The sequence below is a fragment of the Chenopodium album genome, chromosome 4 (genome assembly GCF_948465745.1).
Source record: "Chenopodium album chromosome 4, dcCheAlbu1.1, whole genome shotgun sequence".
Classification (NCBI taxonomy): domain Eukaryota; kingdom Viridiplantae; phylum Streptophyta; class Magnoliopsida; order Caryophyllales; family Amaranthaceae; genus Chenopodium; species Chenopodium album.
The window spans coordinates 64,577,835-64,649,923 of record NC_137837.1 but is presented as its reverse complement, the minus strand read 5'-3'; the positions used below and the strand labels follow the sequence as shown (position 1 = coordinate 64,649,923).

Here is a 72,089-nt window from a genome sequence, read left to right as displayed (position 1 = left end):
CTCAGAAGTAGTACTTTTTCAAATTATCTACATTCCAAGTCCCAGGCAGGCGCCTGCCGTCTAGGGTTTCTAGGCGGTAGGTGTCGTCTCTAATTTCCTCATAGATCCGGTAGGGGCCTTCCTAATTTGGAGTCAACTTTCCAAGCTCATTGGCCCTACCGGTTGCCTCCATTTTTCGTAACACGAAGTTGCCAACTTTCAAAGGGCGCTTGTGCACTTTCTTGTTGTAGGCTCTTGTCATTCTCAGACGGTATATCTCATGACGCAAGGCGGCATTGCCCCTGCGTTTTGGGAGTGAGTCCAATGCCAGACGCATGATATGGCCTCCTAATTTGCCTCTTCATCATAAAGCATAACTCTGAGAGTCGGCTCGTATTGTTCAATGGGCAGGACGGCTTCAGCACCGTAAACCATGAGAAATAAGGTTTCACCGGTTGCCCCTTTAGCTGTTGTCCGGATGGCCCATAGGACATGAATAAACTCTTCTGCCCATAAGCCACCGGCTCTTTCAATTTTCTTTTTTATGCCGTGTGAGATGAGTTTGTTAAAGGCTTCAACCTGTCTGTTTGCTTGGGGTCAGCCGACTGATGCAAAACAATTTGAGATCCCTTGATCTCCCAACCAAGTCTTGAGATGAGGCGTCTCAAACTGAGGGCCATTATCAAACACCATAGACATAGGTACCCCAAACCGGGTGATGATGTTCTTCCAAATGAAAGAGATGACATCCTTTGTCTTGATGTTCCTGACTGCCTCCGCCTGCACCCATTTGGTGAAGTAATCTACAGCCACTAGAATGTAGCGTTTTCCGCCTGGAGCTGGCGTATAAAGACCTAAAATGTCCATGCCCCATTTTGCAAACGGGACTGGGCTGCGGATGGCCGTCAGATCAGTAGCCGGTCGGTGTATAAGTTTGCCAAATTTCTGACATTTGTCACCTTTCTTCACCAGCTCTTTGGCGTCTACCTCAAGGGTAGGCCAAAAGTAGTGCCGCCTGGCTCTGACGGCTAGGGATCTGCCGCCTATGTGTGAGGCGTAGTACCCCGCATGCAATTCTTCAAGAACTTCCTTCCCGTTTTCTAGGGTAACACACTTCAGAAGAGGCTTCAGAAACCCCGCCTTGAAGAGTTCTCCGTTTCTCATCTCAAAGTTTGCCGCTCTCTTTTTTATAACGGCTGCCTCCTATGGCAAATCAGGGAGCGTGCCGTCTGTTAAGTAAGCCCGGATGCCATCCATCCAGGTAGAGCGTCGATCAAGAATTCCAATAGGCTCTTCATATATGCTTCTTTTTTCCAGAACTTCCCAAAAGACTGACCGAGGCGTATCACAACAGGCGGAGGATGCTAATTTGGACAAGGCATCCGCCTGGTTGTTACTGGACTTGGGCACTTGGCTCAGAGTGAACCCTTCGAGTGTCCCAGCCTCTTCTTTGACTGCATGAAGATATTTGATCATTGCCGGATGAAGGAGTTATGTCTTCGATAAGTGCAATTACTAGATACATCAAGGATCACGGTTATGGAGATAATTAGTTCATTCTATAGGGCCGTCATTGTTTGGTGCTAGATATGACAATTGATCTTTGGGCTAGCTTAATGGCCCAAAGCCTTATAGAATGGATCCTACAAGGTCACACATAAGAGTATTGGGTTAAACAAGTTAGAGGCCCATTATTGGGCCTCATGAGTTCATGACATACTATATTGATAATTGGGCTTGGATAATTAGAAGAGTCTAATGGGTTTTGGACTTGACATGGTTTTATTTCTAGATATGATCTATAAATATAAACCATGCCTAGGGTTGCATGACACAACAGTTGACATACAGTAAATTGTTATACAAGCAACCAAGCATCCCAAAACCCTAACTCTCTCTCTCTCCTCCCTGTCCGTACGACCCTCCCTTGTGGGTGGCGCGTGGGTGGTGTTGTGGTGTGTTCGTGGCTCAAATCTTCGTTGAAGGTTGATTGAAGTGTTTTGTCACAACTAACTAGCATTAGTGGAGGTTTAATCCGTGCTCGTGGACTAAGTAGAAGAATCACACGTGGGGTTCTTGTTTACCTTATTGTTCTTGTTCGATCACTTGTGGAATCACGCTTCAAAGGTATAATTCTTACTTCTTTATGTGTTATGCATGAGATCCTTGGTTTAGGTGCTTTATGAATATGATTCATATATTTCCGCAATTTAGTACATATAATCTCCTTCAGTGGTATCAGTTAGCCTCTTGAAATTACATATATTGAGTATTAATTCTTTGATAATCCACAATTTTAATTCAAGTAGGAGGGAGAATAATTTAATTATGGGTCAATTATTATATTAAATTTGATTTAACATATAGAATCATTAAAAGTTGTTTAATTTGCTCCATATTAGCCCTAATTTGATCCGAATATTGCCCTATAAAGTTCAAAAATTTGAACCCCCCCACCCTAATTTTCGAAAATTTCGAAATCAAGAACCCTAATTTATGAAATTTAGTACCTATTTTGTGTTTAAAGAATTTAATCCTTTTGCTTTCATGTTAAATTGTGAATTTTTCATGATCAAATTATTTAATTTAAAAGTTAAATTGAATTGGGGATTAAATTCTAAAGAACCCTAATTTTGAAATTGAATATGATTTAATTTTAAAATTAGAAGGACCACATTAATTTACTTTTAATAAAATGTTTTGTTTTAAATTAAAAAAAGGGGATTTAGGTGTCGCGGGTTGGCTGCGGCTGGGTGGCGCAGCCGCGGTGACTGCCGCACCGGCGGTGGTCCAGGAGGGAGGGTGGGCTGGGCATGGGTCGGACAGGGGCAGCGCAGCAGTGCACCACCCTGTTGCGTGTGCTGCTGCTGCTGTCCTTGCGTCGCTACAGGGCAACGTACACCGCAAGGTGTACGGCCACCGAGGCCGGCTTCGGCTGGCCACACCACGGTGGCTGACGCGGTTTTTCCAAAAAAAAAAAAATTACTTATTTTGGATAAAATCAGTTTTCAAAATTAAAAATTAAAAGATAAGTTTTGATTTTGAAAAGATAATTGACAAAATGATTATCTTCCATAATTAAAATAAGATTTGATTCTATCTCATACCTAAATTAAAATATATGATATTTTATAATTGGTTATGAATAATATATGATATTATCTAATTACAGTTATTAATTAAAATATGAGATATTTAGGAGCCATGTTTCCTTAATTATGAACATTCGATGTTGTAGTTTAGGAAAGCATGACGAGTGATTTATTATATGGCATTTTATAATATATGATGTTATTTATTGCTATATAGACTAGTATGGCCCATAGATTCTAAATACAATCTGCGCATCGTTTCATATTTTTGTAATCTAAATACGGTCTGCGTACCGTTAAGTATTTTTGTAATTTATTTTATTTTATTTAAGTAGTAGATAGAATAGAATAGTATTACAGGTTGCAGTTAATCCAAGAATCCATGAAGTGGAGGCCCAAAGGAGCAAGATGGATGAGATCCATGAAGGTTCAAGTGGGAGCTTTTGCTTTATTAGTTTTCTTAGGATTAAGGGGCCATACTATGTCATGTTTTTTATTTATGCATTAGTAGATTATGCATGTTAGATTTTATATATGTTGTTTGATGATGCGCTAGAGTTCACTAAATAATCACAACATAATAAATATAGGTCCCAGTAATATTGAGGTTGCTTTTCCAATAAAAAAACCCGATGAAACCTTCGATATTTATGACAGGTCATGCCTTAGCTGGGTGTCATACTATATCTTAGGGGAGCGGGGGTAAATCACGTTTTACACTTTTAATTGGTTATACTCAACAAGGTTACCTAAAGCGTTTAGAACCTTGAAGCTAAGGGAAATAATTAAACATGTGCTGGATAATTATTCAACCAAGAATTACAAAGAGTTGTAATCAGTAAAGAGTTTACTCACCTTGAAAATGCAATACTTGATGGTAGGGCCTCAGTCCGGTCAATTATTGCACAAATAAAGGATCTTGGAATCATTCTATTCAATAGGGATCAATAAAATTGAATGAATGCTTTAAAGTTACCAATTTTATAATCGCTTATCGTACTTTAAATTTTTTAAACATAATTATTGAATTTTTCCTCGTTTTTTTTTGTAGATGAATAACTTATACGACAACACTGTTTTACCAATGAAACTTAACTTAAGGCTGAATCTCAGAAACTTCAGGGAATGGGAAAATGAGTTGAGAAAAGTTCTCACAAGCCATGGGCTTGAATCTCGTTAATATATTCCTGTTGAGAGCAAGTATACAGAAAAATATGAAGCTGAAAGGCATGCTGAAATTGTTTCAGATGCATAGAAAATCAGAGGGCTCATTTTAGAATCTATTTCAATTTGTTGGAAAAGAAGATTCAGGCACTATGAGCTAACCAACTTGTACAAATGTCTTCGTGCTATCTGTCGAGGTGGCATTGGGGCATTAGGAAGTGGAGGCTTCAAAGATCACAATGTAAGAGAGGTCGTTAACTCGATCCCTCAGATTTACTATTCCTGGACTGACAGCGTTAGGTATGAGGCTTACAATGTTAATTGTAAGATAATGGCTAAAAGACTCGTGCCTGGTCAGTCATTTAGGGCCCATGTCAGGGAACTGATTGAAATGTTCAATCAGATGGATGTCCTTGGGAAACCGATCGATGATGACTTTGCACATGATATTATCTTGTTCTCACTCCATGATGGTTCTGACATTGTCAAGCTCACTCATAATGATGAGGGATCGTCGGTGACATTGATCAATCTGTTGCTTAATTAACCATGCTGAGGAGTTCCTGAAAAGGAGAGGAAGCGAATGCTTCTTTTGCGGTAGTTGTCCATGTCATACACCAGGGTGTCCCCACTATGCACCAGTGAAAACAGAAGGTAAAGAGTTACTTGATTTTTTGTTGTAGAAATTAACCTTACTTCATATTCCACTTGGGTATTTGATACCGGTTGTGGTGCTCACATCGTTAATAACGTGCAGGGCTTGAGAAAAAGTAAGAAGTTAGCAAAAGGGGAAGTAACGCTTCGAGTAGGAAATAGAGCAAAACTTGCTGCACTTGCTATTAGAAGTTATCACTTAAAACTTCCTTCTGAACTTATTTTGGTGCGTAATAACTGTTATTATGTACCAACAATAACTAAAAACATTATTTCAGTTCCTGTTTTAGATTCTGAAGGATTTTCATTTGAAATAAGAGACAAATGTTATTTTATTTCGAAAGAAAATATGTTATATGCTAACGCAAAGTTTATTAATGGTTTGTATGTATTAGAATATACAACTCATATCTACAATATTGATCATAAAAAGCAGAAGACAGATGGTTCAAACCCAACTTACCTATGGCATTGTAGGCTTGGTCACATCAACCAAAAGCGCGTCCAGAAATAATTACATAAGGTTGGACTCCTTTCTTCTTTTGATTATGAATCATTTGAAAATTGTGAGTCATGCTTGCTTGGGAAAATGACTAAGTCACCCTTCACGGGTATAGGTGAAAGAGCTAGTGACCTTTTGGGACTCATACATACAGATGTGTGTGGAACAATGAGTTCTAAAGTAAGGGGTGGGTTTAATTACTTCATTACTTTTACTGATGATTTAAGTAGATATGGTTATGTTTAATTAATGAAGAACAAATCGGAATCATTTGAAAAGTTCAAAGAATTCCAGAATGAGGTACAAAACCAACTTGGGAAAACGATTAAAGAATTACGATCTGATCGTGGTGGTGAATATTTGACCTAAGAATTTGACGAACATCTGATTAATTGTGGAATACTTTCACAATTAAATCCTCCAGGAACGCCACAGTTGAATGGTGTGTCAGAAAGGAGGAATAGGACTTTACTAGACATGGTTCGGTCCATGATGAGCTTTACTGATCTTCACATATCATTCTGGGGATATGCATTAGAAGCAGCTGCGAGAATACTAAACAGAAGCCCGTCCAAAGCAGTTGAAAAGACTCCATATGAGATGTGGAATGGAAGAGCTCCAAAGTTGTCTTTTCTCAAGATTTGGGGATGTGAAGCCTATGTAAAACGTTTACAAGGTGATAAACTACACCCTAAATCAGACAAGTGTTTCTTTGTGGGCTATCCAAAAGAAACAAGAGGGTATTACTTCTACAGTCGCGAAGATAACAAAGTGTTTGTTGCTCGCGATGATGTCTTTCTAGAAAAGGAATTCCTGTCTAGAAAGCCAAAGGGGAGTAAAGTGGTTCTCGAAGAAATTCGAGACGAGCAACAAATGGATGTGGATAACACCACATCAGAGGCGAGGGCGCATGAGTCAATTAATCATGCGTCGGAGCAAGCTAATTTGACTAGCGAGACTCCTATCATCCCACTTGAATCTAGTTCATGCGAAAATCTTCAAGGAGTTTGAGAGAATAGTTCTATTGTTTCTCCTACCCCACGTAGGTCTGCCAGAATAAGAAACAAACAGTTTGTTGAGGTTTTGATAACTAAGGATTCTGAAATCTTCTTATTGGAGAATGAAGAGCCTACAACCTACAATCAAGCCTTGGCAAGCCCCAACTCAGATAAATGGAATCAATGTCTAAAAATGAAGTGTGGACCCTAGTTGACTTGCCTGATGGGGTAAAACCTATTGGTTGGGGTTTACAAGATTAAAACAGAAAAGGATGGAAATGCCTACATCTATAAAGCAAGACTGGTTGCAAAAGGATACAGACAAATTCATGGTATTGACTATGATGAAACCTTTTCCCCAGTAGCTATGCTTAAATCCATTCGGATTCTTCTAGCGATTGCTGCATTTTTCGATTACGAAATTTGGCAGATGAATGTCAAAACCGCCTTCTTGAATGGGTTCTTGACGGAGGAAGTGTATATGATACAACCTGAGGGTTTTAAAGATCCAGAAAATCCTAGAAAGGTATGCAAACTTCAGAAATCCATTTATAGATTGAAGCAAGCATCTAGGAATTGGAATCTTCGCTTTGATAAAGCAATCAAACAGTTTGATTTTGTCAAAAGTGAAGAGGAACCTTGTGTATACAAGAAGTCTAGTGGGAGCAGCATTGTTTTCTTAGTCTTGTATGTAGATGACATACTACTCATGGGAAATGACATACCAATGCTTGAGTCAGTCAAGGAATGGTTGAAGAGTTGTTTTTCCATGAAGGACTTAGGTGAGGCTGAATACATATTGGGGATCAAGATCCATCGAGACAGATCTCAAAGGATGATTGGATTAAGTCAAGAAACTTATATTGATAAGGTTCTTGATAGGTATTCCATGAAAGACTCTAAGAGAGGATTTCTCCCCATGTCTCATGGCATTATGCTCAGTAAATCTCAATGCCCTAGCACGCCAGAAGAGATGAGACGTATTGTTGATAAACCTTATGCTTCGGCAATATGGTCAATCATGTATGCCATGATATGTACAAGGCTGGATGTTGCATATGCTCTGAGTATGTGTAGCAGGTTTCAGGAAAATCCAGGAGAAGAACACTAGACAGCTGCCAAGAACATCCTTAAGTACTTGAGAAGGACTAAAGGAATGTTTCTAGTGTATGTTGGCGAAGATGAATTGGTTGTCAAAGGTTATACAGATGCGAGTTTCCAAACAGATAGAGATGATTTCAGATCACAATCTAGATACATTTTCTATCTGAATGGAGGAGCAGTGAGCTGGAAAAGTTCAAAGCAAAGCACTGTCGCGGACTCTACAACAGGATCAGAGTATTTAGCTGTTGTTGAAGCATCTAAGGAAGCAGTTTGGATTAAGAAGTTCCTAACTGAGCTGGAAGTCATACCAAGTGCTCAAAAGGGAATCGAGTTGTATTGTGATAATAATGGAACAATTGCTCAATCAAAGGAGCCTAGGTCACACTTCAAATCCAAATATGTAGAGAGGAAATATCACCTCATTCGAGAGATCGTTGATAGAGGAGATGTCAAGATGTGCAAAATTCATACGGACGAGAACATTGCTGATCCACTTACTAAACCCCTTCCACTTCCAAAGCATGAGAAACATGCTAGTGAATCTAGATTGAGGCAAATGATGTAATTAGAAGTTGTATTTATTTTTGGAGAAAAATAAGTTACATATGTAATACACTCATTTGCAGAATTATGTTTAATCAGAAATTTTATTATTTCTCTTATTTAATGATGGTTTTCGATATTAAATAAAATGTCCAAAATAATTATGGATTGATGGGCTCATCAGGTTGATGACCCGATGAATGAAACCCCACAGGTGAACAAAATCCATATATTATTTAAGTTCCTAGTTCAGAATCATTAAAATGGACATAAATGATTTCTTAAATTGGACTAGCATGTAAGATTGATTGGATAGTGCAGTTTCATGGGCTATAGGAGCATAGTGATGATGCTCGGTCAATCACATCGATATGCATGAATGATGCATGATCTAAATATAGACCTACTTTGAAGTTCAAGTGTAGAACTTCCGGATATATTAATGGATTCCTTTGACATGAGTGGAACACTGATTCCATTCAATGATTGATTTAACTGTGGTACACTCAAACGTCCAGGCGTAACTGGGGATTATAAAGGGTGTTTCTCGGTTGCTTCATGAGTTGAGTGGGAGCTTTGGTTGCACAAGAATGGATTGAGTCTACCTATTTAATTTGGAATGTGTCTTGGCCCCTTGAAGAGGGAGAATTCAGAAAATGCATGGCCGTGCTCAAATGCATTACATAGTAATCATTTGTTCTGTGAATCTCACTCAGTATTTCAAGAAAAGATTTGTAGACTAATATGATCACGACATGAGATGCAATCATATTATCAAATCGACACACATCGACTTAAGGAATTTGAATATTGCGCACTTGTCTCAGATAAGTGGGAAATTGAAGGAGTTATGTCTTCGATAAGTGCAATTACTAGATATATCAAGGATCATGATTATGGAGATAATTAGTTCATTCTATAGGGTCGTCAATGTTTGGTGCTAGATATGACAATTGATCTTTGGGCTAGCTTAATGGCCCAAAGCCTTATAGAATGGATCCTAAAAGGTCACACATAAGAGTATTGGGTTAAACAAGTTAGAGGCCCATTATTGGGCCTCATGAGTTTATGACATACCATATTGATAATTGGGCTTGGATAATTAGAAGAGTCCAATGGGTTTTGGACTTGACATGGTTTTATTTCTAGATATGATCTATAAATATAAACCATGCCTAGGGTTGCATGACACAACAGTTGACATACAGTAAATTGTTATACAAGCAACCAAGCATCCCAAAACCCTAACTCTCTCTCTCTCTACTCGGCCCTCTATCTCTCTCCTCCCTGTCCGTACGGCCCTCCCTTGTGGGTGGCGCGTATGGTGGCGCGTGGGTGGTGTTGTGGTGTGTTCATGGCTCAAATCTCCGTTGAAGATTGATTGAAGTGTTCAGTCACAAATAACTAGAATTAGTGGAGGTTTAATCCGTGCTCGTGGACTAAGTAGAGGAATCACACGTGGGGTTCTTGTTCTCCTTATTGTTCTTGTTCGATCACTTGTGGAATCACGCTTCAAAGGTATAATTCTTACTTCTTTATGTGTTATGCATGAGATCCTTGGTTTAGGTGCTTTATGAATATGATTCATATATTTCCGCAATTTAGTACCTATAATCTCTTTCACCGGATGGGTAGCCTCATATGTACCTTCGTACTGGCTAACGACCAATTGAGAATCAGAATAGGCGTAAACTTTGGTTGCCCCTGCTGCCTTACACGTGCGAATTCCGGCTAGCAGTGCTTCGTACTCCGCCTCATTGTTTGAGGCCTGAAATTTGAACCGTAGTGCATACTCATATTTGTCTCCTTCCGGAGACTCATAGATTACGCCTTTACCACAGCCGTTCTTTGTTGAGCTCCCGTATACATACACTTTCCAAACCTGATCAAGATTATCCGGAGCCACCGGACGGGTCATTTTAACAATGAAGTCGGCAAACGCCTGACCTTTCACTGCCTTTCTTTCTTTGAAAGTGATTTCAAGACTTTGCATTTCAATAGCCCATTTCAGCATTCTGCCGGATGACTCCAAGGTAGACATTGACCGCTTGAGGGGCTGATCGGTGTATATCACCACCGAATGTGCCAGAAAATAAGGCTTCAACTTCTTGAATGCCATATACAAAGCAAGGCCAAAATTTTCAACCATGGGTTACCGGAGTTCGGCATTTTTGAGGACATGGCTAATGAAATAGACCGGGAGCTGGATGCCGTCTCCTTCAGCAAGGAGAACGGCACTGAGGGCATGATCTGAGACGGATAAGTACATGTACATCGTGTCTCTGGGCAGAGGATTAACGAGCCTCGGCAAGAAGTGCAAGTGCTCTTTTAGTTTTTGAAAGGCCGCCTCAGCATCATCCCCCCATTTAAATCCGGTCTTCTTCCTGATTGCTTGGAAGAAGTAAAGGCATTTGTCGCCTGACCGGCTGAGGAATCTCTCCAATGCCGCCTGACAACCGGTTAATCTTTGAACTTCCTTGATAGTATAGGGTGACTTCATGTCAATTACCGCCTGTATATTTTTGGGTTAGCCTCTATCCCCCTTTGATCAATCAGGAATCTGAGAAACTTCCTAGACTCAACACCAAAGACGCATTTCTTAGGATTCAACATGTCCTTATGCCGCCTGAGGGTGGTGAATGTTTCTCGGAGATCAGTAAAATGATCCGTCTGTAGCTTGGATTTGACTATCATGTCATCAATGTATGCCTCCACATTCCTCCCGATTTGATTAATGAAGACCGTATAAATCATCCGTTAGAAAGTGGCAGGCGCATTTTTCAAGCCAAACGACATCACATTATAACAGAATAACCCCTGATCAGTGACGAAGGCCGTCTTCTCTTGATCTTTCTTCCACAGGGGAATCTGATGGAAGCCAGAATAAGCATCCATAAAGCTCATCAAGGTGTGGCCGGCTGTAGAGTCGACCAGACTGTCGATCTTTGGAAGCGGATAACTATCCTTGGGACACGCCTTGTTGAGATCTGTATAATCAACACACATACGCCAGGTACCATTCGTCTTTTTTTACAAGCACAACATTGGCCACCCAGTCGGGGAAATTACATGGCCGAATGAACCCAGCGTCCAACAACTTTTTTATTTCGTACGCTGCCGCCTGACTTCTTTCCTCGCCGTGATTTCTTTTCTTTTGCCGAATGGGCTTCTTTTTAGGATCCACGGCGAGTTTGTGGAAAACAAAATCCGGGTTGACGCCTGGCATCTTTTCCACTTCAAAGGCAAAAATGTCTTTGAATTCTTTTAGCAGAAGGTGCAAGTCTGCACTCATCTTAGCAAGATCAGCCGTCCCCACCTTAATAGTGCGCTCTGGACGGTTTTCATCCAAAGCGAGGTCCATGTGCTCTCCGGCTGGTTGGGGACGGAGCTCGTCTGACCGTTCACCGGTTAATGATTGCTATTTTTTCTCTTTCTTCACCTCCACCAGCTGAGCAGCTTTTATTTTATTTCCGGCTGCTTGTGGGGATGGGCTGGCATCCTTGACACTGTCAAGGTCAATTAGTTCCTGTGCTAGGCCGTCTAGGGCCACGGTGTTGCCCCAGACGGATGAGAGATAGCACTCCCGGGCCGTCTTTTGATCCCCGTTTAGGGAACCAACAGAGCCATCATCCTTCTCATACTTGATGAGCATGAGAGAAGGAATGATTACATCCTTAGCTTCGTTGAGGGTTGGACGGCCTAGAATGATGTTGTAGGCGGTTAGCTCCTCAACGACCAAGAATTTGACGACCAGGTGTCGTCCTTCTCCTTTTTCTCCCAGCCGAATAGGTAAGTCAATCCTACCAACTGGGTATACCATCCCACCCCCAAAACCAACAAAGGGGTGGGAAACAGGATGCATGCTGTTGGGCTTGTATTTCAGCTTTTGCAGGAATCGGTGGCTGATGATGTCCGACGAGCTGCCGGTGTCAATAAGGATTCGGCCAACCAGCTGGTTGGCGACCTTACATTCAATGACGACCGGGTCGTCATGCGGACGACGAACGCTTCCCCTGTCCTTCTCAGTGATTAAAAAGTCTGGGAAGGACAGGGGCAGCGTTCGCCGTCCGCATGACGACTCGGTTGTCATTGAATGTAAGGTTGCCAACTAGTTGGTTGGCCGAATCCTTATTGACACAGGCAGCTCGTCGGACATCATCAACCTCCGATGCTTGTAGAAGCTGAAATACAAGCCCAGCAGCATGCATCTGGGAGTTGGATGCCGTCTCTTTCAGCAAGGAGAACGACACTGAGGGCATGATCTCAGACGGCTAAGTACATGTACAGCGTCTCTCTAGGCAAAGGACTAACGAGCCTCGACAAGGAGTGCGAGTGCTCTTTAAGTTTTTGAAAGGCCACCTTTGCATCATCCCCCATTAAAATCTGGTCTTCTTCCTGATTGCTTGGAAGAAATAAAGGCATTTTTCACCTGACCGGCTTAGGAATCTCCCCAATGCCGCCTGACAACCGGTTAATCTTTGAACTTCCTTGACAGTACGAGGTAACTTCATGTCAATTACCTCCTGTATCTTCTTGGGGTTAGCCTCTATCCCCCTTTGATCAATCAGGAATCTGAGAAACTTCCCAGACTCAGCACCAAAGACGCATTTCTTAGGATTTAACATGACCTTATGCCGCCTGAGGGTGGTGAATGTTTCTCGAAGATTAGTAAGATGATCCGTATGTAGCTTAAATTTGACTATCATGTCATCAATGTATTCCTCCACATTCCTCCCGATTTGATTAATGAAGATCGTATTAATCATCCATTGGAAAGTGGCAGGCGCAATTTTTCAAGCCAAATGGCATCATAGTATAACTGAATAACCCCTGATCAGTGACAAAGGCCGTCTTCTCTTGATCTTTCTTCCATAGGGGAATCTGGTGGAAGCCGGAATAGGCATCCATAAAGCTCATCAAGGCGTGGCCGGCTATAGAGTCGAACAGACTGTCAATCTTTGGAAGATAACTGTCTTTGGGACATGCCTTGTTGAGGTCTGTGTAATCAACACACATACGCCAAGTACCATTCGGCTTTTTTACAAGCACAACATTGGCCATCCAGTCGGGAAAATTACATGGCCGAATGAACCCAGTGTCTAGCATCTTTTTTACTTCGGCAACTGCCGCTTGACTTCTTTCCTCGCCGTGATTTCTTTTCTTTTGACGAATGGGCTTATTTTTAGGATCCATGGCGAGTTTGTGGACAGCAAGATCCGGGCTGATGCCTGGCATCTCTTCCACTTCAAAGGCAAAAATGTCTTTGAATTCTTCCAGCAGAAGGTGCAAGTCTGCACCCATCTTAGCAAGAGCAGCCGTCCCCCCCTTAACAGTGCGCTCTGGACGATTTTCATCCAAAGTGAGGTCCATGTGCTCTCCGGCTTGTTGGGGACGGAGCTCGTCTGACCGTTCACCGGTCAGTGATTGCTATTTTTTCTCTTTCTTCACCTCCACCAGCTGAGCAGCTTTTCTTTTCTTTCCGGCTGCTGGTGGGGCTGGGCTGGCATCCTTAACACTGTCAAGGTCTATTGGTTCCTGTGCTTGGCTGTCTGGGGCCACGGTGTCCTTGACGATTGAGAGATAGCACTCTCGGGTCGTCTTTTGATCACCGTTCAGGGAACCAACAAAGCCATCATCCTTCTTTATGAGCATGAGAGAAGGAATGATTACAGCCTTGGCTTCGTTGAGGGTTGGACGGCCTAGATGATGTTGTAGGCGGTTAGCTCCTTAACGACCAAGAATTTGATGACCAGGTGTCGTCCTTCTCTTTTTTCTCCCAGCCGGATAGGTAAGTCAATCCTACTGACTGGGTATACCATCCCATCCCCAAAACCAACCAAGGGTGGGAAACCGGATGCATGCTGCTGGGATTGTATTTCACATTCTGAAGGCATCAGAGGCTGATGATGTCCGACGAGCTGCCGGTGTCAATAAGGATTCGTCCAACCAGCTGGTTGGTGACCTTACATTCAATGACGATCGGGTCGTCATGCGGACGACAAACGCTGCCCCTGTCCTTCTCACTGATCAGAACGTCTGGGAGGAGGTGCTAGCAGATGCCTAGGGCTGAGCAGAGTGCGGTCTAGACCGCACCAAACCGTAAACCAAACCGCAATATTGCGGTTTGGTGCGGTTTACGGTTTGGAAAGTACGGTGCGGTTTTTAAAATAGACCAAACCGCGGTTCTGCAGTTTGGTGCGGTTTCAAAAAGTTTTTAAACCAAACCGCACCGCAAACCGCAATTTAATACGGTTTGCGGTTTAGAGCGTAAACCGTAAAATCAATAAATATACTAAAATTTATAAATAAACTCAAAAAATAAAAAAATAAACAAATAAAAAAATAAAAGATCCAAAGATTTTTTAGGGTTACTGATTTTATTTTGCAATACCTAGTAGCCGACATATTCATCTCTTATCCTCATCTTAGTCATTTATCCCTCTTCTCCCTCATTTTTCTTCCTCTCTGACTCTTTATATCAATTTCATAATTTCTACATCTTTTTCTCCTTCAAATCTTAATTATTGTGAGATCAAGACCATTGATTTTCAAACAAATCGACCACCACATGCAATCATATTATTAATTGCTCGCCTCCAATACAATATTCACAAAGAAATCTGAAGTAAGTAGTACTTTTTTAAAAAAATAATTAAATCTTTGTTTAGAAATCTATAATATTCATGTGTAAATCTTGTGTTTTACATGATCAATTGGTTATAAGCATGCGTTTTATACATAGTATCAAATTTGATTTTTTTTTTTTCATTTTATTTTTTGTTTATAACCTCTCAAATTTACAAGTCACGATTTTATGCATGTAATTTGTGTATAGTCTGATAGTCTCTTTAATTTTAAAATTTGTGTAACTAATTTATTAAATTTTTTTGGTCTAGTTTGTTCGTCTCATACAACGGAGTCGAGTACTGGGTCTTGCAAAGTAAGTTATTACTTCCTCAATTTATTAGCATTTTTCTACAATTGTAAATCATGTTTATTGATTTTACTTCCAACTGATTTATTTTTGATATTTTGACGTGTAGATGTCAAGTGCAGAAGGTAGTCCAAGTTCTGTTGGGACTCCCCTTGCTGAAGATGATAATGAGGAAGGATTTCTTGACAAAGAGGATATGCCACAACTTAAACAAAAGAGAAAGGCTACTAAACAAAGGTCGGACATATGGGATCACTTCATCAAATACACTGAACACGGGCAAGGAATGTGTAAGTGCAAATATTGTGGTATGTCTTACAAATGTGTACCTAAAGTTAATGGCACAAGTACTTATAGATCACACTTAAAGAAATGTTCAAAAAATCCAAACAACAAATATACAGATCCAGGGCCTAAGCAAACTCAATTATCTTTCCAATCTTCTGTAAATGAAGATGGGGAGCTTGAGGAAAATGTGAAAAATTGGATTTTCAATTATGATAAGTGTAGAAAAGCACTAGCTTATATGCTAATTGTAGATGAGCTGCCATTTAGATTTGTTGAAGGGCAAGGATTTAAATACTTTTGCTCACAGTTGTCAAACAAATTTCATGTGCCTTCAAGATTTACTGTTGCTAGGGATTGCTATGAGTTGTTTATGGATGAAAGATTGAAATTGAAGACTTTTTTAAAGACTAATTGTAGAAGAGTATGTCTTACAACTGATACATAGACTTCCTTGCAAAAAGTCAATTATATGTGTCTAACTGCCCACTTTATTGATAATGACTGGAAACTAAACAAAAGAATATTGAATTTTTGTCAAATATCAAGTCATAAAGGGGAAGCAATTGGTAAGGCAATTGAGAAATGCTTGCTTGCCTGGGGTATTGAAAATGTCATGACAATTACTTTTGATAATGCAAGCTCTAACGATACAGCTATTCTTTATTTGAAAAAAAGAATAAACAATTGGGGGACAAGTGTTTTGAGAGGAGAATTTTTGCATGTATGATGTATTGCTCACATAATGAATTTGGTTGTGAATGATGGTTTAATAATGGTGAATGATTTTGTACATCGTGTTCGAAATGCAGTAAGATTTATTAGGTCATCTTGCAATAGAGTTGAAAGGTTTAAAAAATGTGCCGTGGAAGAGAAAATTTCAACACAAAGTATGTTGTGTCTTGATGTTCCAACTCGATGGAATTCGACTTATTTGATGTTAGACACTGCTGTAAAATATGTAAATGCTTTTGAGAGATATGATGATGAAGACCCACATTATAATGATGATTTATGGGATGTGGATGGTTATGGGAAGGGGTTAGGGAAACCTTTAGCTGATGATTGGGAGCATGTTCAGAACCTGATAAAATTGTTGAAAGTTTTTTATAATTTGACTGTTCGTGTTTCTGGCTCATTATATGTGACTTCCAATGCTTATTTTCATGAGGTGTCTGATGTGGATTGTCTTTTAAAGGAATGGTGTGCTAGTTCAGATGCTAATTTTAAGAATATGGCTATGAAAATGAAAGAAAAGTGTGAGAAATATTGGGGTGATCCTAAAAAGCCGAATGTAATGTTGTTTATCTCTGCTATACTTGATCCTCGTTACAAATGGGATTGTGTGGAGTATGGGATTTGTCAAATGTATGAGAGTGATGTAGCATTAAGTGTATGCGATAGAGTCAAGAAAGCCTTTAAGGATATGTATGATGAGTACAAGGGCTCACAAGTGACAACTAATTCAACTAGTACTCAGAGTGGGGGTTCAACTTCTAGTGGAGTAGATGGTGAGACTAGTATAGGAAATAAGGGAATAATAAGGGCTAGATACAAGAAACTTAAAGCTACAAAAGATGATGTGGATGCCAAATCAGAGCTAGATAAGTATTTAGATGATGATACGGAGGAGGATGTGGATGATTTTGATATTTTAAAGTGGTGGAAAACTCATGGTGCAAGATATCCTACTCTTTCTCTTATAGCTCGTGATATATTAGCTATACCTGTTTCTACAGTCGCATCTGAAAGTGCTTTTAGCACCGAAGGTCATTAACTCCTAAAATAGTAGAAGCTCTTGTTTGTGGTCAAGATTGGCTTCGTGCATCACCCCTTAATGTTGAAGAGCCACCGGAGGATATTGAAAAATTGGAAAGTGGTATGTAGTTATGTCCCTTTTATAGCTATGTAATTCAATTGTTTAAGCTTATCATTTATTTTTCTTATTAAATAACACATGAATTTGTTTTGTTGTAGATCTCTCCAAGATTAGTTTATCTCCACCCATCATTGATATAGCATGAGGTTTATTGACAAGAAATAGCACAACACACGTAGTCTCAATTCAGATTTTAAAACTTGGACAGAAACTTGTTTTATTTCATGTCTGACTTTTTTCTTGATTTTCTTGGATTATGCAGAAAAAGGGCTATGATGTGTACAAGCTCAAGATGTTCATTTTAAGTAGAGTCTCTTCTCGTTAAACTCATGATGCTGTTGGTATCAGTTGGTGTGGGAAGGAAACAGGGAAAGAAGACTCTTATGTTGTATTAATATAATTATATGTACTGACTTATGTGGGTCATTATCAAGAAAACCAAATGTTTTTCTTTCTTACTCTACGGTTCTTATTCTTTGGAGTTGTAAGGCTTTTCATTTGTGATTTAACTTTTGGTTTACTTAATGATTTTGCTTCATGTCTGCTTTGACATGTTACTTAGGTCACTATTAGCATTTGCATAGTTGTAAAGTTTTCAAGTAAAAATGTCATAAGAGAAGATTAGCAAATAATCATTATTTTTGAGGTAAAAAAAATTGTGGAAAAACCGCAAACCGCACCGCACCAAACCGTATATTGCGGTGCGGTTTGGTGCGGTTTGTATATAATTTCGGTTTGGTGCGGTTTGAAAAAATCACAAACCGCAATTTTGCGGTTTGGTGCGGTTTGAGATCCAAACCGCACCGTGCACAGCCCTACAGATGCCTGCTCATCATCATCCTTGTCCATCTTTCGATGATGGCTCTTGGTGCCTCGGATGGTAGGGCCACCACATGAGAAACCGCCTACTATGGTGTAGACCGACTCCTTATCGGTGTCCAAACTACTAGTAGGCTGGGGAGACTTGGACGACAGTCCCTTGTTCCTCTTATTAGTCCCTTTGGACTTAGAAATGTAGGACTTTAGCATCCGCTAATTAATCAGACGGTCCAACGCTAGCTGCAGGTTGAAGCAGTCGTTGTCATCATGGCCAATTTCCTCATGGTACTGACAAAATTTGTTATTGTTCCGTGACTAGACGAAACTTTTCAATGGATTCGGCTTCTCAATGGTCAGCCGGTCCTTTATCTCTATGAGGATGGACTTAGTCCTTATTAAACTCGTACCTGGGGACATACGGTTTAAACTCTCTCTTTTTTTTTTTAGGACGACTGGTCAGAATCACTAACCGTCCAGACTTCTTTTCTCTTTTTGCTCTCTTCTTTCATTTTTGCCGGCTGAGCATTCCAGCTTTCTTTTTGTTTGTCAGACTTCTTGGAGTCTGACTGGCTGCCACGCGTGCAGAGGTCAGTAGCTTGAATAAAGCATTCCACCCCCCTCACGGTCGCCTGCAGCGTAGACGCCCCTTTTCTGACGAGGTCAAACTTAAAGTTCGACCAATCTCTCAGACCCTTGATGAAGTCTGTGAATGCTACCTCGTCAGACGGCCCCTGGATCTGGATTCTGACCAGGTTGATTCGTCTGACATATAAGCGTAGCCTTTCTCTCTCGCCCTGCTTAATGGTGCTTAAATCAAGGCTCGTTTTCTTAGTAGGGATGTTCATCGAGAAGTTTGTGGAAAACAAGAAGGCTAGCTTCTTGAAGCAATCAATAAAACAGGCTGGCAGGTTGCTAAACTATTGTTGGGCAATACCCTTCAATGTAGCCGGGAAACATCGACACCAAGTGACATCGTCCCACCCCTATAGACACATGAGGTTGGTGTATGCCATCAGGTGGTCTTCTGGCTTGGAGGTACCATCATAAGTACCTACCAACACATTATTAACCTTGGCCGGTTGTGCCGCCTCGGTTATATTCCTAGTGAACGCAGAGGGTTGTTCACCAAGTTTGAGCATTCAGAGCTGCCAGTCCAAAGGTTGGACGCTGTTGAATGCCGCCTGTTCTCCGAAAGGAAGCGGCTTCATAAATGGAAAACCATATTGCCCGTATTGCGCCTGAGGTGCAAACGGGACAGACCCTATCATCATTTGAGGATCGGTGTTGACAAACTTGCTGCCTGTCCCACTCTCATGTATGGAGAGTGAGTTCCTCACAGAAGTTTGTTTGAAGCTGTCTGGAAATAAAGCTCGAGGTGAAGGCTGACTCAGACAGCTGCTGGTGACTCCTTTGCTCAATGATTTGTCGAGCGTCAGAAACAGTTTTCTTTGTGGCCCCCGGCTGCTCTTGCCGGGTGTGCCTTTGAGGACCCTTAGGCATAAGGATCTTGGTCCAGTCAAGTCTTGCGGCTGTCTTCTCCTTCTCCTTGGGATGAGGATTAGGCTGACTGTCCTTGACCGGCTTCTTCCATCCAGAAGGAGGTGTCTTCTTAGCCGGCTGACCCTTACTGGGGCCAGCCTTGTTTTTGTTGATCATCTCCTTGATTTCACACTTAAAGGAGTTCATGAAAGTCATGAGCTCGTCCCGGGTGACCGGAGCTGATCCTCTGGCCTTCTGGGTTTCCACTTCTGGCCTCCCGGTGGGTCTGACTCGACCCTTCTGGTCTGCTTCACGTTCCAACTGATCTCAAGAATGAGTGTATTTGGAGATGTATGAGCCATCTTTGGCCACATACGTCTCCACATCATCATCGTCATCATCGTCTTCATGGTCAGTGAAGACCTCCGGCGACGTACCAGTGGAGGAACGCTTGAACTACTCGGTTGGTTAACCGGTTGAGAAATGCTTGTATTACCCTTTAAGGTACTCTCCCAACAGACGGCGCCAAAGGTTTTGGGTGTTTTTTGTCCCTCGAGAGAGTTATGTCACAAAGTCTGGTCTGGCGTGAGCTGTACCTGCAAAACAACGGAGACTCTGGGTGGTTGGAGCTCCGCCTCCGACGATCAAGTTAGTAACTTGAATTGGAGTAAAAAAGGTGCGGAAATTTAGGTCGGTATCTGCTCGGATTCCAAGCTCGAGATGTCTCTTTCAAAGAGTAAATGTATAATAAATGGTAAAATGTGCCTCCAAATGGAGGAAATCTCCCTATTTATAGGGTCTTTTGAAATTATGCCCCTGATTAGGTCATCAAGCCCTAATCATTGGTGGGCTGCGCCACATTGCGGCTATCACGGGATTTGGGCCATGAAGGCTGCCTTTTTTTCCCATTTATTTGGGATGACACGTGTCAAACAGGGGTTGGTCCACTTTGGACTAACCCTAGGGTGACACGTGTCACTTTCTGGTTGGACCACATGTCAAGGTAAAATTACCCCAAACAGTAATCATGCTATAATAAGGTGTTTTACCTGAATATGAGAGCTTCGACAACAAAAGGTATTGATCTATACCGTCCAAATGGAAGGGCACTTGCGAAAATAGCAACATGACTGGTGGTGAGCAAGGTATTTTAACAAAGGATTTAAAGCTGAAGGAGGAAATGTGACGGAATCCATGGAATCAGCTCGCAATTTTGATGGTCATGGAACACACACCCTCTTAACAGCAGGAGGAAACTTTGTCAAAAGAGCAACCATAAATGGCAATGCACTTGGTACTACAAAAGGTGGATCACCTCGAGCAAGAGTTGCTACGTACAAAGTTTGTTGGACAACACTTAGTACTGGTGGAGAGTGCTTTTCTACTGATATCATGGCAACTCTTTATATGGCTATTTAAGACGGTGTTGATGTGTTGTCCCTATCAATTGGAGCTGGTGGATTTCTAGACGGTCGTTATGACTATTCTGGAGATGCAATTTCAATTGGAGTTTTTCATGCATTTCAAAAAGGTATTGTTGTTGTGTATTATGCTGGAAAATCAGGACCTTATGGAGGTACCGTTACTAATACTTCTCCCTGGATTATTACTGTCGCGGCTAGTACTATAGACCGAGATTTTCAGAGCATTGTTAAGCTCGATAATAGACTCCAACTTAAGGTTATATTCTTCACTCCAACTGTTTTAACATAAAAATTTATTTTCTTAGACATTTGTTAAGAAATTTCGTTTATGACAGGGTTTGAGCATGTCAAAAGGTTCAAACGAATATAAGTTATATCCACTTATATCTACAGCAGACGCGAAACTTCCAAATGCTTCTACCACTGATGCGTAAGAACTATTAATTTTTATGTATATGCTTGTAAGGTTCAACAATCAATTACATACTCATAAATAACTTGTACTGCATGTCTGATTCGTGTGTTATGCAAGCAGAATAAATTGTATGGCAGGAACACTGGATTCGAAAAAGGCAAAAGGCAAGATATTGGCATGTATGAGAGGAGGAGACAATACAAGAGTGGACAAGGGGAGGCAAGTAAGACTTGTTGGAGGAGTTGGCATGATTCTTTGCAACGAGCAATCCGATGGCAACGAAGTAGTGGTTGATCCTGATTTCCCGGCAATTCCAAGTTTATCTTCATGATTTCTTTTTTTCGCACATCTAAGCCTATTTTCGTCATTTTGCGTGCTTTAATAAGGACTCTACTGTAATTTACTCGTACTTCTATGCCTATCTGGACCTCATGACCTGTCCTGTTTTCCTGGTTATACACCCAAGTCATTACCTGCGTAACAGTACATATTCATCTACCCACCCAACTACCGTTCCGTTATGTTCCCACAACTGACTTTATGGCTTAGGGTTACGGCTTCCTTCCCTAACAGTCCATTTTTAAGGAAAGCCTTTTTTCTTAGCTTAGCTTTGTTGTTTTTGTTATTCGAAGCATTTCTTTTTCCTGGAATCGGAGACCAAGATTGAAGATACTCCGACCTGATATTCTCCGAATCCAGCTCGAGGTAAGCCATGTGATACACTGTAATTTACTTTGCTTTGTTTCAATTTCACATACACAATACCAATTCCATTTCCGTACTTTCCTCTTCATAGGACTCATGGTCAATTGCTGATTTGGGTAAGCGTTGCCGATTGAAGACCCAACCAAACACCCATTAATTTCATGTGATTTAATAAAGCTTAAACATCAAGAAACACCCAATATTCATAATTGCATTACGGGGTCGAGTAATCTCCTACCTGTCAACCGTTCACGCAACCTGGCACATGACTCGACATCCTAGTATTACATTTGCTTAGTTGGAAAAAAAGATTGACATTGCAAATAAATCATAAAGATCAACTAGGCAAGCCTCCTGATTTCCTTCCTGCAGTACATATCAATTATAATGATGGATTAGCTCTATTCGAATACATTAATTCCACAAAGTACTTATGATTTATATCCATTTATTATTTAAGTTTTGTTTTATAAGTTATTGTGCTAATTTGTTGTTGGATTGTATTCGTAGTGAACCCATGGCTTACATTGCTTCCCCAACTGTTTTAGTATGGTGATAAACCCACGCCTCGTGTAGCTGTATTCTTTTCCAGAGGCCCATGTATGGACTGTATGGACATTCTGAAGGTTTGTCTTAAGCTTTATTAGTGATCGTTGAGTGAAGTTTAAATATAATCTGTCTCTTTGTGGTTATTGTAATACGCTAAAGTCTACTGAATTTCTTGATAGCCTGATATCACGGCACCAGGAGAGAATGTGGTCGCGACATTTACAGGGGCATGGACTGTAGATTCAACATAAAAACCCAGTACTAGTAGAGCTTTCATGGTTCAATCTGGTACATTTATGTCATGTCCCCATATTGCTGGTATCGCGGGTATTTTCAAGGCACGCCACCCTACATGGAGTGCTACTGCCATTAAATCTGCTATTATGACTACTGGTAATTAATTATGTCTTTGCTACAAACCTCCTTAATATTTTCAACAGTTTTCAATTAGTTTGTGACGCATATATTTTTTCTTATTCATAATAGCTAGAACTAGAGACAACACAAGTAGCTCGATAAAGGAGGAGTTAGATCTCACAAAGGCCAACCCATTCAGCTACGGAGCAGGACATGTTAGACCAAACCGCGATATGGACCCTGCATTAGTCTATGACATAACCGCAGATGATTATTTGGACTATTTATGTGTTGTTCTCTTCAACAAAACCGAGCTTGGAATCTTTTCCAATGGTTCACACACATGTCCAGACGCGTCAAAGGCCTTGGCTAGCGTTAGGAAGTTAAACTGTAATCCCCGTATTTTTAAATATGTTATAAATGAAATTTAATTTTATTTATAATATTGTTTTATATTTTTCCGTAATTTAATTTCAAAATATTCAAATTATTAATTATGAGGCTCAATCTTTCTCTTTACCCTACAACATTATCCCCTATAAATACCCCATTAATCCCCAAAATTTTCCCACACAAAAAGGTTAGTCTTATTTTCTTTATCCTTAGTTTTATTAATTTGTGTAATTATAATTATTGATTTATGGGTTTTGATTTTATTGTTTGAAATTAATTTAATTGGTATCAAATTGTATTTTGATGATTAAACTTTATAATTTCAGATTTTACAAGTGTCATAATTTTCAGATTTTGTAAATTTTATAACCTAGGGTTTTTAATTATTGAAAATCATGATTTTAGGGGTTTTATGAACAATTGATTTAGGGCTTTTATAGTAATGATGTTTTGAAATTTTGGTGATTATAAGTAATGATTATTTTAACTTAATTCCTGATTATTTTGAACACTTAAATTCGGGTTTTAATTTTTAGATTTCCGTTCGTTAATATTAATCCCGTTTTAATCCTGATCAGTTCTGAACTCATCTGATTTTGATGAAAAAGTAGTGTTTTTCATGTGGAAACAACGTTTTAAGAAATATTCACTACCTTTAGTAGTGTGCACCACCCTCTCGTGGCCAAATTCAGCCTCTAAATATGATTTTCGGGCAGTTTTTTATTTTAACAAAGTTTTTTTATACTTAAAATATTATCCTTGAGTTTGATTGATAAAATTAATTATGTTTAAAGTTAATTAAGCATAAATATATGTTTTTATTGAAGTTTTAAGTGCTGGAAATAGTTTCCAAGTACTACTTTTGATGTTTTATAAAGAGGGTTTAATCACCCATTAAAAAGGGAGATTATTAGGGGTTTTAAAATAATTTTCAGATTTTTATTAAACTTTAAACTTGCTGTAATTTCATGTATAAGAGTGTATTTTAAGGTTTTTATGAAGAAAATTCAAAGAACTATATATAAGCCTTTAATTTTATCCAAAGGGAAGGTTTTAAAGTGTTGTTTGATTTGGATTTTGAAGGTTTTAAAGTAAGTTAGTATTGCTGTAAATTTGATTAATTGGGTATTGATTGAGATGTTATTGTTTGGTTTAGGAGAGGAGTTTATTGAAGGTGATTTCTCGATAGTAAAGTGGCATACCAATTCGTTTATTCAAGGAACGTACAAGTTACGAAACCTTGCTTGTAGGTGCATGTTTAAGGACTGTAGACACCCATTTGTGTCTCCCCAAAACCAAACCCGGTGATGAGTGCCTTTCACGTCGAATCATAATCGAATGAAACGAAAGTGTGGAAAGGTCTAGTGTTGCGGAAAGTTTTATTTCTTTTCTCTTCTCCCTGTTTTTGAAAACTTTATTTTAAGAAAATAGCCAATCCAGTTTGGTTGGTCCATGATATGGGTCCAATAGTGGTGTAGTTGGATGGGGCTTGCAGAGACCTTTCCAACGATATATTATAAGCCCAATTCCGATGAATATTGAGGAAATTATGGCCAATTTACTAAACTGGGTCCGATTTGAGCTTTATGTACGGCCCAATGATCTAGGGGAGGGCCTAATATGATTTATCATTCCTAATGCAATTAGGAATGGTTTTAGTCTTCTAGAATCTTCTAGAAGGTTCTTTTCATTCCTAATTCAATTAGGACTCTTCAGAGTTTTAATCAAGATCAAATAGCATTTTCGATTGGAATTATATTATTTTATCTTCCAGTACGGTAAATTTATCAGATTTTCAAAGACGCGTTGAAAACCACTTTGGCGTCCAACCCCAGGCCTTGGCGCCAGACGCTAGCCATTGGCGCCTGGCGCTAGCCACTGGTGCTGGCGCCAACTAGCCAGGGTTGGCGCCAACGTGTTTTTGTGATCTTCAGACTCTGTTTTGTTAAATTATCTTTTTTGGCTGATTTTCTCTATAAATATCGTATTAAAAACTCTGTTTTCATTCACCAATATTCACGAATTCTCATCAACAATTAGTTTTAATTAGCATTCACCAATTCTCTTCATTCATCAAGCTTTCATTCATTCTTTAGCATTCTTTTCTTTTCTAAACTTTTACTTTTTCATACAAAATTCCGCATTCACAAGATCTTGATACACCTAACCATATTCGAAGTTGCCTTCGCCCTAGACGTGAAAGGTTTTAATTTCTGAGGGTTTGGTCCCAAATCTCTCTTTTAATTATTTAATTTAATTGTTGATTATTATTTTTCCTTGAAGTTACTAACGCGTGTATTTTCTAATTAGAAAGAGGTACGAGGCATCCAAGTAAGTACTTTAATTGATTTGATTAATATTATGATATAGACATCATGCTTAGATTGTTATTTTGATTCCTAGTATCATGTCTAGGGTAATTTTAATATTAAATATGATTGCTATGATGCCTTTTATTCTCTTCCTAATATTTATTCATTTTAGTATCATGTTAGGCTAAAGATTTGATTTTTATTGCTTAGTGACATGCTAGGGTTTGTTATTATTTTTGTTAGTATCATGCCTAGGATCTTGCTATGCTTTAACATGATTATAATTATAATTTATGATTATTATTATTTTTATGATGATTATTATTATTATCATGATTATTTATTATGTTGCTTGATACATTATTTTATATTGTTATTGCTTGATCACCTTTTATTGAATGTTAAAGGGAATTGGTATTTGCAATCACGCTTAATAAGATAATTAATAATCTTGTTAGGGTTATTGTGATTATAATTCAAGTGATCGCCAATAATAGATTTATTTGTGCATTAAATTCAACCAACATAGATTAAACAGGTTTAGGGTTAATCCTATTGATTGTATGTTAATCAGAAAGCGCACATGAATACGAGCAGAATAAAGTAGAGGCCTATTATTAGGGCAGGTTCAATCTCTTTTAGGTTGGATTTGTACCATCATCCCCGAACCCTTATTTGGTTCATGACCTTATGGAGTTGACGATCTCTTGGATCGTTAAGGGGTGTAACCTTCACCTCGTGATGGTTTACAAGTTCCTTAAAAACTTGTTGGCGACTCTTTTGCTCTATCTTCTTCCCTTTTGGACGCCACCGTACTTTAGTGTATGATCACAGTGGGGTTCAAGCTAGTGCGATTTTAAAGGCTTGAAATTATTCCCTACAGTTTTTGGCGACTCCGCTGGGGAGGATTTCTATTTTAATTCCTGTTTTTTTTTCGGCAATGATTTAGAATGAGCGGATGAGACTCGAAAAGTTCTAAGTATTTCATGTGCGTAATTTTGATTAACATTATTGTCATATGCATAAAAAGGTTCTCATTGGAAAGACCATCCGTAATGAGTAAAAAACATAAGGATTTTACACATAGGAAATTTGAGAAATGTCTTTCACAACTAGGACTGAAATAACACCGCGTAAAACTGGATGATTTTATTGAGCACGGAAAGCTGCTGAGGCATGTGGGAAGTAACGTCAGGGGCCAGAGCTTGGCGCTAAATTTTTAGCTGTAGCGCCAGACGCCTGTATTGGCGCCAGGCGCTACAGTTAAAAGTTGGCGCCAGTCTCTGTTTGCTGGCGCCAATTTCCCCCATTACCGAGCCAGAAATATGCGTTCTAATTTCGACCGGTTTTTCGTATTGTTTGCTCGATCCTGCTTCCTGATTGAATTTTTTCTCACATGCTCTATCTACCCGATTGAACGCTCCTGGCAACAAAGGGTACATCTGAGATGTTGAATTCACCAAACCATGGAAGTGAGTTTTTTCTAAAAAACTCGCGGTGTCCTATCCACACGTGTTAACCCTTCACGGTTAGGCTTCTACGCGGTGCATCTGGACAATTAACCATGGACCCTATTTGACTAAACCATATCCCGAACTTTAGAGAACTAGAGCCATGGTTAGGTTGCGAACTCATTGCATCACATTGTGCCTACTTGACTAACTGTGCATTATTTGTTGTGCGTATATATTCTATGTTCCTCTTAACCGTTTGTTGATTTGTGTTGAGATTAAAATTAATGACTTAAAGAACTTTGCCTAATTAATTAATTAATTAATTAATTTGAGTCAATAAAGTTTCTTTTTAATCGAAATTGACCTAGTACGACTTTAGGCATACCCCAGTTGACTAATAATACCGAAGCTCCAATATTGGCGCCAAAGTCTGAGCTGTAGCGCCACATTGTAGTGTGTAGCGCCAGACATTTACTTAATTGTCTGGCGCCAATCACCACAGTGTGACGCCAGTTCTGTCGCTTGGCCGACAGTTCGGATTATTGGTCGTGTCATCACCTAAGGTCTAATTAACCAGTTTGCTAATTAATTCGGTTAATTTCCGCTGTAAATAACACCTTGTCGAGTTATTAATCGAGTCTTGGTCACATAGTCTAGCCACATGGTCATGACACGAGTCTTAACGCACCATCTACACTCACTAGTCTTAGCACACGCTTTGAGTACACATGTCACTATGGCCATGTCTTAGGTTCATGCATAAGTCTTTCTGTCATTTTAAGTTGGGGGGTACATTCTATTCCTAATTCTTTATATCCCTCCACCTCCATCATTCTTCTTTCACATTCTATACCATCTTTCTTCACTTCCTCCTTCCATTACATGTTGAATAGAGCTTGAATCAAATAATTAACAATAAATATCCCCAATTTCCTTTTCCACAGTACTTGGTCGAGGAGAGAAGGGTGATTAATCAAGGACAACCTCTTTGTTCAAGTTTCACTTTTCGATAAACCGATTCGTCAAAAGAGGAAGGCTAAGAAGATAATGGCAACTCAAGAAGAAGTCAATGATCTTAGGAACCAATTGGTTACCATGACTGAAACACTGAAGCTCCTCACACTTAAGGTCGATGATCCCGTGAAGCAACAACAGATGGATCTCATGCAAGAGAGTCTAAGCAAGCTATCTAGTGACTATAAATTTCAGGGCATGAGTTCACAAGGGGTCTCGCTGGACAAGGAACTTCTTCCGCATAAGTTCAACGCCACTGACATCCCTAAATTCAAGGCAACAGATAACCCTTACTTCCATCTAAGAGCTTTTGAAACTATAATGAGCATTAAGGGTATCGATAAGAAGGTTTTCCCCTCTCTGTTCCCACTATCTCTCGAAACCGTTTGTCAACAATGGTTCTTTTCTCTCGAGAAAGAAAAAACCTCTTCTTGGGAGTCGATAACAAACGCTTTCATAGATAGATATAAGTGCAACATCCAAGACGAGACAGACCACAGACAACTTGAGATGTTAAAACAAAAGGAAAACGAAGGGTTCATTTCTTTCTTCAATAAATGGAGGGAAACTTCTGCTAACATGGTCAAGGCTCCTACCGAAAAAGAATCTGTGAGGATGTTTATCAAGAATCTCCAAGGGAAGTATTCAAAGCACTTAAAGTACCAACACAACTTGAATACTTTCAAAGCTGTCTATAATATAGGCATTGACATTGAAGATGACCTTCTGAAAGATAATAGTGCGAGAGGAAAGAAGAGCGACCATCCTTCTTCTTCCTCTAATGAGGTACATGCTACAAACACCTCTAAACCACGAATCCAAAGATAAAAAAGGGTGTTCACTCCACTTGGCATGAGTTATGAAACGGCTTTCGAGAAGCTACATCACAAAGGACTAGTCATGCCCATAGGGCCCATCAAAGATCCGGTTCCAGAAGCCAGGCCACCTAAGTGGGATCCTAATAAGCATTGTAAATATCACCAAGGAAAGGGTCACGACACCGAGGAGTGTTGGAAACTCAAAGAAGCCATTCAAGATCTGATCGATGACAATGAAACTTCCGAGATTCTAGCCATCGAAGATGACCAAGCATCCTTTGATCCATCACTTCTTATCACACCTGTAGGAGAGCCTATGATCGAGATAGCTTATATGACCTCTCTCGATGAAGTGGCCATAATTGAGGAGGATGAAAGTCTTTTCTTAGATAATACCAAGGAAGACTCGTCAAGTCTAAAACAGGAAATTCGAAAACTGCAAGATGTCATTGTCATGCTCTTGAATGTGGTAGAAGGATTATCAAATCGAGTGATGGCCATCGAACAAAATTCTCGCCAAGAGCTTAATGAAGAACTTAATGCTCCTAAGCCAAAAGCAAAACGGACCATTGAAGAATACACACCAATAGGAATGACTTACAATGAAGCTTTTGACTGTCTTCACGATCAAGGTCTTATTCACTCCATTGGTCCCAGTCAAGACCCTCCATCTGAAAAACGTTTTTCTAATTGGGATCCAAATTCCTATTGTCGATTCCATAAAGGTCGCGGTCACACTACTGAAAAGTGTCTCGCCCTCAAGGATCGTGTTCAAGACTTCATTGATTCAAATCTCCTTCATGTTCCTCCGCGCGACAAGAAGGCCAAGATTAGTAACAATGGTAACAGTGGCTGTAAAGGGAAGAAGAACGACTATCCTTCTTCTTCCGAAAACACCTACTCTAGCAATAGTGTTGGTACTTTTGACCTTAGTGAGATCCTAGCCATGGGTAGTCGAAAGCAACCGAAAAGGGAATTTACCCCTATTGGAACTAACTACGATGATGCTTTCAATCGACTCCATGCCAAGGGAATCATTACTCCCATTGGACCTACTAAAGATCCCCCACTTAAGAAAAGATCGCCTAGTTGGAATTCAGACGAACACTGCAAGTACCACCAAGGTAGGGGTCATACTACTGAAAGCTGTTGGAAGCTAAAGGAGGCTATCCAATATTTGATTGATAATAACAAGCTTCCCATACCTCCAGTTAACAAGAAGAACGAGTGATGATAAAGGAAATGACACAAGACAAGAGGCGAGCTTCAACGACAAGATTTCATGACCTCTTTTTTCTATTTCTTTTTCATTTTCTGCTTTCCCCAATAAGTCTAGCATAGGCACCTTTTATTTTCTTTTAGATTAATTTTATAGGATTTTTTCCTTTTTCTTTTTTAATAAAATGAGCATTTATTTCCTTGTATATGATCATTTCATTATATTGCAAAAAAAAAAAAAATCCGTGTCGAATTGAACACAAGGTATACCAATGATTTAAGGCAACCCTTGTAGCCACATCATATCTCCTTTCGCCCTTCAATTATACAATCCTTTCTTCATAAACCACTTTGAGCCTCGTCTAACGATAGACCCTTCTTTTTTTCAACCTACATCTACCTAACCTTGGGATGGGATGGCGTGTAACTTATGCAATTCTAAAAAGCTTGAGTGATTTCAAAAGATCAAAATAAATAGCAAAAATAAGCATAAGAAAAAAATAAATAAAAGTGTACAAAAGGGCAAGTGTTCCAATGTCTTTGATATGAACACGTCTCAGATTGCGTCTCTTATCGAGTGCTCGGTACCGTGCCTGAGAAACATGAATGCCAAGTGAGTGATAGACCGCATGATCGGGATTTCCCACACTTATAAAAATGAAATAAATGCTAAAACAAAAGAGAGCTAAAAAACAGTAGAAACTCAAGCATGAACATACAAAGATTCAGAAGCAAGGTTACACACCTTGGGGGCTTTGTCTAGGGTCTTGAGCCTTTATCCCCTTCTTCTTCAAACCTTTAGCCTAACCACGTTAAAACCCTTAGAAAGACCTTTTTGAGGTATACACACTTGTGCGAGGTTCGGCTAGAGCTACGTTCGGCCTGATTCCTAACGGATACGTAGGCAACCTCACATCGAGGTGCGACCGTAATAAACATGCATTCATATTCACATTCACACACTTGCACCATGATCATATCAAGGAATTCCCTATGCTCATCCATTTTCATTTAGAGTTAGACTTGGGGGCTTGATCCCTATATTATTAGCTTACCTAGCCTAAGAGTCACCATTATTTGGCTCTTCTAACAATATGTTTTTCCACACACTTAGCTTTTGCGGCCTAACTTTAGTGTCACTATCACACACATCACGCATACATGACCAAATATATTTCCCTTAGGAACCCTTTGTCATGAAATCTTAACGCTGAAGCATGCTTCGTCAACATCACTCATAATTGTCATTGCATCACGAAGTATGAAGTGCTTAGCCTCCATGCCTAAGTTACCCAAATGCTTTCATCATTGAGTCAACAGTTGAGATAGCCTAGGATGGATTAATCCTTGCACCTTGGGAGATACTATCGAACAACATTTGACTAAGCTCATTCAACATGCACCTTCAAAACTTCGATTCTTTCTTCGCGTCTTTCTTTTTCGGGAGAAAGTCGGTACCCTCCACAAATATGACGGAAAATTTTTGCTTTTCTGCATTTTCGAGTCGCACGATCACATTACAATGCACACACGAGTCATGTACACATTGAGTCATGTCGTGTCATATCACTTTGATTTGAGTCACACATGTCATTTCACTTCGATTTGAGTCAACCTCGAGTCAATCACATCGAGTCAAGTTTATGCCTTGAGTCGTGTTAAGTCAATGAGTCAAGCAATGTTAAGCCTTAGGTCAACCCTAAGATAATTAAAGAAATTGGCAAAGTTCTATAGTAAAAAATAAATACAGGTGCAGCAGAACAGGGAAGACCCTATCACAGCGTTCGGCGACAGAATCAATTCTTGGCGCCAGAAATATCTCAACAACAACAGAGCTCGAAGCCTCTCAGAAAGGTGATTTCGACTTCGTACAACAATTTTGGGCTCCTTGGTGCGCCAGTTAGCCCCTATAAGCAATTTGACATGATTAAGTAGTCAGTTTGATTACAATTGCAATAAGTGATCGACCTGATGAAAGATCGTCTCACTTAGCTTAAAGCGCCTAATCACGGAGACACCGACATACTGGTTTTAGCGAAAGCAAAGTTCAGGCGAGCTTTAGAGATCGACAAACGTTGGTCTTCGGAAATTTTTCTTCAGAACATTATCGCAACAAACATTCAAGCACCGAAGCTCTTTTGTTCAGAGACGCGTGGACATTTCATTCAAGCTCTTTTGTTCAGAGACGCGTGGACATTTCATTCAAGCTCTTTTGTTCAGAGACGCGTGGACATTTCATCAAGCTCTTTTGTTCAGAGACGCGTGGACATTTCATTCAAGCTCTTTTGTTCAGAGACGCGTGGACATTTCATTCAAGCTCTTTTGTTCAGAGACGCGTGGACATTTCATTCAAGCTCTTTTGTTCAGAGACGCGTGGACATTTCATCAAAGCTCTTTTGTTCAGAGACGCGTGGACATTTCCTATCTTCAAGCTCTTTTGCTCCAGAGACGCGTGGGCATATCAATCAAGCTCTTTTGTTCAGAGACGCGTGGACAATCCTTTTCAAGCTCTTTTGTTCAGAGACGCGTGGACATTCCCTATTTTCAAGCTCTTTTGTTCAGAGACGCGTGGACATTCCCTATTTTCAAGCTCTTTTGTTCAGAGACGCGTGGACATTTCCTACAAGTTCTTTTGCTCAGAGACGCGTGGGCATCCTATTATCAAGCTCTTCGTTCAGAGACGCGTGGACACATCATTTAGAAGATCATATCAAAAAGAAGCTCTTTTGTTCAGAGGCGCGTGAACATATCAAAAAGAAGCTCTTTGTTCAGAGACGAGTGAACATCGAAACAGCAAAGTGGCATTCCCTAGATTGTGGAGAGTTGTCACAAACAACTGAGGATTGTTTCAACAGAAGCAATCTTCGATAGTATTCCCTTGGACGTGGAATATTATCAAAGCGGAGGAGGATAGTTTCAGGCGAAGCAATCTTCTAATTTGGAAGCGGTTACGGGCGTAGCGGTTTTCAAGCGGGATGACATTCTCTAGCTTGCAGGAGGTCATCAAAACAGTAAAGCAGCAACAATCGGTTACTTTCAGAGACGTGTGCTCGACGGTGCAAGATACGCGTTTCTTAACTCTTTTATCTGTTTAACTAATTCTAGTTTTGCAGGTATCGGCGTTACAAGATTGATTTAGGATCGCAGAACGTTCTGAATCATTCTCCGTCCCTATTGATACTTTGGCTTTCGTTTTCGAAACTTGCGTTTCTCCAAACTCAGTCAAAGTGGGGGCTTCTGTAGACACCCATTTGTGTCTCCCCAAAACCAAACCCGGTGATGAGTGCCTTTCACGTCGAATCATAATCGAATGAAACGAAAGTGTGGAAAGGTCTAGTGTTGCGGAAAGTTTTATTTCTTTTCTCTTCTCCCTGTTTTTGAAAACTTTATTTTAAGAAAATAGCCAATACAGTTTGGTTGGTCCATGATATGGGTCCAATAGTGGTGTAGTTGGATGGGGCTTGCAGAGACCTTTCCAACGATATATTATAAGCCCAATTCCGATGAATATTGAGGAAATTATGGCCAATTTACTAAACTGGGTCCGATTTGAGCTTTATGTACGGCCCAATGATCTAGGGGAGGGCCTAATATGATTTATCATTCCTAATGCAATTAGGAATGGTTTTAGTCTTCTAGAATCTTCTAGAAGGTTCTTTTCATTCCTAATTCAATTAGGACTCTTCAGAGTTTTAATCAAGATCAAATAGCATTTTCGATTGGAATTATATTATTTTATCTTCCAGTACGGTAAATTTATCAGATTTTCAAAGACGCGTTGAAAACCACTTTGGCGTCCAACCCCAGGCCTTGGCGCCAGACGCTAGCCATTGGCGCCTGGCGCTAGCCACTGGTGCTGGCGCCAACTAGCCAGGGTTGGCGCCAACGTGTTTTTGTGATCTTCAGACTCTGTTTTGTTAAATTATCTTTTTTGGCTGATTTTCTCTATAAATATCGTATTAAAAACTCTGTTTTCATTCACCAATATTCACGAATTCTCATCAACAATTAGTTTTAATTAGCATTCACCAATTCTCTTCATTCATCAAGCTTTCATTCATTCTTTAGCATTCTTTTCTTTTCTAAACTTTTACTTTTTCATACAAAATTCCGCATTCACAAGATCTTGATACACCTAACCATATTCGAAGTTGCCTTCGCCCTAGACGTGAAAGGTTTTAATTTCTGAGGGTTTGGTCCCAAATCTCTCTTTTAATTATTTAATTTAATTGTTGATTATTATTTTTCCTTGAAGTTACTAACGCGTGTATTTTCTAATTAGAAAGAGGTACGAGGCATCCAAGTAAGTACTTTAATTGATTTGATTAATATTATGATATAGACATCATGCTTAGATTGTTATTTTGATTCCTAGTATCATGTCTAGGGTAATTTTAATATTAAATATGATTGCTATGATGCCTTTTATTCTCTTCCTAATATTTATTCATTTTAGTATCATGTTAGGCTACAGATTTGATTTTTATTGCTTAGTGACATGCTAGGGTTTGTTATTATTTTTGTTAGTATCATGCCTAGGATCTTGCTATGCTTTAACATGATTATAATTATAATTTATGATTATTATTATTTTTATGATGATTATTATTATTATCATGATTATTTATTATGTTGCTTGATACATTATTTTATATTGTTATTGCTTGATCACCTTTTATTGAATGTTAAAGGGAATTGGTATTTGCAATCACGCTTAATAAGATAATTAATAATCTTGTTAGGGTTATTGTGATTATAATTCAAGTGATCGCCAATAATAGATTTATTTGTGCATTAAATTCAACCAACATAGATTAAACAGGTTTAGGGTTAATCCTATTGATTGTATGTTAATCAGAAAGCGCACATGAATACGAGCAGAATAAAGTAGAGGCCTATTATTAGGGCAGGTTCAATCTCTTTTAGGTTGGATTTGTACCATCATCCCCGAACCCTTATTTGGTTCATGACCTTATGGAGTTGACGATCTCTTGGATCGTTAAGGGGTGTAACCTTCACCTCGTGATGGTTTACAAGTTCCTTAAAAACTTGTTGGCGACTCTTTTACTCTATCTTCTTCCCTTTTGGACGCCACCGTACTTTAGTGTATGATCACAGTGGGGTTCAAGCTAGTGCGATTTTAAAGGCTTGAAATTATTCCCTACAAGGATGGATCGAGAACTTAGTATCATGTATAGGGATGACTGAGTTAGATTGTTTGGTTATACATTGTGAATTTCATATGATGTGCACTATTTTATATTGCAAGTGTTATTTGTGCTCTAATTATGCAAGGTGCGCTTAGGGGCAAAGGTATGCAATTGGTGTAAAGAATAATTTATTACTCATTCATGATTATGCAAACAGGATGAGTAAAGGAAGAATTCAAGTCTTATAAGATGAGGTTAAGGTTTTGGGGTGCCTTATGCACTCAAGATGTTTATACACCGAGGTAGTAAAGGAATAAATAATAAGTGTTGTTTGTCACTAATAAATCAAGAATTGAAATTGGAAACGTGTCTTGTTTGATTGAATTGTGTTTAAAATGTTTGTATTGTTATGCATATGAGTCATCACCAAGTCTAAACCTGTAAATCACAAAAAGTGCAAGATGGATGAGCAATAAAACTCTGGATTGGTGCACTTCTGGAGTAATGACAATCAGGGGTTGGTGTACACGGGGTATATATTAGCCGTGTACTTTTATCGAGGCCGTCTGATCTACGAGTCTCCTATTTCAAATATTTTTTAAAACTAGGAGTTAGGTGAGATCTCATACTAACTACAGTCACGGAGTCGCGCCCGTGGTCGTTGGATGTTTATTAATGTTTCCGAAATGAGGCATGGGGTTTTTCTTTTATTGATGTTCCAAATGGGACATGGGTTGGACAACCTTGTCTATTGCTAAATCCAATGAAATAAATAAATAAGTTAGTTAATATTAACTAGTGAAGTCTTAATAAATTTGATGGTTGAGTCATGTGCCGAGTCTATAATTTAATGATGCTTATGCTTGATTATTATTAGCATGTTAGGTATTTCTTAATTTATTTTGCAGCTTGTATGCACTCAGCTTTGCTGATTGCGTGCTTTGTGTGTCTTTCTTTGGTCATGGCCTTCGCCTTTCAATGACCCTGTAACGATCCAATTTTTACACTTGTAATATTGGGGAGCAGATTAACCACAGGTTCTTACACATGCAGCATTCGCATCAGGGTTGTGGGATTTTGAGTGGAGAGTTGGTTATTGTTCGCAGTTTATTTCTTTTCATAAGTTTGAATTTATTTAAACTCTAGTTTTATTTATTTACTACTTTTGTTGGGTTTTGAATAAGGGCCTTAATGGTTCCAGCTTGTATCATTTAATTTGGTTTTGGTTATTGGTTTTGAAACTTATTTATAACTGAGTTAGTTTTTCCGCTGCTATTTTCTGATAAAGCTAAGCCTTAACGTTTGAACACGTGGCGGTAGCACGCCAATAATTCTCTTGGATTTTGTTCAGGGTATTTACAGGTTTTAAGAGAGAATTATTAGGGTGTTACATAAACTACCCTTCAATTATGATCAACAATCTAAATGATACAGTCATTGTCAGTAGGACTCTGAAGAACGTTGGTTCACCAGGAGTTTACGTGGCTCGTGTTCGCCACCCAGCTGGAGTTTCTGTCACGGTGGAGCCTAATGTGTTGAAGTTTGAGAAATATGGAGAAGTGAAGGCAAATATGTCTTGATATTGGAAGCAACTAGCAAGAGAATTGAGGAAGAAAGCTTATGGCGGCTCAATAATTGAGAGAATATTATTACCCCATTGTTTACACCCTTTGTACATATATATACTCCTAGGAATCAATCCCTAGAATGATCTGATCTAGTGACTCAGCATATCAAGCTGTACTGCATGACAAAGAGCATTACAAGAAAAAATACAGCTAATACACTACTAGGACAACAACTCATACTATATAATTAGGCACTAATCTTCATTACTCCCCCTCAAACTAGGAATAGTGTGATCTAATTCCTAGTTTGGAAAAAAGCTGCTATTTCTGCAAGATTGTCATAGGCTTTGTCAGGATATCTGCTGGCTGGTGTGCTGATGGAATATATTCTGGTATTATATCCCCAACAAGGACTTTGTCTCGAACAAAGTGGCAGTCCATTTCAACATGTTTGGTTCTTTCATGTTGGACTGGGTTAGATGCTATGGACAAGGCTGCTTTGTTGTCCACCTTTAAGAGTGCAGCCCCTATCTTCTTCATTCCCAGGTCTTTGAGCAACTGTGTTAACCAGGTGACTTCACAAGTTGTTAGAGCCATGACTCTATACTCTGCCTCTGCTGATGATTTTGCAACAACATGTTGCTTTTTGGATTTCCAAGATACTGGTGAGGCACCTAGCAGAATGCAGTATCCTGTGGTTGACCTCCTGGTAATGGGCATCCACCCCAATTACTCTTCTGCATATGCAGTTAAGACTGCTATAGAGGATGAGGCTAATAATATCCCTTGGCCAGGAGCTAGCTTCAAATATCTGAGGATTCTTTTGGCTGCCTACATGTGCACTGATGTAGGTTGTTGCATGAACTGACTTAGACTGTTCACATCATAGGTGATATCAGGCCTTGTCAGCCCCAAGTATATTAATTTGCCTATCAGCCTTTGATATTCTGTCACACTAGGCAAGGGAACCCCATTCTCAACTATCAGTTTCACGTGAGGGTCCATTGGTATTTTTACAGGCTTTGCCTTTTGCATACAAAACTCTTTGATGAGATCAAGGGTGTATTTCTTCTGTGATAAGAATATGCCTTGCTATGACTTATCAACTTCCAACCCCAAGAAGTATCTGATGTTTCCCAAGTCTTTCATATGAAATTGGGAAGCCATATATTGTTTCACTTCAGTGAGGAGAGACTGGTCATTTCCTGCTAAGAGCAGATCATCCACATACACCAATACAACAACAAATGACTGATTATGCTCTTTGGTGAATAAAGAGTAATCAGCCTTAGATTGAGTGAATCCAAATTGTTTGAGAGCAGTAGATAATTTCGAAAACCACTGTCTTGGATCTTGTTTTAAGCCATATAGGGACTTGTTGAGTTTACACACTTTTGGAGTTTTAGTGCCTATCGCATCTCCTTGAGTGTTGACCTGAATTCTGCTATTCCACCCAGTGTATCCAGTTGGCATGCTCATGTATACATCCTCCTCCAAATCTCCATGTAAGAAAGAATTCTTCACATCCACTTTCCATAACACCCAGTTTTCAATGGTAGCAACAGCTAAGAGTGATCTTACTGTTGTCATTTTTGCCACGGGGGCAAAAGTTTCTTCATAATCGATTCCATATCTATGTCTGCACCCTAGGACTACCACACTTGCTTTGTGCCTTTCTATAGTGCAATCTGGGTTGAACTTGGTTTTGTATAGCCATTTACAGCCAATGGCCTTTTTTCCTGCTGGCAGGTTAGTGATTTCCCAAGTTCCATTCTTCTCAAGGGCTGTGATTTCTTCATTCATAGTTATTACCCATTTTTCTTCCTTCATAGCTTCCTTGAAGTGAGTAGGGTCAAATTGGGTGATAACCTGACTCAAGAAGGCTGCAAATTGTGGCTCTATTATAGCTGGAATTGAGCTAGAGACACAAGTGGCATGAGCTTGTTTTTTTCCCATATCATACTCTGCAGTCCAAGATGATGCTCTCCTTTCTCTAGTTGATCTTCTCAGATCAATTTGCACAAGAGGTGGCTCAATTTCTTGAACTGGCTGATGATCATCATGATCACTCATTACATTCTGCTCTACATTATGATCAAGGTCATCATTCTCTTCTAAGTCTGATCTGTCCAAGTTTTCTGCATCATTCTCATGTTGATTATCCTGCTCCCCCTGAATTTTTGCATTCTCATTCTCAGATTCCTCATTCTCTTCTTCATCACCAGTTAGGACATCTGATGGGAACTGAACATGTGCAGGAACAAAGTATTTCTGAGTTGTGGACTTCTTATTGTAGGGAAATATTTTCTCATGGAACTTAACATCCCTTGACACAAACACTTGTTGATTTGTGAGGTTCATAAGCTTGTACCCTTTCTGGTTGTGAGCATAACCCAGAAACACACAAGGAACACCTCTTGCAGCAAACTTGTCTTTGTTCAGAGCTGGGTTATAGGCTACAGCTAAGCAACCAAATACCTTCATATGAGAATAGTCTGGTTTCTTGACAAACAATTTCTCATAAGGTGATTGTTTTTTATCAATCCTATTTGGGATTTTGTTGATTATGTATGTAGTTGTCAATACACAGTCCCCAAAAATGGAGAGGTAATCCTGCTTGAAATCTCAGGGCTCTAGCCATCTCTAGGATGTTTCTATGCTTTCTTTCAACCCTTCCATTTTGTTGTGGTCTATCCACACAAGATGTTTGATTTATTGCTCCAAGATCACTGAAATAATTCCTGCATTTACTATCCTTGAATTCAAGGCATTATCAGATCTCACTATTTTTACAGAGGCTTGAAATTGATTTTTTGCAAACTGTATGAATTTTCTTATGGCACTATAAGCTTCTGACTTTAGTTTCAACAACTGTACCCAGGTAGCTCTAGAGCAATCATCAACTATGGTTAGGAAATATCTATAATTTCCTTTTGTTTTCACCCTGTATGGGCCCCAAATATCAATGTGAATCAATTCAAACAAGTTCTGAGCATGAGATTCACTAGCAAAATAAGGCAACTTTGTAAATTTAGCCATAGGGCAAACCAAACACATAACATCATCAGCAAATTTAGAGTTAGATACACATCAAATTTCAGCAATTTTGCTCATAGGAGCATGTCCTAACCTACTGTGCCACAAATTGCACATTTCTATGCTAGTTTTATTACATTCTAGCTTCATTACATCTCCCTGCAACTTCTTTCCATCTTTTCCTTTCTTCTGCTGCTTATTCTTCCCAGCATCTTCCAGATAGAACAGTCCTCCAGCAACTCTACCTACTGCTCTTACTTTCCGAGTTGCACAGTCCTGAATAGTGCACATTTCAGAGTAAAATTTCACTTCACAATTGTTATCTTTCATCAATCTTCCCACAGACATAAAATTATGTCTGAATTCAGGCACACACAACACATTCAATAGTTTCAGCCCATTTTTTAACACAACATCACCTTTACATGTTATGACTGTTGTATTCCCTGTTGGCAGATTTATTTTAGCCTTTCCAATTACAGGTGTGCAAGTGGTCAAGAGTTTATCATCACAAATCATATGGTGTGTTGCCCCTGAATCAATTATCCATTCATTTTCAGTATTAACAACATTATAGCAAGTAATCATACCTGCAAAAGCTCACATCAATTTCATCTTCAGTGTCATATCCAGCTTTGTTGTTATTTGAGCTTGAGGGAACAAGTTTTAGCAGCTGTTCGAGTTGATGTGCAGTGATAGAGATAGGTTCTTCTGCACTTTGCACATTCCCAGCATACTTTCCTGTCTTTTGCTTGCTCCATTTCCCTTTGGCTCCAGACTCTCCTTTTCCCTGCTGCTTCTTATAAATATGGTGCCATTTTGGATACCCAATCACCTTCCAGCACTGGTCTTCAAAGTGAGTTTTCCTTCCACAAACTGAGCACCATTCTCCATGATGTTCCTGATCTCTTTCTCTGTTGTTAAATCTACCAGGTCCACGAGGTTCTTGACCTCTGCTGTTGAAGACAGCAGGCTCCCCCTCACCCTTGACTTCACCAAGGGTTTTCCTTTGAGATTCTTCCTGCTGCAAGGTTGCACAGGATGTCTCCACACTTGGCAGAGGAGATTGCATCAGAATCTGACTCCTTTGAGCAACATAAGAGTTGTCCAGACCATTCAGAAATTGAAAAAGATGTTGTTCCTCCAATTATACATTCAATGCTCTTATGAATGCACTGATTTCAGGTGTTATGGTGGTGATGGGAGGCAACGTGTTTAAACCTTCAATCTCACCCCACAATGACCTGATTCTGGTGTAGTAATCACTGATAGACTCACCATTTTGCTGAATCTCATAAACCTCCTTGTTCAGCTTGTATTTCCTTGCACCATTTGTCTGAAGAAATCTTGTCTCTAGTTGCTTCAAGATCTCAGCAGCTGTGCTTAGGAACATCACTGATCTTTTAATGGAGTCAGTCATGTTGCAGGTTAGCCAAGCTATAACCATGCTGTTACATGTGTCCCATTGATCAGCTTTGGTCTCATCAGAGTTATCTTTCTTCGCCATCCCTGTGACAAATCTTAGTTTCCTCTTGGATGCTAGGTTAATCTCCATCGATCTTCTCCATTCTCTATAGTTGCTTTCACCAATCAGTTTCTCAACAGAGACCGAATGCTGCCCATCTCCAGGATGAAGATATAGAGGGTGTTACATATCAGCCATAGAAATCTTCGACATTTTCAATGTAAAGATTCAACCTTTGAGAGATGGAAGAAGGGAAGAACAGCAAAAAAAAAGGCAGAAAGATTCAATCTTTATGCTGAACAAAAATAAAAAGAAGAGATTTTGAGCACGATCTTTCACCTTTACCTTGCTAAATCGCAACTTGGCTTTGATACCATGAAGACAAATATGTCTTGATATTGGAAGCAACTAGCAAGAGTATTGAGGAAGAAAGCTTATGGCGGCTCAATAATTGAGAGAATATTATTACCCCATTATTTACACCTGTAGACACCTAAAAATGTCTCCCCAAAACCAAACCCGATGATGAACAACCTTTCACCGCCATTATTGGTAGAGTTGAGTATTTAATCTTTGGAGTGCTTAAATCCATGTTCTATCCAATATATTTCATGAACCAATCCCATTTCTAGCTCATTTCCCTAAACCATAACCTATTTTCCACTTTTCGTATCCACATCGCAAAACTGAGAGAAACTGATTTTATGGCTATACAATTTTGATCCAATTATTATTTTTTTAGATAGGCCTTTAAATAATCTTTCAAACCATATATCATAAGCCCAATTCCGAGCTATAACGAAAAAGATATGAATTAAATAAAAAACTCTATCCAAAACTGACACCGTCTCACTATTTCGGCCATATCTTTTATTCTACAAAATATTTTAATTTGATTCTAATTGGGTTAGAAAGAAGACATCAAGATTTTTCTAACTATATCTTATTCTTCTTATTCCAATTTGTGGATCAAAAGATATGATAAAAACAAAAACCGCAAAAACTGCACTCTATCGAGTTTTATTCCGATTTAATTCGGATCTTATCTTAATTCTTCGACCCTTCTTTTTTTTCTCTATAAATAGAGGTCATTTCACCCCTTTTCAAATCATAAACAATCTTGATCACAAGTTTATTCTCTTCTCCCTCTTTAGCCTAAACACTAGCCTCCCTATTCTTTTATAACACTTCCCTTAAGCACTCCAAGGAGTCCATACAATACCCAAAGTTCTATACTTAATACAAGGCGTGAAAGGTATAATTAACTGAGGGTTTTGACCAAATTAACTCTAATTTTATTTAGTTTAATTGTTTCAATTTGATTTATATTTTAATTGAAGTTACTAATAATTTATTCATGATATAGAAATTTAAAGGAACGCGCGGAATGTGAGTAATTAATTTATTTAATTACTCTTATTTTATTTTAATATTGCTAGTATCATGATTAGGTTATTTTATATTTGATTTGACTAAAAATTTATTGTTGAATTGCTTCCAATATTAATGTTTATTTTATTATTTGTTGATCACCATATTGCATGTTTAAAGGGAATATGTAATTGAAAATCACGCCTAATAAGATAATTTGGACAACCGGTTTAGGTTCCTTTTTAATCTTGTTATTAATTCAAGTGATCACAAATATTTTAGAATTATATGTTGCATGAATATTAAACCAATTTAGCTTAATAATAGTTTGGAGCAAATTGAATATTTTGTTTGTATGCCTTCGAGATCGCAGGAATCATTTTTCGCTATAAGAATCGAGTAGAGGCCAATACGGGCGAATGTGACTCCATGAATCACTTCGTACCATCATCCCTGATCCTCCTTTCGTGGTTCCGAACCATATGGAGTTAGTAATCTTATGGATTATGAATGGGGTGTAACCTTCACGGGTCAATCGTTGTTGCCTATCATTGTCCCTTATTTGTGGTTGCCTTTTATGATCCGTGAACGGTTTACAAGTTCCTAAAAACTTGTTGGCGGCTCTCTACTTTTCTTTGTCCCTAATCGTATATTTCAATTCCCACTTCCTATGAGTGCCAAGCATATTCACCACATGCTCTAACGTAGGCGCACTTCAAATGACGCCTACAATTTGGCGACTCCACTGGGGAGGATTCTTGGTTATTTATCGATTTGAGTGATCGGTATTTAATTAAGATGAGTGGATGAGACTTGAAAGATTCTTGAAAAATATTCCTGTGATTAATTTGGCATTTTTGCATAAGCATAGACGTTTAAACGTCGCGTTAGGTCTGTCCCGTAGGAGAAATTGAATAACTTGATTGCGTACGAAGGAAAACAGGGCGCCAATCAGATTTTCTGACTTCCGTGCCACAGTAGAATCTGCCGTGTCACGGTACAGTGCACCGTCTAACGATGTGCAGTACCGTGGCATGGGAACCTCTACCGTGTCACGGCAGTCCTAAAATCAGTCTGGTGGCTTATTTTCTCTTCTCACAGTCAACTTCCTTCGATTTTTCTGAAAAAAACTTGTGTGTTCTACATACGTCTTAGCCCCAGGGAATTTAAGCTCTATCAACCCAAAAACTCTCATGGCAATAAGGGTTCATCCGAGTTATTAAATCCACCCAAACCATGGAGTCGAGTTCGATTTCATCACGAACTCGCGGAGCCGCCCGTTGGCATACAACCTCAAAGGAGGCTGCCTTGCTAACGCGTCCAAACTCTTAACCATGGTACCCTATTGACACCAAATAAACTTGACCATAGTCGAACATAGAACTTGACCTTAGGCTGCGAACTATTCTTTGCATCATTGTGCCTACGTGTTTTATGTTTGGTCGTTTTGATCCTAACCTTAACGATCTTTCTTTGTCTATGGTGGATTATTTTATGACTAACGATTGCCAATGGACCGTACTCACTTAGTAATTAGCTAAAAAAAAAAAAGGGGGAAGGGTTGCCGCGACACGGGACTGTCCACCGTGTCATGGCACAGTCCACCGTGGCGCGGTGGACCTGCAAAAAAAATTAAAAAAAAAAATCCCGTGCCACGTCAGCATCCACCGTGGCACGAGAATGTTTATTGCGCCACGGGAAACTCTACCGTGTCACGGCAAATTTCCACTGTGACACGGTGGATTTCCAAAAAAAAAAAAAAAATCTCGTGCCACGTCAACATCCACCGTGACACGGTGGATTTCCCAAAAAAAAAAAAAACACCGCGTTACGGCATTTTGTACCGTGACACGGTACAGTTTTTCGTGTCACGGTGCCCTTGAAATAAGTCCAGTCGAGTCTTCCGTGTTAATTTGGTCCTCGCGTCAGTCATTTTGGTTATTGTTCATATGTCTAGCCATACGATCATACCACAAGTCTTAGTCACTCACGAGTCAAGTGTAGTCCACACACTTTCTTTATTTTCCGACTCGAGTCGTGCACCAAGTCGTTTATGATCGTATACTAGGTTCATGCACCCTTTTTCGTCATAATAAAAAATGAGTGGAGTTTTCTCACCTGTTTTCAAATGTCTACTTTTTTTCCTTCCTTTTCTATCTTGAGCAATGAGTCAAACAATTAAGTGAATTATTTTATTTCATACTACTTGGTCAAGGAATAGGGATAGATTAATACGGTTCGAGTCATTATCGCAACAATCTATCATATCTAATAGACGTTCAAAGAGAACTTTGCCATCTCCACATTACTTATCACCTTTCAATGGCCACTAAAGAAGATATTGAGAACATCAACAAATCCATCGAGGCACTGTCTGCCATGATGCAAACCCTTACCACTAGGGTCACTACCATGGAACAAAACAAGGTCACTGTTTCCACCCTTGACAAACTGAAGGAACAAATGAGTAAGATTTCTGAGGATTTCACTTATGTGGAACGACCTCCCACTCCTTTGGATGTGAAGGACAGACTCCCTGAAAAGTTCTCCACTGCTGATATTCCAAAGTTCAAGCCTACTGACAATCCAATATTCAATTTGAAGGCGTTCTCTGCAACCATGGCTCTTAAGGGATTGGGCGTAACACTCTTCCCTACGGTGTTCCCTCTCTCCTTAGAACATTCTTTCCAACAATGGTTTTATTCCTTAGATGCCAAGCATACTGCGACTTGGCAAGATGTCACCGACAGTTTCATGAATCGTTACAAGTGTAACATTCAAACCAAAACTTCTGAACGTGAACTCTCCATTTTCAAACAGAAAGAGAATGAAGGCTTCACCGCTTACCTGAACAGGTAGAGGGAAACAACTTCACTCTTGGTAGATCCTCCTAAAGAAAGAGAGATGGTTCGCCTCTTTATTCAAAATCTGACTCATAAATATAGGGAACATCTCAAATTTATTACACTGAACACTTTCGAAGCTGTATACGACATCAGCATCAATATCGAGGATGAGCTAATAAAGACTGCTGGTAGTAACAATAATAACACTTAGAAAAACAAGAAGAACGACCATCCTTCTTCTTCGTCTTCTAAGCACGAAAATACTACCAACAATATAAGCCAAGTTGATATCAATGAAGTTTTAGCTCTTGATGCTCCATTGCCCAAGAAGAAAAGAACTTACACTCCTTTAGGAATGACTTATGATGTGGCCTTTGATCGCCTTTACGGTCAAGGCTTGATCACACCTATTGGGCCATTTCAAGAGCCAAAACCTGAAGAAAGGAGCGCCAAATGGAATCCCAATGCCCATTGCAAGTACCATCAAGGAAGGGGCCACACTACGGAGCAATGTTGGAATTTGAAGGACGTCATTCAAGACTTGATGGATGCAAACAAACTTCCTGTCCCTCCAGGCGGCAAGAAGTAATGAATACAAGGCGCACAGATCCTTTGTGCAAGATTTCATGATATCTTTCTTTATCATTCATCTTCATTCCCCCATTCATGTCTAGCATAGGTTTTCCACTTTGAATTTTTATATGTTTCATGTGTTTCGTTCACCTTTTCCATTAATAAAATGAGCAATTTTCCTTTACATCTCGATCATAGAATTTTTCATTCATTCATTCATTCATTCTAAAAAAAATAATAATAAAAAAAAATCAATTACCGAACTACACCCAAGGTACACCAATGACTTGAGGCACCTTTGCAACCCTGTCATTCCCTGTTAACCGTTCAATCACATTCCATTTCTTCATCAACCATTTTGAGCCTCGTCTAACGTTTGGCCTTCATTTCTTCAACCTACATTTACTTAACCCTGGGTTTGGAAGATGTGTAATTGTATAACATTCAAAAAGCAAATTAAAAAAAAAAAGCAGCAAAGCAACAATAAAAACAATGTCTAAAGGCAAGTGTTCCAACGTCTTTGATACGAACACGTCTCGAATTGCTTCTCTTATCGATTGCTTGGTACCGTGCCTGAGAAACATGAATGCTAAGTGAGTGATGGACCGCATGATCTGAGATTGCCTACATTGATTCAAAAGAATATATATATATATATATATATATATATATATATATATATATATATATATATATATATATATATATATATATGAGCAAAGAAAAATGTTGAAAATAAACTTGCAAAATTCAAAATTTTCAAATTCAAAATTACACATCTTGGGGATTCTCTCGAGTCTTGAGCCTTTTATCCCTTTCTTCCTTAAACCATCAACTTAACCACATTACAACCCATGAAAGACCTCTTTGAGGTGTACATACACTTGTGCAAAGTTCGGTTAGAGCTACGTTCGGCCTGATTCCTAACGGATACGTAGGCAACCTCACATCGAGGTGCGGACACATTCATATTCATATCTATGCATGATCGAGTCAAAGAATATCCAATGCTTATCTCTATATCCCTACCCATTTAAAGCTAGACTTGGGGCTTTAAACCCACATCACATTAGCTTACCCAGCCTAAAGAGTCATCATCTTTGACTCTTCACACATATATTTCAATCACCATAACCTTTGCAGCCTCACCTTAGTATCACTTTCACACACTTCACTCACACATCCATATCCATATCCATATCATCCTTCTCTATAGGAACCCTTTATCATGAAATCTTGTTTCCCTACTGTGCATGTTTCATCATATTTAAAGACAACATTCATTAGAAGAAACATTGTATACTTGCTTAGCTTCCTGACCTGAGCAATATTCATTGTTTCATGCATCACATAATGTGCTGAGAAACATTTAAATATCAATGATTTTTAATCATACAAAGCATATCGTACTTAGCTCCTTGACCTAAGCAACGTTCATTATGCAATAATCACTTCATCTGTATACGTGCTTAGCTTCCAGACCTAAGTGACGTTCAAGATCGTTTCTTTACACCGTAAATGATGCTTAGCTCCATGACCTAAGTTAATTCATCTATCGTGTCACATGATGTAATTGTCCTTAGCCTCCTGGCCTAAGAACATTCATCATGCATACATTATTTTCAAGACAAGCAATTCAATCCATATGATTCATTTCGTCTTGCTTAAGGAGGAAGTTCAAAACTTCTTCCCTTTTTCATTATTTTCTTTTGGGGAATTTCAAAACCTTTTTCAAAATTTTTATCGAGGGAAGTTCGAAAACAAAACTTCATTTTTCACGTCTTTCTTTTTCGGGAGAAAGTCAGTACCTTCCACTTGTCTCATTACAAAAATTGACGGAAAATTTTTGCTTTTGCGTCTTCGTTTGCTTGTGTCTGCACACACACACATATACACACACACAGTCACAAGTCATACACATGTCATGTCACATCAAGTCAAACTTGGTCAAGTCAGTGGTCAAGTCAATCACAATATATACGAGTCCATTAGCAAATTTATTTTTTCCCACGTTCGGGGACAAGCGAACCAACTACAACCCACGTCCGGGGACAAGCAGACCATCTACAGCCCACATTCGGGGACAAGCGGACCATCTATAGCCCACGTCCGGGGACAAGTGGACCATCTATAGCCCACGTCCGGGGACAAGCGGACCATTTACATCCCACGTCCGTGGACAAGCGGACCATATACAGCCCACGTTCGAGGACAAGCGAACCAACTACAGCCCACGTTCGAGGACAACCGAACCATTTACAGTCCACGTTCGGGGACAAGCGAACCAACTACAGCCCACGTCCGGGGAAAAGCAAACCATCTACAGCCAACGTTCGGGGACAATTGAACCACCATCATTTCATGACGCAAGGTTCTCGATACACAGAGACTTGCAATCTCATCCTTTGTCGACTTTCCTCAAGCATGGAAAGTATTATCCGGTGGATTTCTTCAAGCATAGAAAACCGCCAAATTCCTTTGTCGGCTTTCCTCAAGCATGGAAAGCATTATCGGTGGATTTCTTCAAGCATAGAAAAACGCCAAAATCATATGTCGACTTTCCTCAAGCATGGAAAGTGTCATCCGATAGGTTTCTTCAGGCTTAGAAAGCTACCTAACTCATCTGACGGCTTTCCTCAAGCATGGAAAGCATTTCAACAAACGTCATCCGATGGATTCCTTCAAGCATAGGAAAATACCAAACTCATTTGTCACCGATACACTGGTGTCAGATAAGCGTTCTATCCCTTTACTCTTTTATCTGTGGAATTAACATTTTTTGCAAGTATCGGCGTATACAAAGTGATTTAGGATCGCAGAACGTCTTAAATCATTCTCCGTCCCTATCGACTACTTTGACTATCGTTTTCAAAACTGACATTTCTACAAACTCAGTCAAAGTGGGGGCTTCTGTAGACAACTAAAAATGTCTCCCCAAAACCAAACCCGATGATGAACAACCTTTCACCGCCATTATTGGTCGAGTTGAGTATTTAATATTTGGAGTGCTTAAATTCATGTTCTATACAATATATTTCATGAACCAATCCAATTTCTAGCTCATTTCCCTAAACCATAACCTATTTTCCACTTTTCGTATCCACATCGCAAAACTGATAGAAACTGATTTTATGGCTATACAATTTTGATCCAATTATTATTTTGTTGGATAGGCCTTTAAATAAGCTTTCCAACCATATATCATAAGAGCTGTAAAGAAGCATCCAACCCATAAGTCTACTAAGTACTCGCCAATTCCGAGCTATAACGAAAAAGATATGAATTAAATAAAAAAACTCTATCCAAAACTGGCACCGTATCACTATTTCGGCCATATATTTTATTCTACAATATATTTTAATCTGAATCCAATTGGGTTAGAAAGAATACTTCAAGAGCTTTCCAACGATATCTTATTCATCTTATTCCAATTTGTGGATCAAAAGACATGATAAAAACAAAAACCGCAAAAACTGCAGTCTATCGAGTTTTATTCCGATTTAATTCGGATCTTATCTTAATTCTTCGATCCTTCTTTAATTTCTCTATAAATAGAGGTCATATCACCCCTTTTCCAATCATCAACAATCTTGATCACAAGTTTATTCTCTTCTCCCTCTTTAGCCTAAACACTAGCCTCCCTATTATTTCATAACACTTCCGTTAAGCACTCCAAGGAGTCCATACAATACCCAAAGTTCTATACTTAAACCAAGGCGTGAAAGGCGTGAAAGGTATAAATAGAGCAAATTGAATATTTTGTTTGTATGCCTTCGAGATCGCAGGAATCATTTTTCGCTATAAGAATCGAGTAGAGGCCAATACGGGCAAATGTGACTCAATGACTCACTTCGTACCATCATTCCCGATCCTCCTTTCGTGCTTCCAAACCATATGGAGTTAGTAATCTCATGGATTATGAATAGGGTGTAACCTTCACGGGCCAATCGTTGTCCCTTATTCGTGGTTGCCTTTTATGATCCGTGAACGGTTTACAAGTTCCTAAAAACTTGTTGGCGGCTCCCTACTTTGCTTTGTCCCTAATCGTTGCCCTTAATAGTATATGTCAATTCCCACTTCCTATGAGTGCCAAGCATATTTACCACATGCTCTAACGTAGGCGCACTTCAAACGACGCCTACAACACCCTTTGTACATATATATACTCCTAGGAATTAATCCTTAGAATGATCTAACCTAGTGACTCAGCATATCAAGCTGTACTACATGACAAAGAGCATTACAGGACAAAATACAACTAATACACTACTAGGACAACAACTCATACTATATAATTAGGCACTAATCTTCATTAAGAAGAAAAGAATTTTAATATCTGTAGGCGTCGTTTAAAGTGCGCCTACGTTAAAGCATGTGTGAATATGCTTGGCACTCATAGGAATTAGGAATTGACATGTACGATTAGGAACAAAGCAAAGTAGGGAGCCGCCAACAAGTTTTTAAGGAACTTGTAAACCGTTCACAGATCATAAAAGGCAACCACTATAAAGGGACAACGAAGGCAACAACGATTGGCCCGTGAAGGTTACACCCCATTCATAATCCATGAGATTACTAACTCCATACGGTTCAGAACCACGAAAGGAGGATCGGGGATGATGGTACGAAGTGAGTCATGGAGTCACATTCGCCCGTATTGGCCTCTACTCGATTCTTATAGTGAAAAGTATTCCTGCGATCTCAAAGGCATACAAACAGGGATTCAATTTGCTCCAAACTATTATTATGCTAAATTGGTTTAATGCAACACATAATTCTAAAATATTGGGATCACTTGAATTAAATACAAGATTAAAAACGATCCTAAACCGGTTGTCCAAATTATCTTATTAGGCATGATTTTCAATTACATATTTCCTTTAACATGCAATATGGTGATAAAAAAAATATAATAGAATAACATCAATATTGGAAGCAATTTAACGATAATTCCAACAATATAAAATCGTTAGAAAAATAATAGAAATAAAAGGAATATAATTCTTACTTTGATTATGTTTGCTTGCAACTACAAAATAATAAACGAGTTAGTAACTTCAAGGAAATAATAATAAAATAATAATTAAATTAAATAGAATTTATTTGGGGCCAAACCCTCAAACAGTTCTACCTTTCACGCCTTGGCTTAAGGACAGAACCACGAGTAAAGTATGGACTCCTGGGAGTGCTTGAAGAAGGAATTTTGAAAGAAAAAGGGTAGGCTAGTGTTTAGGCTAGAGCATAGAACAAAGAAAAATAGCGAATTACTTGATGCCCCGTACATCAGAATTGAGGGGTATATATAGAAAAAATGTGCTGAGGGAACACAGAGAACCCTAAAATGATAAAAACCCTAAAAAAGTATACCGCGACACGGCAAAGTGTACCGTGACACGGGAAATCCCACCGTCAGACGGGAAACATTCCCGTGACACGGTGTACTTTTGCGTGACGCGGGAAATATTTAGTGAACGGGGGGAGAAAACGCATTAAGAGTTTACGCGAAAAGGACACGGAAACCCCCGTGTCACAGGGAAACCCACCGTTAGACGGGAAAGTTTCCCGTGACACGGTGGACTGTTGCCGTGACGCGGGAGTTTTCAGTCTGCTTTTCTGTCTAAATTCATTTTTAACCCTAATTTCGTCTAGCATTTTAAGTGCCGATTGATAACTTCGGGCCATTTCTGTTTTTTTTTTTAATTATTATTTGGGCTAAAATTTTTAAAAAAAATAAATAAAACAGGTTTGGGCAAAAAACAATAAAATTAAAAACTATGCTTTGACTAAACATCAAGACTGATCCATTGACTATTCAAAAATTGAATTTAATTAAATACGATTTTTAAAGCACTCTCAGGATTAAATACTGAACCCGACCAATAGTGGCGGTGAAAGGTTGTTCATCATCGGGTTTGGTTTTGGGGAGACATTTTTAGGTGTCTACAAAAGCCCCCACTTTGACTGAGTTTGTAGAAACGTCAGTTTCGAAAACGATAGTCAAAGTAGCCGATAGGGACGGAGAATGATTTAAGACGTTCTGCGATTCTATATCACTCTGTATACGCCGATACATGCAGAAACAATGTTAATTCCACAGATAAAGAGTAAAAGGATAGAATACGTATCTGGCACCAGTGTATCGGTGACAATGAGTTTGACAGTTTCCTATGCTTAAAGGAATCCACCGGATGACATTTGTTGAAACGCTTTCCATGCCTGAGGAAAGTCGACTGAGGAATTTGGTAGCTTTCTAAGCCTGAAGTACCGGATGACACTTTCCATGCTTGAGGAAAGTCAACGTATGAATTTGGTGTCATTCTATGCTTGAAGAAATCCACCGATAACGTTTTCCATGCTTGAGGAAAGCCGACTTGGCGGTTTTCTATACTTGAAGAAAAATCCACCGATAACGCTTTCCATGCTTGAGGAAAGCCGACAACTACTGCAATCGCTGAAATTTGCAAGTGTATGATGGTTCGATTATCCCCGAACGTGGGCCGCAGATGATTCAAACCTTCAAGTAGACTATCCGACCATATTAAGTGTTTAAATATCGACAAAATTGACTTTGACGCTTCCTAGGGGCAAAATAGTAATTTTAATACCCTTCAAACGTCAGTTAGAATTTTCCGCGTAATTTTTCTGGAAAATTAACTGTCCAATTTGCGCGTAAAATCGTGCAATCTTGGTCAAAATGCAAGGAATGTTCGCTGTTAGCTTCGAAGAGTGTGCAGGACAGAAGCCAGAACTCCGCGCCACGTGGATTATTAATCCCGCGACACGGTGCTGAATTACCGTCAGACGGGAGGAATTCCCGTGTCATGGGATTTCTTTTGGCACAAAAATCCCACGCGCCACGTTCTTCACACCGTACCATGCGCCTAAACACCGTTTCTCAGTAACGGGAAACGTGGAACGATAACGGGGTCATGTAACAGTCATTTTTTAGGCTTTAAATATTAGACACTGCTCCCATTTTTTCATTCGCCTTTCTTGTTCTTCTTCTGCTCTCACTTCTCCTCTCCATTTTTTATTTTAGGCCTCTCAGATTCCCGTGCCACGGCGAGGACACACCGGCGCACGGCTGTGTTTCCCGTCACGCGGAGTTCCGTCCCGTGACGCAGCGGTTCTGCTAGGTTTTTGTTTCTTTTTTTATTATTTTTTCGCTGCTGCTCGTTGCTGCTGCTGCTGTTCAGAGATCGTTGCTGCTGATCGGAGCTCCGTCGACTCCTGGAATCACCGTGACAAGGGACCAGATCACCGTGACACGGGTACCTGATCACCGTGTCGTGGCGTAGGCTCACCGTGCCGCGGCGGCCTGCTTTGCTATCTTCACGATTTTTCTAGTTTTGGAGCTCAAATTTTCATAAATTTTGTTCTAAATTTTTGCCACTTTCTTCATTTTTTGTTCTCCACAAGGATCTATGTAAGTTTCCTTTGATTTTGTCTCGAATTTGCTTCAAATGAGTAATTTCATGAAAAAAACACTTAAAAATCAATTTGGGGGTTTTTTGATTTTGAGGTTTATGTTGAAATTCTTGCCATGAATTTACTTGTATATGTATGTATGTGTGTTTGTGAGCGATTTGAGACAAAAATTGCATGATTTGGTGAAGAATTGAGCAAATCACCATTTTTGGTACTACTTGTGGGAAATGGTGTTCTTGTTGTTCATGTTGTTGTTTTGCACTTGAAATGATGATGTATTGGTTGTAGATCTTGTAAATTATGCCATGATGCGTCGATCTATTGTTTTCGTGCAATTTTAAAACATGTTTTGTGTTGTGTATGTACTACATTGTCATGGAGAACATAGTATCATGCAACTAGGAGAACATAGTATTAGTTCGTCATGGAGAAACTAAATACTATAAATAATTCCATTATTTTGCTAATTTTTAGCCTCGAGGTAAAAATTTAGCGTATAATAGAAAATGCATCTTGAAATAAATAACTAAATAACTTAGGAAATGATGCCAAGCATTTAGGTTTTTATTAAAATGCAACTAAATATCTTAGGAAATGATGCTAAGCATTTAGATTTTTATTTTTATAATAGCATGCCTAGACGACGGGATCGCGATCTTTCCACTCATGGCCGGGGTCAGGCTTTTTGAGAGGACACTCCCACGATTCCCGAGGGTATGGATGATGACGTCTTAGAGTCTGAGCCTCGACCATCTACGGGTAAAGGTAGGTGGGCTCCGCCTCCGTGGACACCAGACCAGTTGGTTTTCTGTCGTGAGAACCACGTTTCTCATCGTCCACTTGCCGGCATAGTCGACGGCACGCTTCGCCATCACGGTTCTGGAGCCGGAGATTTGATTCCTCGACTTCATCGGATTATCACGAGGGATCCTGCTACGAATGCCTTATGGGAATCAGCTGGTCTAGTAGACTTTTATTCGGCGATCCTAGGGTTTCGCAGCCCCCGGGGTTGTGGTGCGACAGTCATTCGCGCGTTGTTGGAGTATTTTTGGGATACTACCAACACTTTTCAATTTTCTTGGGGGGAGATAACAGTGACCCCTCTGGACTTTAGCATGATCAGTGGTCTACGCTTCACTGACCGGGCCGTAGCGCAGATGTCTGATCTTTCTTGGGGAGCGGCTGAGGCAGCCGATTTGTTAGGTCCGATCGTTCAGCATATCAGGACTCAGCCGGTGTCTCGAGGTGGTCCTAGGAGCGGGCGATCAAAGTTGGCTTCGATTCTGGCCCGTGGTTTTAACATGGAGGAGACATCACCTGAGCAGCGAGTGCAGATCTTCATTTTGATTCTCATTTCCATGACTCTTTCTCCTGATAGGAGTTCGCGTGCGCTCGTTTGCTACCTTCCTTCTTTGCTTAGGATCAGTGAGATAGGATCCTATAGCTGGGCCAGCCATGGATATGCCGATCTTCTCTTGTCGTTACATCATGGCTATAGGCAGCTGAACGACGAGTCCCCTATCACAATCTACGGTTTATGGAGAGTCGTAGAGGTGACGATCCTTTCCTCTTCTTGTTTTATTTTAATTTGTTCATTCATGTGCTCAAAGATTACTTTTCATTGTAGCTATGGTTCTACGAGTACTTTCTGGGATTGGTCCCTCGACGGCGTCGTGGAGCGGTTCATGACTTCCCTGTCGGGGCCAGCTGGCGTGACCGAGGAGAGTCACGGGTGGAGTCTGTCTTTGCGCTACGCGGGCTGCTACGCCGAGGCACCTCTTCTGTTTGTGTAAGAATTACATTTGTAGCCTGTTATTTTCTATCTTGACTTTATTTCCAGCTTTTCATTGCAACGTTTTATGGTTTCCAGGTTGATATTGATGTCTAGTATCGTCCTTGGGCTGGGATGACTAATCTTCCCGAGGCCTTGCAACTTTCAGCGTACCGCACCGTTTTTGTTGGCACCGGCCGCTTTGTCTGGTATTTGGGGGAGCGTGTCGTTCGTCAGCACAGTGGTGATCGCTTTGTGGTGCTCTTGTCTCCACCAGAGTCAATGCTGGACTCGCGCTTACTTAGGGAGTTGATAAATAGGAGAGAGCGCTACACTTTTCCTTGGTAGGATCTTGTGCGTATGGAGGGCGATTATGCGCAGGACTTGCTTTCCTCTTTGGCTCCTCCACCCCGTCTTCCTGAGGTATGATTTCTTTTGAGGAGTTTGTTGCTAGTCTCTGTTTAAATAGTCAAATAACTTGATTATTCGATCATATTTTCAGACGACTATTCACCGTGTGGGGAGGATCGCTACCCAGGGCCGATTGGTATCACCGAGGACCATATTGCTGACGCGCCGGAGAGTTTCAGACAGGCGCAGGAGTCTCTACCTGATGTTTTTGAGCCGGTAAGCTTTTGATACATTATTCATCCTTTTTAATACCGCTTGTTACTGATTTTTCTCTTTGCTTTGTTCTCACCCTACTCACCCGGAGATGATGAGCTTCATGAAGCTGGTTGATGCTTTGAAGTACTGCATCAACAAGCTTCGACGTGGCGCGAGCTCGTAGAACCAGATCTACAAAGCATTTAAAAGTGTGAGTAAATGCTAACTAATATGTAGGGCTAAACTTTATAGGGAATAATGTTTACCTCTACGACCTTCCAAAAAGCAGATAAAGCAACGTTCGTCCTAAAGGACCGGTGACGACACGAGTCCCTCAGCGCACGAACGAAACCAGCGTAGGCCAAGCTAGCCCAGTCATAAGTCTCGATCCGCTGGAGATCACGGACAGCAGGGAGGTAGTAAAGCAATGCCCTACTATCCTTGTCAGGAGAGAATGTCCCTGACAACAACATCGGCACAAAGATGCGCACCCGCTGCTCTCGGGTGGTCGCATCATCATCAAGAGCCGCTGCCAGCATCGAGCGGCGAATCCCTCTAGCACTGAACTGAGTCGTCTCAACCTCAGCTCGGGCCCGAATAGCAATCGGCCCCAACAACTCCTCGACCTCTGAAGAAAAGACGTCGATCCCACCGTCGAACGGCAGCGGCACAGAAGTGAACTCCAGTCCTGTGATGAGACTGAAGTCTGTAGGGGTGACCATCATCTCGCCCCAGGGAAAATGGAAGGTGTTGGTGGTGTCCCAGAAGAACTCCACCAAAGCGCACACTACGTGATGACCCCCGCTGGAGGCGACCATAGCTTCGGAGGTCTCGAACAAAGTAACTAGCCCGCAAGACTCCCATAGGAGTCTCGTCTCAAGGTCCCTGGCGATATGCATCCTATACAAATCGCCTAGACCGTCACAGCCAGAGTCGTGATGTCGTGTCCTCCCGGGCTCGGTACCCCGTCTCACCCTCTCAGAAATGTGGTGGACAGGGGCAAAGAACAGAGTCTGCTCATCCCACTCCGGGAGCCGACCAAGCGAAGTGGACGGCGTGGCGTCGTCCTCCACGGGCTCATGCTCCCGTCTAGTGTTTCGGGACCGTCAACCCGAGCCTCGTTGTCTAGCCATGCTACATTGTGCAGAATTATCATAAATTAAGGTTCTATAGTATCTAAGGTTCGCCTAGCCACATGATACTATGTTCGCAAAAAACAGAGTACGTAGTACTAAAAGCAGAGCACAAATTCAAATTGAGCATGACAACATTTTTTCAAGCAATCAAACAATTTCTTGCAACACTATAGTGATTCTTGTGACAAATTGAACAAGAATTGCTAGCAGAAACATCAAGAACAAGCCACATTGTTCTTCACGACCTTAAGAGGTCCAACAATGGCAGATTGTTCATTTCTTCACCAAATTGAGTCAAACAAGTCTCAAATTACTCCCAAGGCAATATATAAACATAAACAAGCAATTTCATGGCATAAAACTTGACAAACAAAGCAAATTGAGCATCATAGAATTCGAATTTTCATGAAATTCGTGAATATTCATGCCTAGAATTCGTAAAAACCGGTGTGAGTTTGAGGGAAACTTATATAGATCGGGAAAATAGGTGAGAAGAGCTTTGATTTGCAACAAATTTGAGCGAATTCGGTTGAAAAACGAGCAAGCAATGGACAATTGAAGCTTTCGGTTATCCTCGAGCAATTTCGTGACGAACAGAGCAGCGAAATGAAGAAGAAACGGGAATTTAAAGAAAATCCCGTGCTGGCGCCAGTCCCTAGGCATTGGCGTCACCATCTGGGCTTGGCGCCTGGCGCCAACATCAGCGTCTGGCGCTAACGCCAAATGGCTGGCGCTGATGGTTTTTCAGCGACGACAAAGCACCCAGCCACTTGTTGAGGTTGTGCTAGCCTCCTGCAATATATTTTTTGGGTTCCTTGGTACGCCAGTTAGCCCCTCTAAGCAATTTGACATGATTAAGTAATCGGCTTGATTACATAAAGTGATCGACCTGATAAGAGATCGTCTCACTTAGCTTAAAGCGCCTAAGTATTGGCTCATTAGCGGAAGGCACCGACATACCGGTTCAAAGCAAAAGAGCGCCGACGTACAGGCATAGCGGAGGCAAAGTTCAGGCGAACTTTTAAAGATCGACAGGCGTGGATCTTCGATAATTTCCTTTGGAAATTTATCGCATCAATGAGGATGACTTCAAGAGAAGCAATCTTCGATAGTATTCCCTTGGACGTGGAATATTATCAATGCGGATGAGGATTATTTCAAGCGAAATAATCTTCGATAGTATTCCCTTGGACGTGGAATATTATCAATGCGGATGAGGATTATTTCAAGCGAAATAATCTTCGATAGTATTCCCTTGGACATGGAATATTATCAATGCGGATGAGGATTATTTCAAGCGAAATAATCTTCGATAGTATTCCCTTGGACATGGAATATTATCAATGCGGATGAGGATTATTTCAAGCGAAATAATCTTCGATAGTGTTCCCTAGGACGCAGAATATTATCATTGCGGAGGAGGATCGTTTCAGGCGAAGCAATCTTCTAATTTGGAAGCAGTTACAGGCGTAGCGGTTTTCAAGCGGGATGGCATTCTCTAGCTTGCAGGAGGTCATCAAAACAGCGACAGCAACAATCGGTTACTTTCAGAGACGTGTGCTCGACGGTGCAAGATACGTTCTGAATCATTCTCCGTCCCTATCGATACTTTGACTTTTGTTTTCGGAACTTGCGTTTCTCCAAACTCAGTCAAAGTGGGGGCTTCTGTAGACACCCATTTGTGTCTCCCCAAAACCAAACCCAGTGATGAGTACCTTTCACGTCAAATCATAATCGAATGAAACGAAAGTGTGGAAAGGTCTAGTGTTGCGGAAAGTTTTTATTTCTTTTCTCTTCTCTCTGTTTTTGAAAACTTTATTTTAAGAAAACAGCCAATCCTGTTTGGTTGGTCCATGATATGGGTCCAATAGTAGTGTAGTTGGATGGGGCTTGCAAAGACCTTTCCAACGATATATTATAAGCCCAATTCCGATGAATATTGAGGAAGTTATGGCCAATTTACTAAACTAGGCCCGGTTTGAGCTTTATATGCGGCCCAATGATCTAGGGGAGGGCCTAATATGATTTATAATTCCTAATGCAATTAGGAATGGTTTTAGTCTTCTAGAATCTTCTAGAAGGTTCTTTTCATTCCTAATTCAATTAGCATTGATAAGTTGACTTTGTTGACTTTTCAGAGTTTTAATCAAAATCAAATAGCATTTTCGAAGAAATTATATTATTTTATCTTCCAGTACGATAAATCTATCGGATTTTCGAAAACGCGTTGAAATCCAGTTTGGCGTCCAAACCCAGGCCTTGGAGCCTGGAACCAGGCTTGGCGCCAGGCGCTAGCCATTGGTGCCTGGCGCCAGCTAGCCAGGGTTGGCGCCAACCTTGTTTTGCGTGCGTCAGACTCTGTTTTGTTAAATTATCTTTTTTGGCTGATTTTCTCTATAAATATCGTATCACAAACTCCGTTTTCAATCATCTACAATCATCATTCACCAATTCTCCTCATTCGCAAGTCATCGACAAACATTAATTCTTTAGCATTCTTTCTTTCAATTCTTTCTTTCTTACTTTTTCATACAAAATTCCGCATTCGCAAGATCTAGAAACACCTAGCCATATTCGAAGTTGCCTTCGCCCTAGACGCGAAAGGTTTTAATTTCTGAGGGTTTGGTCCCAAATCTCTCTTTCAATTAATTAATTTAATTGTTGTTTTGATTATTATTTTCCTTGAAGTTACTAACGTGTGTATTTTGTTATTAGAAAGAGGTACGAGGCATCAAAGTAAGTACTTTAATTGATTTGATTGATTTTACGATGTAGATATCACGTTTATATTGTTGTTATGATTCCTAGTATCATGTCTAGGTTAATTTTAATATTAAATATGATTGTTATGATGCTTCCTATGTTCTTCCTAATATTAATTCATGTTAGGGCTAAAGATTTGATTTTTATTGCTTAGTGACATGCTAGGGTTTGTTATTAATCTTGTTAGTATCATGCCTAGGATCTTGCTATGTTCATTATGCTTTAATGTTAACATGATCATGATTTATGAATATTAATATTATTATTATTATTATTTATGATGATTATTTTATTCATGATACTGATTATTTATTATTATGTTGCTTGGTACATTATTTTTATTGTTATTGTTTGATCACGCCTTTTATGCATGCTTAAAGGGAATTTGGTACTTGTAATCATGCTTAATAAGATAATTAATAATCTTGTTAGGTTAACTTTGATTATAATTCAAGTGATCACCAATAATAGATTTATATGTGCATTAAATTCAACCAACATAGATTAAACAAGTTTAGGGTAATCCTATTGATTGCATGTTAATCAGAAAGCGCACATGAATACGATCAGAATAAAGTAAAGGCCTATTATTAGGGCAGGTTCAATCTCTTTTAGGTTGGATTTGTACCTTCATCCCCGGACCCTTATTTGGTTCATGACCTTATGGAGTTGACGATCTCTTGGATCGTTAAGGGGTGTAACTTTCACCTCGTGAACGGTTTACAATTTCCTAAAAAACTTGTTGGCGACTCTTTTGCTCTATCTTCTTCCCTTTTGGACGCCACCGTACTTTAGTGTATGATCACAGTGGAGTTCAAGCTAGTGGGATTTTAAAGGCTTGAAATTATTCCCTACAGTGATGTTCTTGAGGTATGTTCACTTTTTCATTTTTACCATTTGTTCTGTCTTTCGCCATTAACATCTTTTGATTTTGTTTCTTTCAGGAGCGACGGAGGTCCCGCTCGCGCTTAAGGCATAGAGGTTCGGACGAGGGGGAGCCTAGTCGTGGCAGACGATCTCCTGAGGTTCATCGGCATTTTCAGTCTCAGCGGGAGCCTCAGATTTCTCAGCCATTTCAAGAGGCTTAGTGGCAGCAGCCTCAGTCTTCCTAGCGCTTTCAGGGTCAGGGTCAGTGGCAGCGACAGTCGTTTTCACAGCCTGAGTTCAGGCCAGTTATCACTCCCGTGGATCAGGGCCTATACTCAGCTCCATCATTTGGGGCGCTTCCTCCCCCGATGCCAGGCTTGTTTTCAGTTCCAGTGTATGGGACGATGCCTCCACCGACGATTCCTACTTCTTTGAGTCAGTCTACACCGTTTGCCAGTTGGACGGGTCCTGCTTTGAGTTTGACTACTACTGGAGTTACAGGGACTAGTAGGGATACTACTCCTCGTACTCGGATGATGGCGGGACTCTTTGGCTCACCGTTCTCATATTCACAAGCTGGAGATGACACTGATCCTAACTTTTCTAGTTTTGCAGATTTTTGACCGAGGGTCTTTATTTGTACATACTGTGATGACACTTGACGCTGCTTATTTATTATGACTCATTTTGTACATTATTCATAGTTTATATATTTATTAGTGTGTGTTAGTGTGTGCTTGAGACTCATTGTGTGTGATTGTGTAGTTATTAATGACGCGACAAAAAAAAACGTAAGTGGAGTAAGTTGAGGGTACCGACCTTCCCCAAACGAAAAAAGAAATAAAAAGAAAAGAAAACTATGAATAAGTTTTACAACTACTCCAAAATAAATATATTTGGAAATGGGACGAGGTTTATAACTTCCCCAAAGAAAAAGAAATAAAATAATAATAGAAATGAGAGTAAAAAATAAAATAATATATAATAAAGATGAATAAAGTAAAAAAAATAAAATGATAAAAATAAAAAATAAAAATATTAATAAAAAAAGTTGAGAATTTTATTAGGAATGAAACTCTCGAAAAATAGAATTAAAAAGAAATGGTGAAGATAAAACAATAAAAAAAATCCGGATAGATACAGGAAAAGGATAAAAAAAAAAGAAAGAAAATGTGTGGGCGCCGCGACACAGCACCGTACACCGTATCACGGCAAAATCTGTCGTGTCGTGGCACAAATTCCCGTGACACGGTGGGAATTCCCGTGTCGCGGTGCGCGTATTCTACAACAGTGTGGTTAACGCATATAGAAAGATAGAATCTGAGTAGTTTCGAGCGTTTTTGCTATAAAATAGGACCATTATATTCGTGATTTGCATAATTATGAAGCATAAAATAATTAGAATTTCATATTTCAATAATAATGTCTCAGAATTTTGATAATACATTGCGCGACTAGTCTTATTCTTTGACCAATGCTGACAAAAGAGAACTGGAATTGTTTCATGTCAGGGGTTTACTAGCCCTGAGACATGCAGTGATTGAACATAATTTCCTTAGGGCAGCGCTAGACTATTGGAGTCCGGAAACAAATTGTTTTAAATTTGATTACGATGAAATCTGTCCATTGCCAGAGGAATTCGGTGTCATTTTTGGATTTCGTGCCAGAAATCTTATTGCCATGCCTACCCTACGTGAGTATTATTACCAAGACTTTGAACGCCATCTGAATCTAACAAATCCAGATTTAAATAGAATTGTGTGTGGTAATGAGGTAGACTTAGAAAAACTTCCAAATTTATATTTCAATCGCCCTGTCTCTGAGTCTTATCCTGTATACCGTAGAAGGGCATATATTTTTTGTATGTTTAGCAAGATTTTTTTTGCAAACGTTAGGGTAGGACATGCTTGTCTAGCATCTGTGCTTGAACATGTTGAATCTGGGAGGTCTCCTATGCCTACGTGCCTTGGAGAAACATTTCGTGGCCTTGACGAAGCAAAAGCTGGCCGGAAAGCCATCAGGAAGGGCTCCCTAGTACTGCTGCAGGTAAAAACACGCTCCGAGTATCCCCCGTGACACAAAACAGGTATCGTGTCACAGTGGCCTTCTACCGTGTCACGGTGGGATCTGCATTTTTTTTTTCGACTGATTTTTTTAATTTTTTTTTTTTTTTGCAGATTTGGTTGATGGAGCGTTTAGAACTTTTTGAAGCCCCCGACAATATTGAAAAATATGGCCCTAACGATCTAGTCCGCAGGAAGAAGAATTACTCTGTGAACATGTCGTATGAAGATTGGAAGAATTTCTTTGCAAAGAGAGAATTTTCCATTCGTTGGGTGGTGCCTTGGTGGAGACTTAATAGGATGGTTGGTACGAATGATACTCCGTATTGCCGTGTTCCTAGTATCTCAAGACTGACTTTTTATTGTCCTTCTCGACTGATGCGACAGTATGGACTTGAACAAGTAATTCCACGCTATAACGATAGTCCTCGTGAAGTATCATTGCATGAAATTAACGTTCACAAATACGAGGCTTATTGGATTGGAAGACCTTTGTGGACCGTTTCTGCAAGTAACCAAGTTCCTCCTCCCTTATCTAGTGCATACAAGGCATGGTTGAATCCTAGAAGTAGAAGGGAACGAGTCGGATCACGCAAATCTGATGTGAAGAGCCGTCTTGAAAAAGAAAGCACCTCCTAAAGATCTTCTAGGTCCAAGAACACAAGGGATTGAGTTTAAGACTCCTATAATGCTTAAAAGGAAGAATTATGTGAAAGGGAAAGGTAAGGAGAAGATGGTTTATAGAGAGAAGCAACCAAAGAATTTTAAGAAAGGTGAAAGGGGTGAAAGTTCGACTAGGGTTTTGACGGTTCGGGCTACAAAATACACATTAATGGCGAAGGTCGACCTAGTTGAAAAAGAGAAGGAGGTTCCTAAAGTGAAGAAGGATTAGATCAGTATTGCTTTGCTTTTATGATTTATAATTTTTAAAATAAGGCGCATGATGCCAATAATTGTAGTCACATTTATTTCAATAATAATAGCATATTTATTTTCGCCTTAAATAAAAATTACAATGGCTTTTTTTTTTTTAATATCCGAGTCAAGAATTCGGACGCAATGGAAGAATGAAAATAAATAAAAAAAAAAAAAAAAAAAGCGTCGACAAATAACTGAATTCGCAAAGACTGCGTCACTAAACAAGTCGGAAAGTCTGAAATTCCACCGTGCCACGGTGGAAAATGCCGTGACACGTTTGAAATTCCCGTGGCGCGGCAATTTTTTTTATTATTATTATTTTTTTTATTTTTTTTTTGCTGCAGGTCCACCGCGCCACGGTGGAAATTTTCCGTGACATGGTAGACGTGGCGCGGCAAACTTTCTTTTTTTTTTTTTTAAAGCTCTGTTTTGTCGTGACACAATGCTGAACTGGCGCGTATACTTGATCGACGGAGGAAGGATTTTATTTTTGAAAGTGGTCGGGGCCCCTTGAGGGGTTGCCTACGTATCCTTAAAAAGGAATCAGGCCAAACGTAGCTCTATTGGGTCATGAACCCATGCAACTAGGCATAGAATTTCTTGAGTTGATCCAAGTTGGTTAAATTGTGGAAACCGTTACTGTCCATGTCTACCAATTGTGCCGCTCCACCAAACAAGATGGTTTTAACAATGTACGTGTATGACCAATTTGGTCTGAATTTTCCTCTTGGATCCAACAAATTTTAGCGAAGTGCCTTAAGCACCAGGTCACCTTCTTTGATGTTCCTAGTCTTGACTTTTTTATTGAAATGTCGCGCCATACGCTGTTGGTAGGTTTGGACATGATGCAAAGCTGCCAAGTGTTTTTCGTCAAGTAAGACTAATTCATCATATCTTGCCCTAATCCAGTCGACTTCATCTAGTTGGCTTTCCAACGCGATTCAGAGATAAGGGATTTCGAGCTCTATTGGTTGTACAGCTTCAACTCCATAGACCAAAGAGAAAGGGGTAGCCCCCGTTGATGTACGAACAGAAATTCTATAACCCCAAAGGGCGAAATGTAGCTTACTTGGCCAATCTTTGTAATTTTCCGTCATCTTTTCGATGATAGTTTTCACATTTTTGTTGGTCGATTCGACCGCACCATTTGTTTATGGTCTATAGGGTGATGATCTGTGATGCTTGATATGATATTTCTGTAATAATTCCGCGCATTCGGCTTGGAAATGCGTTCCATTATCACTGATCATCTCATGAGGTACCCCATAGCGGCATATGATATTTTTCTCAATGAATTGAGCTACGTGTTTTGCCGTTAACTTAGCATATGAGGCAGCTTCGACCCATTTGGTGAAATAGTCTATCGCTACGAGGATGAATTCATTCCCCCCTTGTCCTAGTGGCGTTATCTTTCCAATGATGTCGATACCCCAAGTAGAGAAAGGCCATGGAGAGGTATATGTGTAGAGAAGCGAAGGTGGAACGTGCTGTAAATTTGCATAAACTTGACATTTCATACATTTCTTGACGTATTCGTGACAATCTCTTTCCATGGTAGTCTAATAATAACCTTGTCGTTGAATCTTCTGGACTAACATCTTCGCATTCATATGCGTTCCACATATGCCGGCATGAAGATTTTCTATGGTTTTGTGTGCTTCTTTCTTGGCTATGCATAAGAGATTTCTTCCTAGTGCAGTCCTTTTGTGGAGTTCTCCCCTAATGAGCACATACTGTGAAGCCAGGAGCCTTAAAGCATGGCATGCCCTTTTATCAGTATTAGGAGGGTATTCTCCTCTTGTCACGACGTAGTTAAGGATATCTGTATACCATGGCTCTTCATCTTCTTCTTGCGATCTTGTTCATCATCAAGTCCGTGAACATAAGCCGGTTCATATCTTCTTTCCATGGTCAACGACATTCTGATCATATCCGTTGGAATTCGCACCATTGATGCTAATTTAGCTAGTGCGTCGGCAAACTTGTTTTCTTCTCTAGGCAAGTATGTATATTCCACTTCATCTAGTTGCTCCGTGAGAGTTTCCAGATGAGCTTGATATGTAGCGAGACTTTCACTTCTCACCTTCCATCTCTTGGAGATTTGGTTAATGTTAGTGATGAATCACCGTAGATTCTGAGCTTCTTAATTCCCAAGGCCACAGCTGTTTCTAATCCCAAGATACATGCTTCATTTTCTACGGCATTGTTGGTGACATCAAAGTCGAGCTTCATGGAAATTAGGATATGCTCTTCATTGGGTGATACAAGCAAGACTCCTACACCACAACCTTTTTGGTTTGAAGCTCCATCGAAATAGAGCTTCCAACTATCATCTTCGGTCATGAGTAAATCTTCGTCAGGGAAATCACACTCATCTTTTTCTTTCTCAACTTCTTCTAGCGGAAAATCTGCTAAGAAGTCAGAAACCGCAGAACCTTTGATGGCTTTTTGTGGTACAAATTTCAAGTCAAACTGAGCAAGGTTGACTATCCACCTTGATAATCTGCCATTGAGTGTTGCTTTTTCAAACAAGTATTTAAGAGGATCCATCTTGGACACGACATGCACTGTATGAGTGAGCATGTAATGTCTTAGTTTCTGTGCGGCCCACACAAGTGCGAGACACAACTTTTCAAGCAGTGTGTATCGCGTCTCATATCGTTGAAGTTTCTTGCTCAAATAGTAAATTGCATTCTCCTTGCTTTCGATCTCTTGTGCTAGCATTGCTCCCATCGTTTCTCTTGTGACCGTAAGGTAGAGTCGAAGAGGAAAGTCAGGTATTGCTGGCGCTAGCACAGGTGGGTTTGCCAGGTATTCTTTGATTTTGTCAAAAGCTTTTTGGCAATCATTATCCCATGTGACCGGGACATTTTTCTTAAGCTTCTTGAATATAGGTTCACATATCGCCGTGAGTTTTGATATGAACCTACTTTTATATTGCAACCTTCCATTGAAACCTCGAATTTCCTTCTCATTCTTGGGCGGTGGCATGGCCATGATTGCTTTGACTTTTGTGGGATCTATTTTAATCCCACGAGAACTGATCACATATCCAAGTAATTTTCCTGACGTGACTCCAAATGCACACTTTGCTGGATTTAATCTCATGTTGTATTTACGGAGTCTTTCAAAGAACTTGCGAAGTGCAATGATGTGGCCTGGGTGATCTTTAGACTTAACGATCATATCATCGACATAGACCTCCACCTCTTTGTGCATCATATCATGTAACAATGCTGTGACTGCTCTTTGGTAGGTAGCACCCGCGTTTTTCAACCCGAATGGCATTACCGTATAGCAATATGTAGGGATGAAAGTTCGATTTTCGGTTTGGTTTTTTGTCCAAACCGAAACCGAACCACCCTAATTCGGTTTCTGGATTTTAGAAACCACACCGCACCACTTAAATTTAGAAACCGAACCAAACCAAACCATATTTATTTCGGTTTCATAAAAAAAAACCGAACCAAACCGAATTTTCATATCAAACATCATAAACATCAAACTTTGCAAAAAAAAAAACCGAACCAAACCCAATCAAAACCAAACCAAACAAAACCAAACCAATCCATACAAACATAATTAAACAAGTTTAAACCTTATTCACCACCCTTAACCAAGATCCGCACCCACCATACCACAACCCACCTTATTTCACCACCCTTCATCCTTTTCACCCAAACCCTAACCCTAGATCGACCCAAAAAAGCCAAAACAACCTACTAGTCTACCACCACCGCAATTCAATCACACACCACCATAAAAACAAAGTAGAAAAAAAACTCAAACCAAATTAAAAGAAAGAAAAGGAGGACATACCTCACATTCCACCGAAAAACCTCAAATTTGGGTTTCAAAGGTCAAATTCGACCATGAAAACACTAGATCTAGTGTTTTCATGGTCGAATTTGACATGAAAACCCTTTAGTTGATGCTCTTTATTGAGTTCAAACTTCAAAAAACCTCGAAAATTCGCCAAAGGTGATGCAAGTGAAGATGGAGAAGTGAGAATTGAGAAGAGAAAAGGATAGAGAGTGAAGGGGGAGAAGTGCGAACTGAGAAGAGGAAAGGAGAGAGAGTGAAAAACGACTGAGAAGTGGAGAGGGAGGGTGGAGCCGCGGAGAAGAGAGAAGAGAAAAGGAGAGGTGAAATATGAGAATTAGAGTTTATTTTCCTTTATATATTTAGGGTTAAATCTGTTGGGCTAGGGTAATTTTTTGGGTTTGGGCCTAATTTCGGTTTGGTTCGGTTTTGTTCGGTTTTTCACTTTCTCAAACCGAAACCGAACCGAAAACCGAAATATTTATTTTTTCAAAACCGAAACCGAACCACTTTAAAAAAAACCAAACCATATTTGTTATTCGGTTTGGTTTTCGGTTTGGTTTAGTTTTAAACCGAGTTTATTTCACCCCTAGCGATATGTACCCCATTGTGAGATGAATGTGGTTTTCTCCATATCTTCTTCGGCCATTAATACTTGATTATATTCGGCGTAGCCGTCCATGAATGATAAGAGTGCATGGTTTGATGTGTTATCGACCAGAACGTCAATGTGAGGTAGAGGGAACCCATCTTTCGGGCTTGCCTTATTGAGGTCCCTGTAATCAACACACATTTTGACCCTTCCATCCTTCTTTGGAACTGGAACCACGTTTGCTATCCACTCTGGATACTTGGATACATTAATGAAACCTGCGGCCAATTGCTTTCTAATTTCTTCTTTGATTTTGAGAGCCACATCCGGTTTCATACGGCGCAGCTTTTGTTTGACAGGCTTCATACCTGGAATGAGTGGTATCTTATGCTGAGCAATATCCCTGTCAATTCCTGGCATATCTTGGTATGACCAAGCAAATACATCAACAAATTCACTAAGCAAGTTAATTAGCTCTTTGCGTTCATCTTGACTTAGTGTTAATCCAATTTTTACTTTGTTAATAGTCGTATCATTGGAAATATTAACTGTTTATGTATCTTCGATAACTGCCGTTTTATTTTCGTGTTCTTCCATTGCTTTTATTATTTATTTGTCATTTTTATCATTAGCAAAGCAATATTGATCAGGGCTAGGGGAATGACACGCATCATAAGCAAAGGTACTCATTTTATTGAATTCATCGGTCAATACATCAAGAGGGGCAAGGTCAGCTGTGACCTCACCGGAAAGAGAAGACTCAACAAGAGACTCAGGATTGGACTCTATAGAAAAAAGAGGGTCGGCCTCAGACCCTAAGGACTCGTCTACAGACTTAGACTCAGACTCGGACTCGGACTCGGACCCGGACCCAGATGACTCAGACTCATCAAACATAGGACCTTCGCCAGCGGTTATTTCCAACTTCTCTCTGCTTGGTGTAGTGATCCTCAATGTCTTGCGCCATCCCTTTGAAATATCATCAGCCTGGACGATTAACTCGAAGGGATCAAAATCCTTGTTCAATATAACAACTTGAATGAGCTCGGAATCATCATTGCAGGTAGGCTTAGATTCATTCTTTTCTAGTCCAAAAAGAAGGTTAATGTTTAGATCATCAGAGCTTGGACTAGCTGGTTTCTCAGTTGTGAAGAGTTCTTCGCCTTCATCGACAAAGTCACAATCGAGGAGCATATCGAATCCTGGTTCACACTTCCCATCGTGGACGAAAGGCTAAGGGAATTCATAGCATGGGAAGTCTTCCCCTTCTTTGATGTACTGGCCATTGAGGGTGAATGGATATGGGAAGTCTTCATGATTCGAGCGTTATTGCGAGCCTTCATTTTCAAGAGGGCTTGTTTCACATCTTCTTTTGTTGGCTTGAATCCCAAGCCAAAGGTATCTTTCTTGAGTGCACCAGGATGGCCCCAAAGTTCGGCCATTTTCTTTTTGAGTTCGAGGGTCATTCTAGGGAAATGCCCTTGCTTCTTCATAATGGCATTAATATTGGTGTTTGAATAGGGATCGAAGTCGAGATGGAACTTCTCCTCTTCTTCGATCATGAGAACGTCATCGAGTGAAAACCCCCAAAGATCTTCATCTTCTTCGTCATGTTCGACATGGACGATAGGAGTGTCGATAACTTGAATGCGCATGGGAGAGGAATCAATGGTAATTGGAACCCCTCCAACTATGGCTTTCACTTTCTGGTGCAACGACGATGGGATCGCCTTTAGCTCATGAAGCCAAGGACGTCTTAACAACAGATTGAAAGAGGCCTTAATGTCCACCACCTGAAACTTGGTGCGACGTTCAATGGCCCCAGTGGTTATGTTTAGTATGATAGTACCCATGGCTAGACGGCGAGTATTATCATAAGCGCGAATCCCTTGAGTAGAGGGAGTCAGTTCTTCATTCTTTATGCCCAACTTCTTTGCAGTGCGGAGTGGGCATACATTGATTGTAGAGCCATTATCAACCAAGCTCATAGGAACATTCATCTTCCTACACACCTAAGTGAGGTGTAAGGCCTTATTATGTTGGTCCCCTTCCGGGGGTAGATCCTTGTCAGAAAAAGAAATCAAATTGCTAGTACTTGGCAATTCAGTAGTGAGAAAGTTGACCAGTCCTTGAGGAGTCATATCATCATCAACTCCTATTTTCACCAGCGCATTCATCACAGCCTTTCGATGCTCGTGAGAGATGGCCAAAAGCTTCCATACATTCATTTCCACCTTGGTCTTTTGTAATTTTTTGACCACATCGTTGTTCACAGGGTCGATGGGGTCAACTATTGGTTGTGATTGCGGTGGAGGTGGACTAGGTTGTTGCAAGCCCACTTCTGGTGAGAACCTTAACCTCAAGGTCTCCCCAAAAATATTCACTTGTGCCAAGAGACAAACAGGCTATATCCTTGAGATAGACGTCTTCATCGTCACTATCCAAAATTCCATTCACTTCTTCATAGCTTGAGACAAATACCACTTCCGACAAAGGTTCATTCACAGATTGAATGAGTATTGACGGATCAAAGGAGACTTCATCTCCCATGATAGCTTAAGCATCAGAAAGAGGACCTGTTTGAATGTTAGGCTTCTTGCCCCCTGGAGGGACAGGAAGTTAATTAGCATCAATTAGGTCTTGGATTGCATCCTTCAACCTCCAGCACTTATCAGTATTATGACCCTTGCCTTGATGAAACTTGCAATAAGCATTAGGGTCATAGCTAGCGGTTCTATTCTCTGGTCGAGGTTCTGGAAATGGTCCGATTGGCATAATCAATCCTTGAACATGCTAACGGTCAAAAGCAGCGTCATAAGTCATTCCTAAGGCGTGTAAACCCTCCTTTGCCTTAGGAATCTTTGAGGAGGAGCATTAAGGGCCAGCACATCATTGATATTGATATTGTTGGTAGCGTTATTGGGCTTGGAAGACGAAGAAGAAAGAGTGTCGTTCTTCTTGTTTTTCCAAGTGCTGTTATTATTGTTGCTACCAGCAGTCTTCATCAGTTCATTCTCGATATTGATTCCAATATCGTATACAGCTTCGAAGGTACTCAGAGGCAGAAACTTCAAGTGTTGCTTGTACTTATGAGTCAAATTGGCAATGAACAAGCGAACCATCTCTTTTTCCTTGGGGGGATCCACCAATAGCGCAGCTGTTTCCCTCCACCTGCTTAAGTAAGTGGTGAAGTCTTCATTCTCTTTCTGTTTGAGAATGGAGAGTTCACGTTCAGAAGTCTTGTCCTGAATGTTACACTTGTAACGTTTCATGAAACTTTCAGCAACATCCTCCCAGGTCGCAACATGTTTGGATTCCAGAGAGTAGAACCATTGTTGACAGGCGTGCTCTAAGGAAAGAGGGAACACCGTAGGGAAGAGTGTCACATCTACTCCCTTAAGAGCCATGGTTGCAGAAAAAGCCTTCAAATGGAAAAGTGGATTATCAGTAGGCTTGAACTTGGGAATGTCAGCAGTGAAAAACTTCTCAAGAAACTTGTCCCTTATGGACGAAGAGGCGACAGGTTGCTCCACATAAGTGAATTCTTCAGAAATCTTACTCATCTGTTCCTTAATCTTGTCCATTGCAGCGGCAGTGACATTGTTCTGATTGTCTTGCTTTACCGTGTTGACTCTAGTAGTGAGTGTTTGCATCATGTTAGACAACATTTCAATTGTCCTGTTGATGTTCTCGATATCTTCCTTAGTAGCCATTGGTTGAAAGTAGACTGGAGATGGATCTTGTGGAGATGATTGTGGTGGTTTCCTTGTACGCCTCTTTGGTATAAAAGGTTGTTGAGGTATTGACTCGAACCGTAACAATCTACCCCTGCTTCTTGACCAAGTGTTGTGACACCGAAACAAACACACCTTTAATGACCAAACTTAACCTTAACCCATCCGGAAAATAATAAAAAAAATTTGAATTTTAAAATTCTGTAATTTTGAAATTCAATTTATTTTTTGTTTAAAAAAATATGGGAGGATACCATCCGACTTACTTCAAAAAAAAAACGAGAAAAGA

The 72,089-nt window shown here is 39.9% G+C and overlaps 2 protein-coding genes and 1 long non-coding RNA gene across 3 annotated transcripts; 2 read left to right on the top strand and 1 right to left on the bottom strand.

Moving 5' to 3' along the window:
• Window positions 1-16,030: 16,030 nt before the first annotated feature.
• On the top strand, window positions 16,031-17,004 carry LOC145628020 (zinc finger BED domain-containing protein RICESLEEPER 1-like). Its single transcript, XM_081680352.1, has 2 exons — window positions 16,031-16,917; window positions 16,995-17,004. The coding sequence occupies exons 1-2, from the start codon at window positions 16,031-16,033 to the stop codon at window positions 17,002-17,004; spliced, it is 897 nt and encodes a 298-aa protein (XP_081536478.1).
• A 20-nt stretch (window positions 17,005-17,024) lies between these two features.
• LOC145627086 (uncharacterized) lies at window positions 17,025-17,700 on the top strand. Its single transcript, XR_014111312.1, has 2 exons — window positions 17,025-17,134; window positions 17,233-17,700. It is a non-coding gene; the product is annotated as an uncharacterized LOC145627086 (long non-coding RNA).
• Window positions 17,701-39,899: 22,199 nt separating this feature from the next.
• On the bottom strand, window positions 39,900-41,352 carry LOC145628019 (uncharacterized). Its single transcript, XM_081680351.1, has 3 exons — window positions 41,090-41,352; window positions 40,436-40,930; window positions 39,900-40,203 (listed from the first exon to the last, which is right to left on the bottom strand). The coding sequence occupies exons 1-3, from the start codon at window positions 41,350-41,352 to the stop codon at window positions 39,900-39,902; spliced, it is 1,062 nt and encodes a 353-aa protein (XP_081536477.1).
• Between the last annotated feature and the right edge of the window lie 30,737 nt (window positions 41,353-72,089).

Coding starts and splice junctions, on each gene's coding strand:
- LOC145628020 (XM_081680352.1), top strand. CDS start 16,031: ATGGTGAATGATTTTGTACATCGTGTTCGAAATGCAGTAAGATTTATT.
- LOC145628019 (XM_081680351.1), bottom strand. CDS start 41,352: ATGGCGAAGAAAGATAACTCTGATGAGACCAAAGCTGATCAATGGGAC. Junction 40,931..41,089: donor GATTACTACACCAGAATCAG/GTCATTGTGGGG, acceptor TGTTGCTCAAAG/GAGTCAGATTCTGATGCAAT. Junction 40,204..40,435: donor ATTGATGTGAGCTTTTGCAG/GTATGATTACTT, acceptor GCCTGAATTCAG/ACATAATTTTATGTCTGTGG.